The sequence below is a fragment of the Triticum urartu genome, chromosome 3 (assembly GCF_003073215.2).
Source record: "Triticum urartu cultivar G1812 chromosome 3, Tu2.1, whole genome shotgun sequence".
NCBI classification, from domain to species: domain Eukaryota; kingdom Viridiplantae; phylum Streptophyta; class Magnoliopsida; order Poales; family Poaceae; genus Triticum; species Triticum urartu.
This window is the reverse complement of record NC_053024.1, coordinates 266,953,147-267,025,235: the sequence shown is the minus strand read 5'-3', so window position 1 is coordinate 267,025,235 and position 72,089 is coordinate 266,953,147. Positions and strand designations below refer to the sequence as shown.

General features: G+C 43.5%; 1 protein-coding gene across 1 annotated transcript; it reads right to left on the bottom strand.

Moving 5' to 3' along the window:
- Window positions 1-32,024: 32,024 nt before the first annotated feature.
- LOC125543791 (nodal modulator 1) lies at window positions 32,025-64,662 on the bottom strand. The gene is made up of 27 exons (XM_048707261.1): window positions 64,480-64,662; window positions 64,328-64,393; window positions 63,199-63,285; window positions 62,925-62,981; window positions 62,745-62,809; window positions 62,490-62,656; window positions 61,008-61,069; window positions 60,839-60,922; window positions 60,543-60,699; window positions 59,627-59,742; window positions 57,017-57,145; window positions 47,764-47,835; window positions 47,569-47,664; window positions 47,412-47,489; window positions 46,857-46,985; window positions 46,567-46,743; window positions 46,282-46,482; window positions 46,084-46,197; window positions 45,745-45,995; window positions 45,559-45,601; window positions 45,239-45,487; window positions 44,564-44,791; window positions 33,897-33,988; window positions 33,176-33,404; window positions 32,734-33,090; window positions 32,373-32,446; window positions 32,025-32,281 (listed from the first exon to the last, which is right to left on the bottom strand). Exons 1-27 carry the CDS (start codon window positions 64,570-64,572, stop codon window positions 32,188-32,190), a joined length of 3,567 nt encoding a protein of 1,188 aa, XP_048563218.1. The 5' UTR covers window positions 64,573-64,662; the 3' UTR covers window positions 32,025-32,187.
- Between the last annotated feature and the right edge of the window lie 7,427 nt (window positions 64,663-72,089).

Sequence of the window (72,089 nt, the reverse complement as noted above, 5' to 3'; positions counted from 1 at the left end):
CATATGGTAGGAATGGAATCTCTTGATCTCAACATATGAGTAGGTGGTTCTTTCTCAGAAAATGAATGGTGGAAGTGTAGGCATGTTCTGATGGCTCTCTTCTCTGACGAACAGGGGGTGGAGGGGTATATATAGCCTCCACAGAAAATCCACCCGTTACACACTTTTGACCCATCTCGGTGGCACCGATTAGAAAACTCGGTGGCACGGATCTATGTAAACTAGAAGATTTCCCGCGCGTTGCTGCGGAACCATTTGCAACCATGTTGTTATATAAACAATCAGTAAAAAAGATATAATACAAACTCAATGGGCTATGTAATCTTGCAAGATGTATACTAAGATTAAGTGATGATTCATAACATGTTCAGTAAAATGTTGCTAATAATAACACAATACATATTCAAAAATTAATTCTAAAACCAATGACAAAATCGGAGCACCAACTATCAGACTTGCAAATGAACCACTGAATGTTTTCTCTAAATCCCAAAAACTGGTTTCAGAAAAACAAAAATGAAGCATAAGCTTGTATTAGACTAAATCTCCAAAGGAGGAAATAAATGATTAAAATGGCATGGTTTTCTGGCCTTGCAACCCGCAGTGTCTGCTCCACCAAAACTCAAGGAATGAAAAAAAAGGATGCATCTACTCAGTAATAATTATCTGAATGTCATTCTGCTAAAAGAACATGATAACGAAATTGCATGCATGCTTACGTGTATCATCATATCGCAAAAAGAAGCTCTCGAACTCTTGAATGGATGCGTATGCGTGCTTGCATGGGCTGGGGCCTGAGGATGTCACCATTTCACCGTGTGCACATGATACCAGTCCGTCCATTCACCCTGTGTAGAATGGATGAAAATTAAACAAAGCCAAAAAAATTGGCTCACGTATATGAGTACCTAAATTCATCCAAACCTAATATTTTTAATTGAGTAACCATTATGACTTACATAAATAGAAGGGATAATAAAGTGTAGTCCTTGGTTGTACATGATTTGTTGGAACCATTCATTGCATGAAATGGAGGGAATCAAATATAAGGTTCATGTAGTCTTGCGTACTGAAACAAATATAAGGCACATGTCAATGTGTTCATCCAATTTAAATAAATTTCATTGATTAGATGCTTACCTACAAACGTGACTAGCAAGTGATGTACAGGAAGAAAGCACAAATAGCCATCACAATCTGCCGCAAACCATCAACTTGCAGCCGAATCTGAGAAAATGAGAAACCGGACTTAAATTTCACCCAGTAATATAACTTAGCAGAAACAGACATGCAGGAAGCAAAATCAAGAGCACAGCGGTTAACTTGGGAGATTTAATCAAGGATTTACATACTTTACCTAATACTCGTCCATGTCGAAGGAAATAAAACAGGGGGACTTGCTCTTGATCCAGCGGGCATCGGCCGGAGATGGTACCCGAACTTTCGCCGCAGAGCGCGTACAGAACGACCTGCGGACATAGGGTCATGAAGTGTTTCACCAGTGCTCAGGAAAGCTTCGGGTCGATGCCTCCACCCGATTCTGTGATTCATTGCCCTGTCCAAAACGATAGTTGAAATGACATGGGGGCGGTATGACGGGTGTCGACAGCGTGGGGTTCAGATTCATCCCTGATAGAGGCAAAGGTGTCCCGATGTTTCGATGAGATGGTGGCTATCGTTTTCTGTGGGAGTCGACCTTGACGATCCGACTACGAACGTGCGAGACGTCACGCCTTAGCAATCGCTAAACCAACTTCCGAGGGGTTATTGACCACGCCGGAGCATGATCAACCTGACTACGAGGGCCTGTTTCCTGCGAGCAAACGAAGAACAAGCAAGAAACTGAGATTGCAATCTGGATATTGCGAATATAAGATGAAAGCTTTATTGATCAAGGTGGGGTTCTGTGACGTCTTGGTCTGGTCGTTGGACACAAACGAAGTACGCGAAGTTGCAGCTATGGCGAACTTTTAATCTAAACAAAACCCAAAGTCTAAACGACGCCCTAAGGGCTGTATATATGGAGGAAGAGAGGGGAATTTCGTGGCCCTTGAGGGTGGGGTCCGAAACCAACCCTAACTCTTGTTTCCCCACACATACGGACTCTAAAAATAGCCTATACTTAAGTATTTCGAAATTACATGGGCCTGGCCCATTAATAAGGTGACGCAGCACCTAGAATAGCCTATGGACGAATATTATGAAGTGGCATCTTGTATATTTCGCCCATGGCTTCATGCACTCCTTATGGCGGCTTCAAAGTCCTGAAATCATCACTTGTAACTCCGTTCTTGATCCCCTTGCGCATGCCATCAACTTCATGCGTGTTCTTGCTCCAATGTTCATCCTTCTCCAAGCTAGGCCCTTCATTTGAAAGCAAAACAAATGTATCCAATTTAGGCAGCATCATAATCTCATGAACATTAGAATCATTACCAAGAAATGAAAGTACCTGGTAATTTAATTGGCGTGCGCGAGCTCTAGTAATTGGTCCAGTATATGTAACAGTAGGGGCTGTGGGTGTAACAATGGTATTGATGTCCTCATCATCCTCCCCTTCTTGAAATGAAGTCGTCCTCGACGGAAGCTCATCTTCCTCACCCAAATAAGGCTTCAAATCTGCAATATTAAAAGTGGGACTAACCCCAAAATCTGCAGGTAGCTCAAGTTTATATGCATTATCATTTATTTTCTCTAAAACCTTAAATGGACCATCAGCACGTGGCATTAGCTTTGATTTGCGCAGATTAGGAAATCTATCTTTACGCAAATGTAACCAAACAAGATCTCCAGGTGCAAACACAACATGTTTTCTACCCTTATCTCCAGCAAGTTTATATTTAGCATTCATACGCTCAATGTTTTCCTTAGTTAACTCATGCATTTTTAAAATCAATTCAGAACGTTCTTTAGCATCAAAATTAACCTTCTCCGAAGATGGAAGAGGCAACAAATCAATAGGTGCACGAGGTAGGAAACCATACACAATTTCAAAAGGGCACATCTTAGTAGTAGAATGCAATGAACGATTATAAGCATATTCAATATGAGGCAAGCATTCTTCCCACATTTTCTTGTTATTCTTCAAAACAGCCCTAAGCATAGTAGACAATGTTCTATTGACTACTTCAGTTTGTCCATCAGTTTGGGGGTGACAAGTAGTACTAAAAAGCAGCTTAGTCCCCAACTTAGCCCATAAACATCTCCAAAAGTGGCTAAGAAATTTAGTATCACGATCTGAAACAATAGTATTTGGCACACCATGTAAGAGAATAATTTCACGAAAGAACAAATCAGCAACATTAACAGCATCATCGCTTTTATGACATGGTATAAAGTGTGCCATTTTCGAGAACCTATCCACGACAACAAATATGCTATCCCTCCCCTTCTTTGTTCTAGGTAAACCTAAAACAAAGTCCATAGATATATCCTCCCAAGGAACACTAGGTACAGGCAAAGGCATATATAAACCATGAGGATTGAGTCGTGACTTAGCTCTTTGACATGTAGTGCAGCGAGCAACAAAACGCTCAACATCCCGTCTCATCTTTGGCCAAAAGAAATGTGTAGCAAGTATATCCTCCGTCTTCTTGACGCCAAAGTGTCCCATTAATCCTCCTCCATGCGCCTCCTGCAACAACAAAAGACGAACGGAGCTAGCTGGAATGCATAGCTTGTTAGCACGAAACACAAATCCATTCGTTAAGAACGAACTTGTTCCAAGTTCTCCCTTCCTTACAATTCTGCAATACATCTTTAAATTCAGCATCATTAACATATTGATCCTTGATGGTCTCCAAACCAAATATTTTAAAGTCAAGTTGTGAAAGCATAGTATAACGACGAGACAAGGCATCAACAATAACATTTTCTTTACCCTTCTTGTGTTTAATCACATAAGGGAAAGTCTCAATGAATTCAACCCATTTAGCATGTCTACGGTTCAGTTTTGCTTGACTTTTAATGTGTTTCAAAGATTCATGATCAGAATGTATAACAAATTCCTTGGGCCATAAATAATGTTGCCATGTTTCTAAGGTCCGAACAAGAGCATATAATTCTTTATCATAAGTAGAATAGTTCAGACTAGGCCCACTCAATTTTTCAGAAAAGTATGCAACAGGTTTTCCATCTTGTAATAACACACCTCCTAATCCAATTCCACTAGCATCACATTCAAGCTCAAAAGTCTTATTGAAATTAGGAAGTTGGAGTAAAGGAGCATGTGTCACTTATCTCATACGTGAAGGCTTCTCCTGTGCGTACCCAAACAAAAGGTACATCCTCTTTGTAAGCTCGTTGAGGTGCAGCAATGGTGCTGAAATCTCTCACAAAACGCTATAGAAACCAAGCCGAGGCCAAGAAACTCCTCACTTGTGACCGTTTTGGGCTGCGGCCAACTCTCATAGCTTCAATCTTGGCTTAATCAACTTCAATTCCCTGTGGAGTAAACAACATAGCCAAGAAAAGATACTCGGTCGGTGCAAAAGGTGCACTTCCAGGTACCAAACAAACGTGCATCACGTAGAGCAATAAAAACAAGCACGTAAATGTTCCAAATGTTCTCCAAAGATTTGCTATAAATCAATATGTCATCAAAGTAAACTACAAATCGTCCAATGAAAAACGTAAAACTCGTTCCATTTAACCTCATGAAAGTACTAGTGCATTAGTTAACCCAAAAGGCATGACTAACCACTCATATAATCAAACTTAGTTTTAAATGCTGTTTTCCATTCATCTCCCAATTCATACGAATTTGATGGTAACCACTACGCAATCAACTTGGAGAATATGTAGAGCCACCAATTCATCAAGCATATCATCTAGCCTAGGAATAGGATGACGATAACGAATAGTAATATTATTAATGCCTCTACAATCAACGCACATACGCGACGTACCATCCTTTTTCGGCACTAAAATGATAGGAACAGCACAAGGACTAAGGGATTCGCGTATATAACCTTTGTCGAGCAGTTCTTGTACTTGACGCATAATCTCCTTCGTCTCCTCTGGATTGGTACGGTATGGTGCCCGGTTGGGTAATGATGCACCGGGAATTAAGTCAATTTGATGCTCAATCCCGCGAATAGGTGGTAATCCCGGTGGCACGTCTTGTGGAAAGACGTCGGCGAACTCCTGCAAAATGTTAGTGACAGCAGGAGGCAAAGAGGAAGGCACGTCCTCGAATGAAAATAATGCCTCTTTGCACACAAAAGCATAGCAAACAGATTTGCTAAAATCTAGATCATCAATATCAGATTTGGTGGCAAGTAAACATGCACTTTTCAATTTAATTTCAGAAGCAACACTAGATTGTTTATTATTATTAGGCTGCATTTGTTGCTCAAATTCTTTTGCCACAATCTGATTTTCACTCTTAGTTTTCTCCTGTTTTGCTTTATTAGCTCTATTAATATCATCTTTCAAAATGGAATCAGGAGTCATAGGAAGCAAAGTAATATCTTTATCCTTATGAACAAGAGTATACTGATTGTTTCTACCATGGTGAATAGAATTTTTATCAAATTGCCATGGTCTACCAAGTAATAAGGAACATGCTTGCATCGGTACCACATCACAATCAACATAATCAGCATATGTAGAGATACTAAAATGCACACGAACAGTACGTGTTACCTTAACCTTGCCGCTGTATTGGATAAAGGATGTGGATGCTTTGGTGATACTTCTCCACCATCTCCGATGCTAGCCAAGTTGTTGCACTCCCTCCATCTATGATCACGCGAACAGAACGTTCCTTCACAACTCCCTTTGTATGGAACAAATTATGCTCTGATTTGCTCAGCTTGTGTAACCTGCACACTCAAAACACGTTGAGCAACTAAACATTCATACCTGTCAGCATCTTCAGGAGCCATGTATTGCGTCTCATGATCAGAATCGTCTCCACCGTGTTCGTCACGTGTAATAAGAGCCAAAGTCTCCTCATCATAGTCACTAGCGGGACTCATACCCACCATCCTCAGTAACAATCATCACACGCTTAGATGGGCATTCTCTCGCATAATGACCTCCACCCTTGCAACGTCGACAAATAATATCATGTGTTTGCCCTGTTGATGCCATGGATGAAGAAGAGCTCTTTGCAGGCCCAGAAGGTGTGCTCTTGGCAGATAGTGGTGATTGTGCCTGCTTTATTGTATCACGGTTGGAGGTGGCAGCCGACGGAGGCGCCGGTGAAGCAGAACGTGTGGAAGTAGATGATGCACGTGGTGTCCATGAAGAAGGTCGACCTGCAGAAAAGTTAGTCCGCGCCAATGCCTGTCGATCCTGCACTTCACGTTCAGCTTTACAAGCAAGATGGAATAAACGAGTGATATTAGTATACTCCTTATACTCTAGAATCGTCTGAATCTCTCTATTTAATCCACCCATAAAACGTGCAAGCATAGCTTCATTCTCCTCAACAATACCACATCTAATCATGCCAGTTTGTAATTCCTGATAATATTCTTCTACAGAATTTTTCCCCTGTCTTAAGCGCTGCAATTTTTGAAGTAATTCACGTTGATAATATGGTGGAACCCAACGAGTACGCATAGCAGTTTTCAAAGCAGCCCAAGTAGCAGGAATGGGATATAATCTACAATGCTCAGACCACCAAACACATGCAAAACTAGTGAATGCACAAACAGCAGCAGGAACACGTCTCTCCTCGGGATATTGTAAACATGTAAATCGTTGCTCAGTTTCTAACTCCCAAGTAAGATATATATCAGGAACATATCTACCCTCAAATGGTGGAATATTCAATTTTAGTTTAGGGAGATGGTCATGATCTCGTACCTGAGGGTGAGCCCTACCATTGCCATTATTTGCATGTGGACGACCTGATGGTTGTTGCTGTGCTGGTGGTGGCACGTAGTTCTGATTTTGATCAACCTCATCCTCGTAATCGCCAGCAAAATCATCCTCCTCTGCATCAGCAGCAGGAGCCATAGAAGTAGCAACAGCAACACCAACAGTTTGGCCAGGTGCAAGAGGGAGACGGCTCGCTCGGCGGAGGGCTGTTTCACGATGTGTAGGTAGTCGTCGTTGTTGTTGTAGAGGTGCGTTAGGTGCAGCCGGTGGTGGTGGTGGAAGACGCACGAGCAATTCATTAAACCTGTTATCGAGCTTTGTTTCGAACGTCTTCTCCATGTCATCTATCTTCTCCATGGCCTCTTCAAATCTGTTTAGCACATCCTGCACCTGTCCATTCATCATTTGCTGAAATTTATCATGCAACTCCTGATTCGTCATGTTCTCCCAGTCAGTCTCGTCGGCTTGTGATCCTGCCATGGTTAGCAACAATAGAAAACACACAAGAATATGATCCTACAGAATACTAACAAGAGGTGGTGGTGGCGGGTGTCACAAATCCGTCAAGCAAATCTCAAATTCTTACCAGTTCTTACCCAGCAGCAGGCGGTGATCGGCAACCGTTGTAGTCAAAACTCTCAAAAGCTTGGATAGAGCGATTGCCAGGGAGAGTCAAACGCACGACGTAGAGGTATGTGGAGCTGGGAAGGCTTATAGTATGGTAGCAAAAATGGTCAGCAATAATCAATTCAGAGATGCAAAGTTGAATAAACGCTCAACGACGGTACTGTGCTGGTCCTAGGCTAGACCGTGCTAGAGACGCGAGCCTAGAACACTAACAAAATCACGGGGCTGCACGTAAATAAGGGAAAAGCACACTCTGGAACTTTTTTTTCGCTTTTTTTTTGCGCTCCTCTTTTTTTTGCGAAAAATTACTATAATGGCGAGTGTCTCAAAACTCTTCCCTCGTCAAACTGATAGGATGGGCACGAAAAAAAAAATTCACTTTTTTTTTCGGAAATCAGGGCAGCGACGACGAAAATTGCGACAAAAAATCACTATGATGGCACGTGGCTTTTTTTTTCCGAGACCTACGCAGGCAAGGAAACACGAATCGGAGTTGAGATTGATCTCAAGAACAAACCTAATATGAGAAGAACTCGGATTGGTTGTGGTATATGGCAGCGGTGGTGGTATATGGTAGCGGTGGTGGTATATGGATAGAGATTGATGGTGGTATATGGATACGGATTGGTAGTGGTATATGGATAAGGATTCAGAGCGGTGGCGGATAAGCAAAAGTGGTAGATGGGCGATGATGATGGTGCGGCGGCGGCGTGACAACTTATGACCAGAACTCGAAACTCTAAAAGACTAGACTCTAAGACCAGCAACTTGACACGACGATGCAACCGCAAATTCAACAAAGCAAAAACCCTAAAAAGATTATGCAAAGGCTCAGATTGGTTCGGATATGATGAACTAACCCTAATTTTTTTTTGTGTGGCTTTTTCGTGGACTGTAGGTATGAAGAACAGACTCGATCTAATCTACGAAAAACTGTAAAATCTCACCGAGCAACCTGGAAATCTGATACCACTTGATAGACGCAAAGGTGTCCCGATGTTTCGATGAGATGGTGGCTATCGTTTTCTGTGGGAGTCGACCTTGACGATCCGACTACGAACGTGCGAGACGTCGCGCCTTAGCAATCGCTAAACCAACTTCCGAGGGGTTATTGACCACGCCGGAGCACGATCAACCTGACCACGAGGGCCTGTTTCCTGCGAGCAAACGAAGAACAAGCAAGAAACTGAGATTGCAATCTGGATATTGCGAATATAAGATGAAAGCTTTATTGATCAAGGTGGGGTTCTGTGACGTCTTGGTCTGGTCGTTGGACGCAAACGAAGTATGAGAAGTTGCAGCTATGGCGAACTTTTAATCTAAACAAAACCCAAAGTCTAAACGACGCCCTAAGGGCTGTATATATGGAGGAAGAGAGGGGAATTTCGTGGCCCTTGAGGGTGGGGTCCGAAACCAACCCTAACTCTTGTTTCCCCACACATACGGACTCTAAAAATAGCCTATACTTAAGTATTTCGAAATTACATGGGCCTGGCCCATTAATAAGGTGACGCAGCACCTAGAATAGCCTATGGACGAATATTATGAAGTGGCATCTTGTATATTTCGTCCATGGCTTCATGCACTCCTTATGGCGGCTTCAAAGTCCTGAAATCATCACTTGTAACTCCGTTCTTGATCCCCTTGCGCATGCCATCAACTTCATGCGTGTTCTTGCTCCAATGTTCATCCTTCTCCAAGCTAGGCCCTTCATTTGAAAGCAAAACAAATGTATCCAATTTAGGCAGCATCATAATCTCATGAACATTAGAATCATTACCAAGAAACGAAAGTACCTGGTAATTTAATTGGCGTGCGCGAGCTCTAGTAATTGGTCCAGTATATGTAACAGTAGGGGCTGTGGGTGTAACAATGGTATTGATGTCCTCATCAATCCCTGTAGCAAACTGATTTCCTGGGGGCAAAACCTGATAACCTAGAGCAGGGGCGTTGGTTATGGTGGTGGTGGAAGACTAAGGGAATGGCGCAGATCTGTTCCTTAAAAGGAGTTTAACTCCATCTATTATTCTTGCGTTTACTTAGTGGAGAAGATGAAGAGGATCTGGTGTAGAATGCGAAGAGAGGTGCGCAAAACCAATCGATTAAGTGAGGGCTGGGGAGTAATTGGGGAGACGACAGGCTGCGGCGGCGCAGCCGGAGCTCAGATTTTTCTATTAAATTATAAAGCAATTATGTTTGGGTGGGCTTTTCTTAGGGCATGTGTTAGCAGATGGGCCAACAATCTTGTATATGAAGCAGGCCACATGGGCCATGCAGGAACGGAGCAGGCGCTGTAGCGAACGGAGATGCTGGCTGGACGGTTCGATCGACCAGTTGGAGTTTTTACATGTGGGACCTACTTGATGATGTGGATAGGCTGCATGTCAAGAGAAATAGTATAGTGGGGATGAACTATTTAGGTATTATAGATATGAACGTTAGGAATCTCGGTGGCACCGACAGGAACAACTCGGTGGGACCAATGTGCTAGGGCTTAGGGCAAACCACATCTCGGTGGCACCGATTAGATCATCTCGGTGGGACCGAAGTGAAGTAATAAGGCAATAGAGAATCAGTCGAGCCATCTCAGTGGGACCGATTGCAACATCTCAGTGAGACTGAAGTGATTGCAACAAGTCACAGAGAGCTAGCAAGGCCATCTTGGTGGGACCGAGATCCCTATTGGTGGAACCGAATTGTTAGGGTTTCGGCTGTGGCTAAGTCAAGATGAACTCGGTGGCTCCGGATGGGAAGTTTCGGTGGGGCCGAGTTGGGAATTAGGGTCTGGACATATTTGAATAGATAAGGTGGTTGAGGGTTTTGGAGCAATATCACTAAGCATTTGAGCAAATAGATCATTAAGAAACACCTCATCCCCTTTTAATAGTATTGGCTTTCCTATGGACTCAATGTGATCTTGGATCACTTAAACAAAAAATGTAGAGTCTTGAGCTTTTGCCAATCCTTGCCCTTACCATTTTGAGGGGTTCACATCTCTAGTTCATGCCATGCCAATCACTGAACTTCCTGAAATATTTATCTTGAATGGACATTAGTTCAATGAGATATACATTTTTATGAATTACCAAAACCACCCGGGGATTAGTTGCACTTTCAAGTATGGATTGAGGCAAGAGCCTTGCAACCCTCTGTATTTGTTGTGGGGATCATTGGAAGGGCTTTGAATTAATGTCCCATCTGCATGAAATAAAATTGTTCGGTAGAGGTCTCTTTTCTCGGCTGTGTTCTTGATCCTTGCAGGTACCCAAGATCATGAAGAGCGAGCCATAAAGAGGCTAAGGGTAGTGTGACGCCCCGAGACCGATGCTCCAGTTTCCTTCTTTTATTTTAGTTGTTGTCATGTGTTTATTGTGTTTGTTGCATTATCATAATTGTTTTGCACATTTCAGTATGATGTGTTTATGCCATGATCATGATGAGTGCCATTGCCATATTTTGTTTATTGCATCATGTTCATCTTTTATTATATTGCATTGTGCCATTTCATTTTGTTGCATTGAGCCTCTTGTCATTTTGCATTATGCCATCCTTTGCCTGATGCATCATATTATAGCATTGTGTCATCCATGTTGTTTCCAAGTCCATCATGTGCATTGCCCCTACATTATGTTTGTTGTTTGCTCCATGTATGATCGTGCATCATCACCTCCTCCTTTCTTCTTCTTTCTTTCATTTTCGCAAGTGACCTTTTCCCCTCCTCCATAAATGTTCATTTATTTCCTGGTAATCTTACACCATGCGTACACCCCCTTTACCAAATTTCAGATCCTTTGGAGTTGTTTTGGTTGGGTTCAAAAATGGCTCAAGTTTGAATTTAATTCAAACTTGAATTATTTTTATATCCTTAAAAATGCCCAAAGCAATTTATTAAAATGCTACATAAATCCAGAATCCTAAATACATTTTTATCTCATCCTAATTCCTTGCCAAACTCTCTCGCCTTTTCATGCATTTCTGTTTGAAGAAAATGCTTAAAGGAAAAGAGAGAAAGAGAGAGTAGCAATAGCAGCAGGAGCAGCCCAGCGCAGCAGCAGCCCGGCCCAGCTCCAGCGCCTCCCTCAGCCCACCTCTCTCCCCCTCCGTTGGTAATTCCAGCTTGCCACGCTGGTCACCCGCGCTGAGCCCACCTGCAGTGATAGTTCCCTTTTCCCTTTTCTTCCTCCTCTCGCCACATCCCCCTCATAGTAAAACAGAGGAGGAGCACACATGGCCCAATAATAAGGTGACGCGGCACCTAGAATAGCCTCTGGATGAAATTTATGAAGTGGCATCTTGTATATTTCGTCCAAGGCTTCATGCACTCCTTATGGTGGCTCCAAAGTCCTGAAGTCATCACTTGTAATTCTGTTCTTGTTCCCCTTGCGCATGCCATCATCTCCATGCTTGGTCTTGCTCCAGTGTTCATCCCTCTTATCCATGCCAAGCCCTTCATTTGTAAGCAAAACAAATGTATCCAATTTAGGCAGCATCATATTCTCATGAACATTAGAATCATTACCAAGAAACGAAAGTACCTGATAATTTAATTGGAGTGTGCGAGCTCTAGTAATTGGTCCAGTATGTATAGCAGCAGGGGTTGTGTGTGTAACAATGGTATTGATGTTCTCATCATCCTCCCATTATTGAAATGAAGTCGTCCTCGATCGAAGCTCATCTTCCTCACCCAAATAAGGCTTCAAATCTGCAATGTTAAAAGTGGGACTAACCCCAAAATCTACAGGCAGCTCAAGTTTATATGCATTATCATTTATTTTCTCTAACACCTTAAAAGGACCATCAGCACGTGGCATTAGCTTTGATTTGCGCAAATTAGGAAATCTATCCTTACGCAAATGTAACCAAACAAGATCTCCAGGTGCAAACACCGCATGTTTTCTACCCTTATCTCCAGCAAGTTTATATTTAGCATTCATACGCTCAATGTTTTCCTTAGTTAACTCATGCATTTTTTAAATCAAATCATCATGTTCTTTGGCATCAAAATTAACCTTCTCCGAAGATGGAAGAGGCAACAAATTAATAGGTGCACGAGGTAGGAAACCATACTGTAGGATCGAAAGTATGTCTAGAGGGGGGGTGATTAGACTACTTGACCAAATAAAAAACTAGCCTTTTCCCAATTTTAGTCTTTGGCAGATTTTAGCTATCTTAGCACAAGTTAAGAAATCTTAACACAATTCAAGCGAGCATGCAAAGAGTCTATGAGCAGCGGAAAGTAAAGCATGCAACTTGCAAGAATGTAAAGGGAAGGGTTTGGAAATTCAAACGCAATTGGAGACACGGATGTTTTTGTCATGGTTCCGATACGTGGTGCTATCGTACATCCACGTTGATGGAGACTTCAACCCACAAAGGGTAACGGTTGCGCGAGTCCACGGAGGGCTCCACCCATGAAGGGTCCACGAAGAAGCAACCTTGTCTATCCCATCATGGCCATCGCCCACGAAGGACTTGCCTCACTAGCGGTATATCTTCATGAAGTAGGAGATCTCCTTGCCCTTGCAAACTCCTTGGTTCAACTCCACAATATTGTCGGAGGCTCCCAAGTGACACCTAGCCAATCTAGGAGACACCACTCTCCAAGAAGTAACAAATGGTGTGTTGATGATGAACTCCTTGCTCTTGTGCTTCAAATGATAGTCTCCCCAACACTCAACTCTCTCTCACAGGATATGGATTTGGTGGAAATAAGATTTGAGTGGAAAGCAACTTGGAGAAGGCTAGAGATCAAGATTCATATGGTGAGAATGGAATATCTTGGCCTCAACACATGAGTAGGTGGTTCTCTCTTAGAAAATGTGTATTGGAAGTGTAGGTATGTTCTGATGGCTCTCTCCACGAATGAAGAGTGGGTGGAGGGGTATATATAGCCTCCACACAAAAACTAACCGTTACACATAATTTACCAATCTCGGTGAGACCGAATTGAGAAACTCGGTCGGACCGATTTAGCAAACCTAGTGACCATTAGGATTTTCGGTGGGACTAAAATGCAACTCGGTAGGACCGATATGGTTAGGGTTAGGGCATAACGTAATCTCGGTGTGACCGATTACACAAACTCGGTGGGACCGATTTTGGTAATAAGCTAACCAGAGAGTTGGTCAGGTAAACTCGGTGGGACCGATTTGCTCATTTTGGTGGGACCGAAATGTTACAAAAGGGAAACAGAGAGTTTACATTGCAATCTCGGTGGGACTGATTGCTCATCTCGATAGGACCAAAACGTTATGAAGGGAAACAGAGAGATTACAACCCCATCTCAGTGTGACCGAGATCCCTATCGATGAGACCGATTTGCCTAGGGTTTGTGGCAGTGGCTATGACATCTGAACTCCGTGGCGCCGGATAGAAATAATTGGTGGGGCCGAGTTTGACTTTTGGTTTAGGTCATATGTGGATGTGGGAAGGTAGTTGAGGGTTTTGGAGCATATCACTAAGCACTATGAAGCAAGAACCTCATCAAGCAACACCTCATCCCTCCTTGATAGTATTGGCTTTTCCTATAGACTCAATGTGATCTTGGATCACTAAAATATAAAATGTAGAGTCTTGAGCTTTGAGCTTGAGCCAATCTTTTTGTCCTTAGTATTTTGAGGGTTCCACTTTCCTCATCCATGCCATGCCATTCATTGAGCTTTTCCTGAAATATTAATCTTGGAATAGCATTAGCTCAATGAGCTATGTGTTGTTAGGAATTACCAAAACCACCTAGGGATAGTTGCACTTTCAATCTCCCCCTTTTTGGTAATTGATGACAACATATAGATCAAAGCTTCGACAAATGATAATAAGAGTGAAAACATTGTCGCTTTGAGAAGTATGTGAAAAGCAAGAGCTCCCCCTAAATTTGTGCATAGTTTATGATTTGCTTTGGACTGCAAATGCATAGAGAATTAGGCTCATGGGTTACTCTTTCATGTCACATACATCTTGGTGGAGCGCTCAAAATGATAATAATTAAATACATGCACTCATCACCAAGCAAAGTGAATGATCATATAGGGATAAAATGATAATGTCATCCAACAAGCATTAATGTAGCATATGATCAAACACACATGATCATCCAAATATCACACATACAGAAAGTATCTCAATCAAGCAAATAAAGTTCAACCACCAAAGTAAGAGAGAATAAAAAAGCAACGCTCTCTCTCGAAGCCTATGATCTATACATTTTTCTCCCCCTTTGGCAACAAGTTACCAAAAAGTTCCTAGAAAATGCATAGCACTAAATCGTCTCTCAGGCTTGGTCTTCAGGTGGTGGTGTCCGGATAACTCCAAGAACGAAGGCTTCAGTCGATGTAGATGGAGCTGATGGAGTAGGTGCTAGAGCTGGTGGCACTGAAGTTGTAGCTGGTGCAGATGAAGTGGCTCTGGTGTCTGGAACAGGCACTGCAGCAGATCTCTGAGCTCTAGGCACTCTAGAAAATGCATCAGTGGTTGTCTTGCCCTTCCTCTCCTGCATATCATCCTGAAGTTGCTCCACAACAGACTAGATCTCAGTTACCTTCATATCCATGTCATAGAACTTCTGCTCCACGATCCTTTCCAAGCTCTCATGGTTTTGAGTCAGGGTGGCCAGCCCTTTCTCAATCCTTAGAGTGGATGCAATCAAGTAGCCAAGCTGATCTTGCTTGCTCTTCAGAAGATACTGAGATGCCTCTTCCATGGTTGGCATCTTTGCAGCTTTCTCAGCCTTTACCTTCTCCCTCTTTGCTTGAACGTGCACAGAAGATGGTTCATCCTCATTCATGACCACTTGGTTGTTCTCAAAGTCTGTATAGATAGGCATGTGCTCCTTGTCCAACAAGTATGTGCTAGTGCCCATCTTGGAGTTAATCAACTCCTGGATCTGTGGTGCATACCCACAGCTTCTCTTTTGGTCAGCAGCTGTCCTTTTGATAGTTTCAACTATGAGACTCGTGACCTTGAACTTTTGTGGCACATCAAATATATGTAGCAAATTGATGGAGTGGCCTCTGATCATTCTGTGATCACCGGACTTGGGCAGAGGAGTGTGCCTGAGGATTCAATTGATAGTAGGCAGTCCTGACAGCAGGTGTTTCACTGATCCAAATTGGTGAGTCTCAATATCTGCATCAGGAATCTCCTTGTACATGCTAGCCATGGAGTTGTGATCCTTCTTCTTCTTGGCATAGACATCCAAGTCATCTTCATTCTCCTCAGGAGCATTGATCAATTGATCCCATTCTGCTACTGTTGACTGGTATCTAGTGCCTTCAGACATCCAGGCTATCTTGCCATCTGGGTAGAAGTGAGCTGTGGAGTAGAACTGCATGATAAGCTCATCATTCCACTTTGTGAACTTCTGAGCCACAAACTCGTCAACTCCACAAGCCTTGAAACTGGCATATACTCCTGGATAATTTTCTTCATTCTCCTTGATGTACTCCCAGTTGACCCATCTCATGTCACATACTATTGGTTTCTTGTCAAGCAACACTGTCTCATAAAAATCCTGCTGTTCTTTGGTATGGAACCTGTAGTCCACAGCAGTTCTCCTTCTGGTGGCATATGGATCTGACTCTCTCCATAGCCTCAATCATGAGTCCTTCCTGATCTTCATGTTTTCTGCTACAGGATGAGCATCATTATGATCTGGAATTTTTGGCTTTAACTTCCTCAAAACATGTGTCTCATCATCTTCTTCTTCAGCAACAGTTTCAGGCATTGGGGCCTTGTTTTTCTCAGCAGCTGGAATGTTCCTGGTACTCCTCTTTGGTGCAGTTTTGGGTTTTGGAGCAGCTGGCTTGGAAGTTCCTTTGGGCTTAGATGAAGCAGCCCTGGATCTTATGGCATCTCCCATAAGTTTCTGTGCCTTAGGTGCTGGTGCAACATCCTCTTCCTCTTCCTCTTCTTCAGAGTCTTTCATGATTGAAGATCTCCCAAGCACTCTGGCAGTGGTATTTTTGACCCTTTCCTTCCTTTTCTTTTCTGCCACAACCTGCTCTTTGGGTGCAGATCCCAAAGTCTCTTGAGTAGATACTCTGGCTTTAGACATTGAAGCTCTCTTGGCAGGAACCTTTTGCTTCATTCCAGGCTTGGTGGCAGTAGTTGTGCCATATTCCTTCTTCAGGACTTTCCTCTTTGAGGTGGTTTCTTCTTCCTCAGCCACATAGTCTTCATCCTCTGACTCTGAGGTTCTTTTCTTGCTGGCCCTGGTGGCAGCCTTTGGCAGATTGCTTGGTGTGCTCCTGCTGCCATCATCTGAGCTGCTAGAGGGACTAGTGCCCTCACTCAAGTGAACCTGCTCCTCTGACTTGTTCTGACTGTCACTCTGATCTGACATGATGCAAACACTGACAGCAGACCCTGTGAATAGATTATAGATGAGGTAGAGTGGATGAGCATCACAAAGTACAGAGGCTTTTGCAAAAGAATGAATTAAAAACTTGGTTTTAGTTTTCCGCAAAAAGCATTTCGGATCTACCGATTTGCAAACTCGGTGATACCGAAGCAGCTTTTGGAACCTAAACTAGTGAACTCGGTCAGACCGAGTCACAGTTCGATGGCATCGAGACTGCTAGGGTTTCACAAAGTGCTGAACTCGGTCACACCGATTTGCAATTCTCGGTCAGACCGAGAATCACATGTGCAATGGCCTGAGCCAAATCAGTGGAACCGATTTCATCAACTCGGTCGGTCCGAGATGGTTTCGGCGGAAACCTAACCCTAAATTTTCAATTCATGACTAAACTACGGAGTGTTTTCAATGGATAGAACGGTTTCAATCGTGGCAAGATTCATGGCAAAGCAATGTGCTGGGGAATCGGAGTTAGAACGGCACAAAGTTGAAGTCCATACCCTAGTTCGGCGATGAACTTGCTACGGCGGCAACGGCGGAGATAATCCCATTGACGGCGGAGGAGACCAGCGACAGGAGGCGGCTGGCGACGAGGAGGACAATCCGGAGACCCAGGGAGGCAGAGCAGGCTAAGCGCGGGCGAGGAGGTTCGGAAAGTTTTCCAAAATTTGACTCGTGGATATATATAGCCTGACCCTGTTGGTGTGACCGAGTGGAATAACTCAGTGGCACCAAGATTCATAACTGCAAGCAGTTACTGAAACTCGGTGTGACCGAAAAGTTCAAATTGGTTGCACCGAGATTGAAAACCTAGATCGACTTAGTGATCTCGATATGACCGAAATGGATGAATCGGTCAGACCGAAACACACAAAGAAGTTTTGGAAGTTTAAGTCTATGACGAATCGGGGACTCCGAGTGCTCCTCACACAGAGTGGTTCGAATCTGACTTGATCAAACTTTGTGATGCAGCATGAATAGAGTTTGAGACGAGAAAAGCATAGATAGCTAGAGAAGGTTCTTAGGCATTCTTGTCCATCCACTTGGCCAAAAGAAAAGGAAACCAATCAATCAAAACAACAAGTGGATGTCCTCGAATGAGTAAATTATGCAACCAACATGCTCGCACAATAAAATGACAAATGAAATATGTGGCAAAGCATGCACAAACAATTCTAGCATCTATCAAGCAATTGGCGATGACTAGGTCATCTATATATGAGTATATTGACTTAGGAGTCAAATGAGAACATTTGATCATAGGTCATACTCATCGTTTAAGCACAAGTGGGGTTACCACTTTTACATAAAGCGTTGTTGTGTTCACACCATTAGAGTTGCTTTAACTCAATTGTTAGAGTAAAGCTCCCTCTAGATGTGAGATCCCCCCTAAGAGGGATTAACTAACCTTGGGTTTTGTCGATGATGACTTCATGTAGGTGTTGAAGATGTGGATGCTCTAAGTTGATGTAGATCATTCGGAGTGAGTTGCACTTTCAATACCTACACGGGTTAGTCCCACAAGGAACAAACAAGGATATCCATAGACATAGAGTGATGCACACACAAGATGATGTCTATGAGAGCATTAGGTTACCTTGTCCCTTGTCTTACCAACAAGAGGGTTTGTGACTCCTTGAACTAGTGCAAGATGTGGAAATTGATTGCACTTGTTCTTGCCAAAATGATAAGAGTGAAGTATGTTGGCGGAGTCACCATCAAGAACTCTCTAGTTCTTCTTCTTCGGGATCCACACCATCTTGATGGGAATCCTCGGAGTTGTAGTTGTACTTGATGAAGTGGAACTTGATGTAGTCTTGGGAACCCACTTGACCAAGGCCTTAGGAGCTTCTTCAACTGCATCAATTTCCTCTTGAAGCTTGTGCTTGCCTTTTTGCTTGTGGTCTTGTGGTGGAAGATCATCTTGAGCTTGTGTCCCTTGGAAAGAAGTAGGATCATACTTCTCTTGTTGAGGAACAAACTTTGTCTTGGGGTATTGATCTTCTTCCCACTCAACTCCATTGGCATTGAACTTCCGTTCAAAACCAATACCTTGATTCTTCCGGTGCCTTCCTTGCTTGCGTACAATTTCCTCGAATTTCTTACTCCCGGCAAGGCTCTTGTAAACACCTTTCTCTATAATTCCCTTCAATAAGCTATTTTCTTGCTCAAGTGTACCTTGGCTAAGAGAATCATTAGTGGAATCAAGAGAACTACTAGAAGCAACAACATTGGATTTAGCATGATTATTGTTACTACTAGAAGAAGAATCTTTCTTGTTCTTGTTACTAGACTTGACTTGAGGCATGTAAGTGGATAAGAGTAAATGCTTGGCAATGTAAGAAGAACTTTTCTTGCAAAGATCATCATTGATTGCCTTTAAGAACTCATGCTCTTGCTCAAGGTTGATCTTCTCAAAACGTAATTTCTCATGAGTCCTTAAAAGTTCTCGATGATCTCCTAAGATAGTTTCATGAGCTAACTTAAGAGTGTTTAGTTCTTTAGTTAGAGACTCACTCTTCTCCTTATCATTGTCATTCGTTTCATCTTGATTAGCATGATTAATTGACGTTTCATCATAGTATTCATCACTATAGTTGTCAACAAGTAAATCATCATCACCTAACAAGTCATCTTCATCACTATTGAAATCAACATACTCGGGGTGTGATACCTTTGGACCTTTGGCCATGAAGCATCTTCCAATTCCTTCATTTAGTGAATCAAATATGTCGTAGGAGTTGGTTGACACAAGTGCTAGACCGGCAACACCTTCATCTTGAGTATATTCGGAGTCGGAGTGATAGCTTCTCTCAGAGTCATTGTCGGAGTCGGAGCCGGATACCCATTCACCAACATGAGCTTGATGTCTTCGTTTTGTGTAGCTCCTTGATGACTTGTCCTTCCTTTCCGAATCCTTGCTTCTCCGAGAGGGTCTTCATTCATATCGATCATCCCTACTCCTTCTCTCCCTTGATGGTGATTCTTCTCTTCTACTTCTTCTTTTGGGAGAATCTTCTCTTCTCTTGTGGGGAGTCGTACACTCATTGGAGTAGTGTCCGGGTCTTCCACAATTGTAGTAGTTTCGCTCTCGACTAGAAGATCTTTTGTCATTGTAGGACCTTGACTTGGAACTTCTCTCTTTGCTTCTATTCTTGTAGAACTTGTTGAAGTTCTTCACCATTAAGCTCAATTCTTCATTGAAGGTTTGTTTCTCACTTGATGATGTGGGAGCTTCACATGAGGCTTTGTAAGCACCACTTGACTTGTTATGGAGCTCCTCCTTATCCTTGAGTGACATCTCATGAGCAACAATTCTTCCAATGACTTTCGTTGGCTTGAGATCTTTGTAATTTGGCATCATTTGGATCAATGTGCATACGGTATCGTATTTTCTATCCAAGGCTCTTAGGATCTTCTTGATGATGAATTTGTCGGTCATCTCTTCACTTCCTAAGCCGGCAATCTCATTTGTGATAAGAGCAAGCCTAGAGTACATTTCAGCGACACCTTCACCATCCTTCATTTTGAACTTGTCAAGTTAACTTTGAAGCACATCCAACTTGGATTCCTTGACGGAGTCGATACCTTCATGCATGTCAATCAAAGTATTCCAAATTTCCTTTGCATTTTCAAGACGGCTGATTTTGTTGAATTCTTTGGGGCACAATCCGTTGAAGAGGATATCACAAGCTTGAGCATTGTATTGTAGCATCTTCAAATCTTCCGCGATGGCTTCACGATTCGGTTCTCTCCCATCAAAGAATTCACCTTGCAAGCCAACACACACAATAGCCCAAATGGCGGGGTTATGTCCAAGAATATGCATTTTCATCTTATGCTTCCAACTAGCAAAATTAGTACCATCAAAGTAAGGACCTCTATGGTGGTAATTTCCCTCGCTAGACGCCATACTCTCCTAGGTTGTGAAACCAAGGCTATGACCGCCAAAAACTATGGAAATCAAAGCAAATGGAGACCAAAGCTCTGATACCACTTGTAGGATCGAAAGTATGTCTAGAGGGGGGGTCATTAGACTACTTGACCAAATAAAAAACTAGCCTTTTCCCAATTTTAGTCTTTGGCAGATTTTAGCTATCTTAGCACAAGTCAAGCAATCTTAACACAATTCAAGCAAGCATGCAAAGAGTCTATGAGCAGCGGAAAGTAAAGCATGCAACTTGCAAGAATGTAAAGGGAAGGGTTTGGAAATTCAAACGCAATTGGAGACATGGATGTTTTTGTCGTGGTTCCGATAGGTGGTGCTATCATACATCCACGTTGATGGAGACTTCAACCTACGAAGGGTAACAGCTGCGCGAGTCCACAGAGGGCTCCACCCACGAAGGGTCCACGAAGAAGCAACCTTGTCTATCCCATCATGGCCATCGCCCACGAAGGACTTGCCTCACTAGCGGTAGATCTTCACGAAGTAGGCGATCTCCTTGCCCTTACAAACTCCTTGGTTCAACTCCACAATCTTGTCGGAGGCTCCCAAGTGACACCTAGCCAATCTAGGAGACGCCACTCTCCAAGAAGTAACAAATGGTGTGTTGATGATGAACTCCTTGCTCTTGTGCTTCAAATGATAGTCTCCCCAACACTCAACTCTCTCTCACAGGATATGGATTTGGTGGAAAGAAGATTTGAGTGGAAAGCAACTTGGAGAAGGCTAGAGATCAAGATTCATATGGTGAGAATGGAATATCTTGGCCTCAACACATGAGTAGGTGGTTCTCTCTCAGAAAATGTGTATTGGAAGTGTAGGTATGTTCTGATGGCTCTCTCCGCGAATGAAGAGTGGGTGGAGGGGTATACATAGCCTCCACACAAAAACTAACCGTTACACATAATATACCAATCTCGGTGAGACCGAATTGAGAAACTCGGTCGGACCGATTTAGCAAACCTAGTGACCGTTAGGATTTTCGGTGGGACTGAAATGCAACTCGGTAGGACCGATATGGTTAGGGTTAGGGCATAACGTAATCGCGGTGTGACCGATTACACAAACTCGGTGGGACCGATTTTGGTAATAAGCTAATCAGAGAGTTGGTCAGGTAAACTCGGTGGGACCGATTTGCTCATTTCGGTGGGACCGAAATGTTAAAAAAGGGAAACAGAGAGTTTACATTGCAATCTCAGTGAGACCGATCGCTCATCTAGGTAGGACCGAAACGTTATGAAGGGAAACAGAGAGATTACAACCCCATCTCGGTGTGACCGAGATCCCTATCGGTGAGACCGATTTGCCTAGGGTTTGTGGCAGTGGCTATGACATCTGAACTCGGTGGCGTCGGATAGAAAGAATCGGTGGGGCCGAGTTTGACTTTTGGTTTAGGTCATATGTGGATGTGGGAAGGTAGTTGAGGGTTTTGGAGCATATCACTAAGCACTATGAAGCAAGAACCTCATCAAGCAACACCTCATCCCTCCTTGATAGTATTGGCTTTTCCTATAGACTCAATGTGATCTTGGATCACTAAAATATAAAATGTAGAGTCTTGAGCTTTGAGCTTGAGCCAATCTTTTTGTCCTTAGTATTTTGAGGGGTCCACTTTCCTCATCCATGCCATGCCATTCATTGAGCTTTTCCTGAAATTAATCTTGGAATAGCATTAGGTCAATGAGCTATATGTTGTTAGGAATTACCAAAACCACCTAGGGATAGTTGCACTTTCACATACACAATTTCAAAAGGGCACATCTTAGTAGTAGAATGCAATGAACGATTATAAGCAAATTCAATATGAGGCAAGCATTCTTCCCACATTTTTTTATTATTCTTCAAATCAGCCCTAAGCATAGTAGACAATGTTCTATTGACTACTTTAGTTAGTCCATCACTTTGGAGGTGACAAGTAGTACTAAAAAGCAGTTTAGTCCCCAACTTAGCCCATAAACATCTCCAAAAGTGGCTAAGAAATTAAGTATCATGATCTGAAACAATAGTATTTGGCACACCATGCAAGCGAATAATTGCACGAAAGAACAAATCAGGAACATTAATAGCATCATTGCTTTTATGACAAGGTATAAAGTGTGCCATTTTCGAGAACCTATCCACAACAACAAATATGATATCCCTCCCCTTCTTTGTTCGAGGTAAACCTAAAACAAAGTCCATAGATATATCCTCCCAAGGAACACTAGGTACACGCAAAGGCATATATAAACCATGAGGATTTAGTCGTGACTTAGCTTTTTGACATGTAGTGCAGCGAGCAACAAAACGCTCAACATCATGTCTCATCTTTGGCCAAAAGAAATGTGTAGCAAGTATATCCTCCGTATTCTTAATGCCAAAGTGTCCCATTAATCCTCCTCCATGTGCCTCATGCAACAACAAAATATGAACGGAGCTAGCTGGAATGCATAGCTTGTTAGCACGAAACACAAATCCATCATTAATGACGAACTTGTTCCACGTTCTTCCTTCTTTACAATTCTGCATTACATCTTTAAAATCAGCATGATACACATATTGATCTTTGATGGTCTCCAAACCAAATATTTTGAAGTCAAGTTGTGAAAGCATAGTATAGCGACGAGACAATGCATCGGCAATAACATTTTCTTTACCCTTCTTGTGTTTAATGACATAAGGGAAAGTCTCAATGAATTCAACCCATTTAGCATGTCTACGATTCAATTTAGCTTGACTTTTAATATGTTTCAAAGATTCATGATCAGAATGTATAACAAATTCTTTGGGCCATAAATAATGTTGCCATGTTTCTAAAGTCCGAACAAGAGCATATAATTCTTTATCATAAGTAGAATAATTCAGACTAGGCCCACTTAATTTTTCAGAAAAGTATGCAACAGGTTTGCCATCTTGTAATAACACACCTCCTAATACAATTCCACTAGCATCACATTCAAGCTCAAAAGTCTTATTAAAATGAGGAAGTTGGAGTAAAGGAGCATGTGTCAACTTATCTTTCAATACCATGAAGGCTTCTTCCTGTGCAGTACCCCAAACAAAAGGCAAATCCTTCTTTGTAAGCTCATTGAGAGGTGCAGCAATGGTGCTGAAATCTCTCACAAAAGGCCTATAGAATCCAGCGAGGTCAAGAAAACTCCTCACTTGTGTGACCGTTTTGGTCTGCGGCCAACTCTCAATAGCTTCAATCTTGGCCTTATCAACTTCAATTCCCTGTGGAGTAACAACATGGCCAAGAAAAGATACTCGATCGGTGCAGAAGGTGCACTTCCCAATGTTACCAAACAAACGTGCATCACGTAGAGCAATAAAAACATCACGTAAATGTTCCAAATGTTCCTCCAAAAATCTGCTATAAATTAGTATATCATCAAAATATACTACCACAAATCGTCCAATGAAAGCACGTAAAACTTTGTTCATTAGTCTCATGAAAGTACTAGGTTCATTAGTTAACCCAAAAGGCATGACTAACCACTCATATAAACCAAACTTAGTTTTAAATGTTGTTTTCCATTCATCTTCCAATTTCATACGAATTTGATGGTATCCACTACACAAATCAACTTTGGAGAAAATTGTAGAGCCACTCAATTCATCAAGCATATCACCTAGCCTAGGAATAGGATGACGATAACGAATAGTAATATTATTAATGCCTCTACAATCAACACGCATACGCGACGTACCATCCCTTTTAGGCACTAGTATAATAGGAACAGCACGAGGACTAAGAGATCCGCGTATGTAACCTTTTGTCGAGCAGCTCCTGTACTTGACACATAATCTCCTTCGTCTCCTCTGGATTGGTACAGTATGGTGCACGGTTTGGTAGCGATGTACCGGGAATTAAGTCAATTTGATGCTCAATCCCTCGAATAGGTGGTAATCCCGGTGGCACGTCTTATGGGAAGACGTCAGCGAACTCCTGCAAAATGTTAGTGACAGTAGGGGGCAAAGAGGAAGGCACGTCCTCGAATGAAAATAATGCCTCTTTGCACACAAAAGCATAGCAAACGGATTTACTGAAATCTAGCTCATTAATATCAGATTTTGTGGCAAGTAAACATGCACTTTTCAATTTAATTTCAGAAGCAACACTAGATGGTTTATTACTAGGTTTCATTTGTTGCTCAAATTCTTTTGCCACAATCTGATTTTCACTCTTATTTTTCTCCTGTTTTGCTTTATTAGCTCTATTAATATCATCTTTCAAAATGGATTCAGGAGTCATAGGAAGCAAAGTAATATGGCTATCCTTATGAACAAGAGAATACTGATTATTTCTACCATGGTGTGCAGAATTTTTATCAAATTGCCATGGTCTACCAAGTAATAAGGAACATGCTTGCATAGGTACCACATCACAATCAACATAATCAGCATATGTAGAGATACTAAAATGCACACGAACAGTACGTGTTACCTTAACCTTGTCGCTGTTGTTGAACCATTGGATGTAGTAAGGATGTGGATGTGGTCTTGTGGTGAGAGATAGCTTCTCCACCATCTCCATGCTAGCCAAATTGTTGCAGCTCCCTCCATCTATGATGACGCGAACAGAACATTCCTTCACAACTCCCTTTGTATGGAACAAATTTTGCCTCTGATTTTGCTCAGCTTGTGTGACCTGCACACTCAAAACACGTTGAGCAACTAAACATTCATACCTATCGGCATCTTCAGGAACCATGTATTACGTCTCATGATCAGAATCATCTCCACCGTGGTCTTCACGTGTAATAAGAGCCAAAGTCTCCTCATCATAGTCACTAGCGGATTCATACCCACCATCCTCAGTAGCAATCATCACACGCTGAGATTTGCATTCTCTCGTCAAATGTCCCCTTCCCTTACAACGACGACAAATAATATCACTTGTGTGCCGTATTAATGCCATGGAAGAAGAACTCTGTGCAGGTCCGCTAGGTGTGCTCTTGGCAGATAATGGTGGTTGTGCTTACTTCCTTGTATCACGGCTGGAGGTAACAGCTGATGGAGGTGTCGGTGCAGTAGAATGTGTGGAAGTAGAGGATGCATGCGGTGTCCATGATGAAGGTCGACCTGCAGAAAAGTTAGTCCGCGCCAATGCATGTCGATCCTGCACTTCACGTTCAGCTTTACAAGCAAGATGGAATAAACGAGTGATATTATTATACTCCTTATACTCTAGAATGGTCTGAATCTTTCTATTTAATCCACCCATAAAACGTGCAAGTATAGCTTCATTCTCCTCAACAATACCACAGCTAATCATGCCAGTTTGTAATTCCTGATAATATTCTTCTATAGAATTTTTTCCTTGTCTTAAGCGCTGCAATTTTAAAGTAATTCACGTTGATAATATGGTGGAACCCAACGAGTACGCATAGTAGTTTTCAAAGCAGCCCAAGTAGCTGGAATAGGATATAATCTACAATGTTCAGACCACCAAACACATGCAAAACTAGTGAAAGCACAAACAGCAGCAGGAACACGTCTCTCCTCGGGATATTGTAAACATGTAAAACGTTGTTTAGTTTCTAACTCCCAAGTAAGATATATATCAGGAACATATCTACCCTCAAATGATGAAATGTTCAATTTCAGTTTAGGAAAAAGGTCATGATCTCGTACCTCAGGTGGTGGTGCATCCCTACCATTGCGATGATATACCTGAGGACGACCTGGTGGTGGTGGTGCTGGTGGTTGCACGTAGTTTTGATTTTGATCAACCTCATCCTCGTAATGGTCCTCCACCTCTGCAGTAGCAGCAGGAGCTACAAAAGCATCAACAGCTGCACCAGAATTTTGCCCAGGGTCAATGGGAACGCATTGTGCTCGTTCCACTTGATTTGGAAGGCATTGTTGTTGCTGTTGTTATTGTAGAGGTGTGACAGGTGCAGCCGGCGGTGGTGGTGGAAAACGCGAAAGCAATTCAGTAAACTTGTTATCGGGCTTTGTTTCGAACGTCTTCTCCATGCCATCTATCTTCTCCATGGACTCTTCAAATCTATTTAGCACATCTTGCACCTGTCCACTCATCATTTGCTGAAACTTATCATGAAGCTCCTTGTTCGTCAAGTTCTCCCAGTCAATCTCGTTGGCTTGTGATCCTGCCATGGTTAGCAGCAATAGAACCACACAAGGATATGATCCTACAGACTACTAACAAGTGGTGGTGGTGGGTGTCACAAATCTGTCAAGCAAATCTCAAATTCTTACCAGTTCTTACCCAGCAGCAGGCGGCGATCGGCAACCGAGGTAGTCAAAACTCTCAAAGCTTGGATAGAGCGATTACCAGGGAGAGTGAAACGCACGACATAGATGTATGTGGAGATGGGAAGGCTTATAATATGGTAGCAAAAAAGATCAGCAATAATCAATTCAAAGATGCAAAGTTGAATAAACACTCAACGACGGTACCGTGCTAGAGACGTGAGCCTAGAACACTAACAAAATCACGGCGTTGCACGTAAACAAGGGAAAAGCACACTCTGGAATTTTTTTTTCACTCTATTTTTTTGTGTTGCTCTTTTTTTGCGCTTCTTTTTTGCGAAAAATCACTATAATGGCGAGTGTCTCAAAACTCTTCCCAGGTCAAACTGACAGGATGGGCACGAATTTTTTTTACTTTTTTCTGAAATCGGGGCAGCGACGACGAAAAAGTGCGACAAAAAATCACTGATGGCACGTGGCTCAAAAGACTCAGAAAAACCTAAAAATAGGATAGGGAAAAAAATATTTTTGCCTAAGAAAATTTAGGCCTAAAAACTCCCCCGGGGTCTCTAGACTCTTTTTTCGTAACCTATTCAGGCAAGGAAACACGAATCGGAAATTAGACAGATCTCGAAAACAAACCTAATATGAAAGGAACTCAGATTGGTGGTGGATATATGGTGGTAGGATATGGCAGCGGTGGTGGTATATGGATACGGATTGGTGGTGGTATATGGATACGGATTTGTGGTGGTATATGGATACAAAATGGTGATGGTATATGTAGACGGGTCGGTGGCGGATAAGCGGTGGTGGTAGATGGCAGGGGCGATGATGATGGTGCGGCGGCGGCGTGACAACTTATGACTAGAACTCGAAACTCTAAAAGACTAGACTCTAAGACCAGCAACTAGACACGACGGTGCAGCCGCAAATTCAACAAAGCAAAATACTGAAAAGACTATGCAAAGGCTCAGACTGGTTCGGATATGATGAACTAACCCTAATTTTTGGCGTTTTCATGGACTGTAGATATGAAGAACAGACTCGATCTAAACTACGAAAAACTGTAAAATCTCACCGAGCAACCTGAAAATCTGATACCTTGATAGAGGCAAAGGTGTCCCGTCTTTCGAAGAGATGGTGGCTATCGTTTTGGAGGAAGTCGACTTTGACGATCTGACTACGAACGTACGAGGACGTCACGCCTTAGCAATCGCTAAACCAACTCCGAGAGGTTATTGACCACGCCGGAGCACGATCAACCTGACCACAAAGTTTTGTTTCCTGCAGGCAAACGAAGAACAAGCAACAAACTAAGATTGCAATCTGGATATTGCAAATATAAGAGGAAAGCTTTATTGATCAAGGTGGGGTTTTGTGATGTCTTGGTCTAGTCGTTGAACACAAACGAAGTACGCGAAGTTGCAGCTATGGCAAACTTTTAATCTAAACAAAACCCAAAGTCTAAACGATGCCTTAAGGGTTGTATATATGGAGGAGAGAGGGGGAATTTCGTCGCCCTTGGAGGAGGGGTCCGAAACCAACCCTAACTCTTGTTTCCCCATACATACGGACTCTAAAAACTGCCTATAATCAAGTATTTCGAAATTACATGGGTCTGGTCCAAAAATAGTGTGACGCGGCACCTAGAATAGTCTCTGAACGAAATTTATGAAGTGGCATCTTGTATATTTCGTCCAAGGCTTCATGCACTCATTATGGTGGCTTCAAAGTCCTGGAATCATCACTTGTAACTCTGTTCTTGTTCCCCTTACGCATGCCATCATCTCCAGGCTTGAACTTGTTCCAAGATTCATCTTTCTTGTCCAAGCTAGGCCCTTCATTTGTAAAAAAAAAACAAATGTATCCAATTTAGGCAGCATCATATTCTCATGAACATTAGAATCGTTACCAAGAAATGAAAGTACTTGATAATTCAATTGGCGTGCGCGAGCTCTAGTAATTAATCTAGTATGTATAGCAGCAGGAGATGTGGGTGTAACAATAATATTAATGTCCTCATCAACATGTATATGTGAGACGAGGATCCCCTGCCGTAGGGGGTGCCGTTCCACCACCAATACATGGGCCTGCTTGAAACTTGGCGCACAACAAGTGGTGCAAGTTTTTGTTCTTTGATGCCCACAAAACAAAACAATCAGCCACTCGTATCACAGTATTTGTAGAACTGTCAACAATGACACTGCAGTTCTTTCCTCTTGCTACCGGAAATCAAACACCAGGCTCTCAAAATTATATTACCTCCATCCTGAATTATTTATTTTAAATTTGTCTAGACACAGGTGTACTTAGGACTAAAACGTATCTAGATAAATCCGTATCTAGACAAGTAATTCGGGTGGAGGGAGTACGTCCGTCCCAAAATTCTTGTCTTAGATTAGTCTAGATACGGATGTATCCAACACTAGAATGTGACTTGATGCATCCATATTTAGACAAATCTAAGACAAGAATTTTGGGACGGAGGGAATACTACCATCGTATGACATTTCCAATAACCAACAATGAGACAAAATTTGTGCTAGTTAACAATGACACCCCCCCCCCCCCCCCGAAATGTAAAGAAATATAAGAGTGTTTAGGTCACTATATTAACTGTTAGCTTCCTCATCTGCAAAATACCCATTAGGACTCGTTTGTTTCACGTGGATCAGAGGGGTTTTCAGAGGATAAACCCCGCGAGGCCCATAATCCCCGCAAATACCCGTTGGCCCATTGGCCCCATTTGGTAGGCGCGGTTTGGACAGCCCAATCCCCTCGATTCCCTTTCGACCCACCTATTCCCACGCGCTTCAGAATCATCGAGGCCCCCCTCGAGGATTTGGCTGCTCAACTCGAGACGCCGCTGCCGACGCTGCGCCGCCTCCTCCCCAAGACGCCGCGCCACCCGACACCTCGACGTTGATGATCTCCTCCGGCATACTGGACTTCTCATCGGTGGTTAGTCATCGCAGCCCCTCCCCTCCCCCCTCCTCTCCATGGCTGCCACCTCCCGCACGCCCTCCGTCCGCCTCGTCCTCACCAGCGAGCACGCCAAGAACGGCGTCTCCTACCCCAACTCCACATGGACCCTAACCCTACCAGCTAGCTTGCCAAGAACGTTCGCCTCTTCCCTAGCCGTCCAGATTGCCATAAATTTGAGTGCTGAGGATAAATTGGCAGATTGTAAACCACCTAGCCGTCGAAACTTAGCTGTTTGTTTGTTTTCAAGGACGAAGTAAAGTTGTATGAACCATTCATAGTCATTCTAGTTGGTTGATTAGATATTACACCATCAGATATGTTCTTCAGTTAACTGTAGTGCTAGGCCGCGTGGCTGAGACAATTATGCTTTTGTTTATTGTCTTTCTTAACACCTCGAGTGATGCCTCTCTTTTATCTTCTAAAACATTATTTTTGTTGTTTCAGCTGAAAGTTCTGGTACAACTGTGACATTTGTGATAATAGACGAGTGGGTTGTAACAGTAGCATCAGTTAGTGATTCGCGCTGCATACGAGAGGCAGTGTGGTGTAGATTGTTAATTAGTGATGGTGATGGTGATGGTATGATGTTAGGCTGCTAGCTCCTCTTCTGTTTTTGCATGCACTGTTTCAGTTCATAGAGGCCGTCTGTGCTCCTATGATGTTAGGCTGCTAGCTTCAAGGGAGTAGTGACAATTGGCGAAGTATTTTCCCAACATACTTATATAAATAGGAATCTGAGAGGGGCAATGATCGTCAGCATATTTATGTTATCATTTAAGAAATGGCCTAACAGAAGCAGAGGAAAAACAGAGCAACAAATGCTCTCCTTTTTTCCACTGAAGACTGCCAGCTCCTCTCTTCTAGGGTCCAGTTACTAAAACCTGAAGCTGGTTGGGTAGACACTAGTCACTACATGAAGTGATTATGGCTCCAACAATGCAGTCCACGACCACTTCAACTGTCTATACGACAACAAGTTTACTCTAGCAGTTTTGGCTCTGTATAAACATGTAGGTCCTCAATACTGAGAAAAAGGTTAAATGTAATCATACATGAGATTATAGGCCTCTATTTAATTTGAGCATATTTGGATTGGAGACGATGATTTACAGTGATTTACATGAGATTATAGAGACATACAATGATTTACTAGTTTGTATCAGTTTTTTCATTTATTTTTCTCCTATATTTTATATTAGCCTAATGGCTGATGCTTTCCGTTCGAGGCACAACTTGACTCAAAACTGAATAATGCAGTAGTATATTATCTTTGTATGTCCTATTATCTCCTCCAAATACTATGGCTGGAAAAGACTAAAGCCTCTTCTGATTTGCACCAACCAAGGGTTACGTGTGTTCTTTAACAGGCTGGTACTATGCTTTATGCCCAATGAAGCTATGTTGTTAATTTGTTATATCATGATTTTAGCTCAGCAGATTGTTAGAATGTTTACCCTCAGTTGAGCGTGTTATCCAATTTTATGCTGATAAGTTCTTATTAGCATCTTCTTTTGGTATTCCCAACTCCTCACATCCTGCTTGAATTGGCTGATGGGATCAGTCTCATAGAGTGTATTTGTCAATATTGTTCCAGAAAAAATAATCCTATTCTTCTTGGTCATTGCTGTAGGACATCTTCGTCTTGGTCATTGCTTCCACTTCTTACATCTGCACATATAATTCATAGATGTAGGACAGTTGTGGTCTATTTGTTGTTATCGCCGCAACATCATTTGTTTTCTGATGATGATATGCATGCTCGGTGCTTGTCTCTAGTTAGATAGGTATAAAGGATGACAAACTTGTCTGTTTGCGGCTAATCACCTGCAAACTTCAACAGCAAGAATGCCCTTCATCTGCACGTATCGTTCAGCATTGCTTACATCTGCACATATGAATCCTAACTCTAGAACGGTTGTGATCTATTTGTTGTTATTGCTACATCATCATTTATTTTCTCGTGATGGCTTGTTTGCGTGTTCGGTGCTTGTCTCTAGTTAGATAGGAGTAAAAGGATCACATCCGTATCTAGACAAGTAATTGGGGCGGCGGGAGTATAATACTACCGCACGACACTCTCAATGACCAACAATGAGACGAAATTTGTATTAGTCAACAATGATACAAACTATTAACTGTTAGCTTCCGCATCTGCAAAATTACCCATTGGGAAGAAAGGAAACAGCTACTTTCTAATCCTGACGTGTAAGTTCAAATTCTCCACACCTAGTCAGGATCATATGTTTCAGGCTCTCTTTCTCAATATTGTCTTCCGTGGTTCCTTTCTGCTCGGTGTGTTTCCTGAACTTAGGGAAGTCCTCTGGTACAAGTCCTTCAACCTATAGCATCATGATATCATATAAAAGCAGTTCCTACAACCATGATTACTTAAGTTTACACAAAGAGGCTGGTCATGATATAGCAACCAACCTTGGCATACTGATCACGACTGTAACAACAGAAACTCCAACAATAAGAGGAAAAACTGGGGCTGGGGTCAGTTCCTGCAAGAGATAGCAATTAGATGATACATAAACACAAAATTTAGGAACACGTTAAAGATTTTCCAACAACAAAACATATAAATGCATGGAATACAAAGATATCTTGGTTCTGGTTAAATAAAACCTTGAAATTTTCTACTGTATCATTCATTTGCAGACAGGCAAAGGAATGGTTTCAAAAAGCTAATTTCTTCAGTTCTTACCTCAAATTTCCCAGTTTGAGAAGACAAACAAATAAAGTATGTCATTGTGATGCAATGCTGACGCAAGTGCATGAAAAAGGTTACCTGTTTGTGATGCCGCTCTTCCGTTTTATATTTAAGAGGACCAACATGAATCTGAGGTTGCTTTTCTAGGTCAACTTCAACCAACTCAGATTCAAATATATGGGTATGTGATGGAAGGCCAGACCGAAGCTGAACAAAATGCTTTCCTTTGGGTAAATTTCTTACTTCGACGTGGTAGGAAAGAGGAACAGGAAGTACAGATTCTATTCTAGAAGGGTCAACAGCTGATCTAATTTCAACAGATAAATGTGGCTGCAACATATCAATGTCATTTCCTTCCACGTGACAGCTCAAAATTGTTGCTTCTGGGCGTTCAAAAACCACAAAACCAATACCAGAGATGTCCTCCTCATCGACCTGATTAAAAAAGAGCAGTGCCTCTGTCATTAGTGACAAGATTGCAGTACGCAAATGCGCGCAAAGGACATCAAGAGTGACTTACATCAACTGATACAGATTCTGGTGAAGCACGCTCAACTGCTGCCAACCTGAGATTATCTTTTGCAACTACTCTTATTGAGTAAGATGAGCCAGGGATAAGTCCTCTCAAGCGGAACCTACCAAAGGAATCTGTAGTAGCTTCCTCATAATAACCTCTTGATTCAGATCTAGCTTCAACAAAAACACCTTCCTTTGGTTGGCCAGTTAACAGTGTAACAGAACCCATGGCACTACATTGAAAAGCAGGTTTAGGTAGTAGCATAAAATTGGTTTAGTGAAACAGCGTGTGCCAGAACTGCTATATTGATTAATTTAGAACTTCATGAGCACATTCGCGTCATGTGGGAATCATGCAGGAAACATAATTTCGAAAACATTAGTGGTAGGTTCACTGCTGCACTTCAGCACTCATACAGAGTATAAAAGTTACATTTCCCAGAATAACACTAGTAATATTAAATGTATTACTCCTATTGTGTGCATACAGCTAAATATGAAGGCATAACCATGATTATTTGAGTGGCCTCTTTAGAACTGGAAAATTTCTCAATGGTATATATGTTATCATCTCGTGAGCATTACATAGCCTAATTGATACTCAAATATATGTGCATGAATTATCTGCAGACTGTGAGGTGGTTTCTTTCAATAGATGGCAAAAGATGGGAACAAATTAGAACATGCATGCAAATCAAATTGCATATGTTAAAAATCAAACAAACCTGAAGGCAACACGGGTTGCACGGAACTCAACCGCTCTAGACTCCCCAGAATTGAGATCAATAGCAACTGTTGATGGAGTAAATTTATATTCCTACAAGAAAACCACCAAACCATCAAGGGCTCTCCAACCAATAAACTTGTATATGATGCCCAATTACAGTTATGTTGTGCAGTGTATATGGCATATCTGGTAGTGCGCCACCATAACTCTATCATTATATGCCCACCCGGCTTTAAAAAAAACTCAGAAAGTAGTGGAAAATCAAGGGGATGCAGCTCAGGCTTTCAAGGACGGGGTTATTAAGGAGGGCCCTTGGGAGGAAGGAGGTGATGCAAACAATATGTGGATGACGACGGCAACTTCCGTTCTAAAGGTGGCTTCAGAAGAGTTTGGGGTGACGGGAAGTAAAGTGAAACTAAAGATGCCCGGTGGTGGAACGATGTTGTCCAGAAGGCTATTAAGGAGAAGAAAGACAGTTTTAAACGCCTACACCTGGATAGGGGTGCAGACAACATAGAGAAGTACCAAGGCGGCAAACACCACAAAACGAGTTGTGATTGAAGTGAAGCAGCACAAAGGCTGTGGAGGAGCAACTCCACCTTGCTGCTACAATGTATACAACGCAAGTGTTGAAGGAACAACTTCAACGTGCTGCGCTAGATATCGCTCTAGAGGCGAATGTAGGCCGATATGGCAGCAAGAGTTCAATCCAGAACTCTTAGAGCACAAGATCTACTCCAAGATCTTAGATAAGAACAACAAGTTCTATTATAGGTAGTGGGTACATTGTCTGGTTACAAAGTAGAGGAGAGGACCTCTATTTATAGGGCTTTGAGGAGCCTTCACATACTTCTACTTATAGCTGGAACACTCTAGAAAACATTATTTAGGATTCACCATTCTACTCACAGCTACTTATAACTAGAGAACTCTAGGAATGGCAGGTAGGGTAAAGAAAAGAAATACTACACTAGAGTGGAAGTATCTAGAAGTAGTCAGACAGATCTGGCATATGGTTTTTTTTCTCATCTATTGCTCCTCATCATTCTCCCCTGATTGTTTGGAATTCGCCCTCAAGTTATCGTCGTAGAGCGCTTCTTCTGGATGGTAGAGAGTCAAGTCCGCAACATTGAAAGTGTTGGATATGCCCATGTCGCTTGGAAGATCTATCAACATATCATTTATCTTCCTCGTGATAGAGAAGGGCCCATACCTTCGCTGCCTAAGCTTCCCCTTAACACCTAAAGCAGCCTCTCTCTTCGGAGGTAGACCATCACCTTATCACCAACTTAGAAATGATTTTGGCCTCCTTTTGCAATCAGCAAGTTGTTTATATTACTGATTTTGTGCTTCCAAAGCACCACAAATCTCTTCAAATAATCCAGTGTAATTAACAACAAAAGACAATGCTGATTTTGAGTTTCCCTTGGATGGTAGCTTCACCAGGTCCACCACATGTGTTGGAACTTTAGTGTAGACAATGGAAAAAGGGCTCCTTCCTGTGGATCTATGCTTGGAGTTATTGTAGGAGAACTCTGTAGGAGATAAAGCCAAATCCCATTGTCCCTTTTTTTCTCCACAAATGCAACGGATCAGATTACCCATAAACTTGTTCACCACTTCCGTTTGTCCATTGTTTGTGGATGAGCAGTGCTAGAAAATTTCAATTCAGTGTTGAATTGCTTCCACAAAGTGAGCCAAAATGCAGCAAGAAACTTCCTCTCACGGTCTGAAACGATGGACTTTGGTACTCCATAAAGTCTGGCCACTTCTCGAATGAACAGATTTGCCACATGATGGGCATCCGTTGTCTTGCGGCATAGGATGAAATGAGCCATCTTAGAGAATCTGTCCACGACCAAACACAGCATCACTTCCTCGCCTTGTTCTTGGCAAGCCCAAGACGAAGTCCATAGAGATGTCCTCCCATGGAGCGACGGGAACAGGCAAAGGCATGTATAACCCTATGTTCTAGACTTGGCCTTTGCAGGTTTGACATATGGGGCACCGCTGAACAAACTTGCCAACATCTCGAGTGAATTGCTTCCACAAAGTGAGCCAAAATGCAGCAAGAAACTTCCTCTCACGGTCTGAAACGATGGACTTTGGTACTCCATAAAGTCTGGCCACTTCTCGAATGAACAGATTTGCCACATGATGGGCATCCGTTGTCTTGCGGCATAGGATGAAATGAGCCATCTTAGAGAATCTGTCCACGACCAAACACAGCATCACTTCCTCGCCTTGTTCTTGGCAAGCCCAAGACGAAGTCCATAGAGATGTCCTCCCATGGAGCGACGGGAACAGGCAAAGGCATGTATAACCCTATGTTCTAGACTTGGCCTTTGCAGGTTTGACATATGGGGCACCGCTGAACAAACTTGCCAACATCTCTCTTTAGTTGTGGCCAAAAGTAGCGACCTTCCAAGTTAGCGATAGTCTTGTCCCGTCCAACATGACCACTAAGTTGAATGGAGTTCTCTAATTAGTTTGTCACGCAAAGAACTTCTTGGGGTGCACAAACAATCATTTTTCAAGAGATAGCCATCCTGCACCATATAGTCATCACCTAATGGTTGGCCCCTGATGTGCTTCACCCAAACATGGCCAAAGTCTTCATCATTCCGATACAACTCCTTTATTTTATTCATGCCTGGAAGTTCAGCCTCAAAAGAAGTCAAGAGGCATGCACGACGACTCAAAGCACCGACCAAAGCATCGACCACTCGGTTAGTTGTCCCAGATTTATGCACGATGAGATAGTTAAACCTCTCCAGATATGTTGCCCATCTCGCTAGTATGCGGTCAACATGCTTTTGATTTCTAAAATGCTTCAAGGATTGATGGTCACTATATACAATGAACTTTTTAGGCAGCAAATAAACTTCCCAAGTTTTCAAGGCTCTGAAAACGGCATATAATTCTTATTGATAGGTACTCCATTTCTGTCTAGCTTCGCTTAACTTCTCACTGTAGAAAGCAATGGGCTTCCTTTCTTGAGATAGAACAGCTTCAATGCCTACTCCACTTGCATCACACTCCAACTCAAAAGTCTTGTTGGAATCAGGTAGCACCAAGACAGGAGCTTGTAAGAATTTTTGCTTGATCTCATTGAAACTAGTTTCAACCGCTTCTGTCCATTGAAACTTCCTTTCTTCAGGCACTCGGTAATTGGTGTCATGATAGTGCTGAAATTCTTCACAAATCGTCTATATAAAATTGCAAGGCCATGAAACCTTCTTACCTCAGAAATGGTCTTTGGAGTTGGCCATTCTCGGATTGCTTCAACCTTGGGAGTCATCAACACGAATACCATCACATATTATAACGAATCCTAGGAAAAGAAGTTGCGTTTGCAGGAAAACACATTTCTTCAAGTTGACATAGAGCTCATTTTCCCTTAGTACTTCTAGCACCTTCCGAATGTGATCAAAGTGTTCGTTCTCATACTTGCTATAGATCAAGATGTCATCAAAATAGACCACAACAAAATGGGATAAGAAGGGTCGAAGGACTTGATTCATCAAGTGCATAAAGGTACTTGGTGCATTTGAGAGTCCAAATGGCATGACTAGCCATTCAAACAACCCTTCTTTTGTCTTGAAGGCTGTTTTCCATTCATCCCTGGGTCTGATACATATTTGATGATATCCACCTCTTAAATCCAACTTTGTGAACACTTTTGCTCCACTAAGCTGATCCAACATATCATCCAAACGGGGAATAGGGAATCTATACCTTACAGTGATCTTGTTAATGGCTCTATTGTCCGTACACATGCGCCAAGATCCATCTTTCCTTGGCGCAAGCAGGGCTAGTACAGCACATGGGCTAATACTTTCTCGAATGTGCCCCTTCTGCAGCAATTCCTCCACTTTCTACTTCAATATATCATGCTCTTTTGGGCTCATTCGATAGTGTGGAAGATTAGGAAGACTTGCTCCGGGAATTATGTCGATTCTATGTTGAATTCCTCTCATCGGTGGCTCTTCAAGTATGTTATAAAATTTTGCTAATAAGCCACATACCTTTGCTGGAATTTCAACAACCAGGTGCTCTTCTCCTTTTACTATAAGTGCAGCACACAAATCTGCCTCTTTCAAGTTTTCCATAAACTCATTAGAGGTGTGGGAGATAGTTAACATACTTTTCCCCTCCTCCTTAGAGATATTACGATCAGTTTTATTTGGTAGAATAATGATCTTTCTCTTGTTCCAAATGAAAGTGAGAATTTTCCCTGCCCTTGTGTGTAGTATCCACATCAAATTGCCAAAGTCTCCCAAGAAGAACATGGCTGGCGTCCGCGTCCATATCAACTACGTCAGACAACAACATTTGAGCGATAATGCTTGCCCAAAGAAAATGGCAGTTGCATTGTTTGGTGATCCTCGTATTCACTCCTTTCTTGATCCATCCAATAGTGTAGGAATTTGGATGATCATGGGTTTCAAGCTTTAAATGGTTCACCAACTTCTGGGGGATAAGATTTTCGCAGCTGCAACTATCAACCACTAATTTGCATACCTTGCCATTCACCGTGCATTTGCTCTCAAATATTTTCTTCCGTTGTGTGTCGTCAGGTTGTGGTGTGGAACATAGAAGACGTTGAATCACACATACCACCTCTTCACCTTGACAAACCTCTGTCCCCCTACATCTTCATATTCGTATTCTTCCTCGTCGCCTTCACCGTCATGGATAGTTGTGTTAACGAATTTCCTTAGTGGGCAACCGCTGGATATGTGTCCCTCTTCACCACATTTATATCATTTTGGGCCTTCATTGGACTTACCCTTGCCTCTAGTTTGCTTCAGGATTGGTTGTTTTGCCTTGGGTGGAGCGGTCTTTTCTTCCACTCTATTAGGGTGATCCCTAGACGAGCCTTAGTTGTCTTTCTTTTCTTCCACACGTTGACGTTGTCTTTCTTGTCATCACAAATCTATAAGGCTAGAGCTTGCACTTGATCAATGGACCAGATTTGTTGCATCATCAATCGATCTTGAATAGCATCATTGAGACCATTGATGTACCTTGCAACTTGTTGATCTTCAGTTTCAGCAAGGTTGCACCTCATTTGTAGCCTTAGAAACTCCTCCGTGTAATCTGAAACAGTCCTATTTCCTTGAGCACAATTTTAGAATTGGATAAATAGGATCTGGTCATAATCAGTGGGTAAAAATCTCCCTTTCAAAAGGCTTTTCATTTGCCGCCAAGTTCTCACACGAGGTTTTCCTCTCAGCGTGCGTTCTTCTTGAACACGATGCCACCATGCACTACGATATTCCGGAACTTCCATGACCTCAAAGAAAGTCTCCACTTCATATAACCAATCAAGGCACCCTTCAATATCAATATTTTCATTAAAAGTTGGGATCTCAGCTTTCACCTTGTATGTATCCCTTGCATATGTAGGGTTGGATACTCTCCGATAAGCATAGAGATTAGGTTCTTCAAGGGCATCATCATATTCTTCACCTTCAAAAGCTTCAACATAAATTGGCCTTCTTGAAGCACGTTGAACAACACGTTGTTGTGGCGGTCTTGCTCCAAGATTACCTCTCTTTCTTTGTTAAACATCTTCTTTAGATGAATCGCCTTCATTGACAGTAGGGGGGGCACCCTTTCTTACCATCCCAACCAGGTGGTCAAATCTCCGATTAAGATCTTCACGCGGCTCTTTGATTTGTTGTTCTGCAACATCCATCCTCTTCTCCAATTGCTCCATTGCTTGCTGCAGCTTGCTCTCGAAGAGGAAAGCAAGAACGATTATGGGTCAACCTAGCTCTGATGCCACCTGAAGCAGCACAAAGGTTGTGGAGGAGCAACTCCACCTTGTTGCTACAATGTGTACAGCACAAGTGTTGAAGGAACAACGTCAACGTGTTGTGCTAGATATCGCTCTAGAGGCGAATGTAGGCCGATATGGCAGTAAAAGTTCAATCCAAAACTCCTAGAGCACAAGATCTACTCCAAGATCTCAGATAAGAACAAGTTCTATTATAGGTAGTGGGTACATCATCTAGGTTATAAAGTAGAGGTGAGGCCCTCTATTTATAGGGCTTTGGGAAGCCTTCACATACTTCTACTTACAGCTGGCACTCTAGAAAACATTATTTAGGATTCACCATTCTACTCACAGCTACTTATAACTAGAGAACTCTAGAAACAGCAGGTAAGCTAAAGAAAAGAAAAAAATACTATACTAGAGTGGAAGTATCTAGAAGGAGCCAAACAGAACCGGCATGTGATTTTTTTTCTCATCTATTGTTCCTTATCATGAAGCAAGGGGTCGAGCGTATGAGGACCTCTACCAGTGTTTAAACACGAAGGAAGGCGAAGGGGACATGTATAAGATGGCCAAGATCCAAGAGAGGAAAACAAGGGATGTCAACCAAGTCAAATGCAGCAAGGACAGAGCAGATTGGCTTCTGGTGAAGGGTGAAGAGATCTAGCATAGATAGCGAGAGCACTTCAACAAGTTGTTCAATAGGGAGGATGAGAGCTCTACCATTGAGTTGGACGACTCCTTTGATGATACCTACAGACGTTTTGTGTGACGAATCCAAGAGTCTGAGGTTAGGGAGATTCTAAAAAGGATGAAAGGAGACAAGGAGATGGGCCCTGATTTTATCCCAATTGAGGTGTAGAGAAGCCTTGCAAACATGGTGATAGTATAGCTAACTAAGCTTTTGAACCTCACTTTTTTGGTCAAACAAGATGCTCGAAGAATGAAGGCAGAGTAGGTCAGTACCAATCTTCAAGAACAAGGGGGGAGGGGGTGTTCAAAGTTGTACTAATTACTGTGAAATTAAGCTTATGAGCCACACAATGAAGCTATGGGAGTCATTGAGAACCACTTAGGCTTTGTTCGGTCGTCGGGGATCCAACCCCCTAGTGGATTCAAACCGCCCAGGGTTTGGGTGATCCCCACCCCGTCACCCAATCCCCACTAATCCTTTCCTGCATAATCCCTGTCTACGTATAATTGTTCGTTTATATCTCTCTCTTGGCAAACGAGCTGGAAGAATAGAAATTAAGAGGGGCGAGGAGAGGGGAAAGAAGATGGCAAGATAATTTTTGGGAGGAGCGGGCGCCAGAGATGGGGGTCGCTACGGGCGCCGCCGTGCTTGCGTCGGGATGGAAGAAGAGGGTCGCGCCGAGGATCTACTGCTAGGGAGAGGAGGGTGAGGTAGAAGGCAGCAGCCGGTTTTCAATGGAGGATTGAGTTTGTCTCTCCGACTCCTTCCCCGCTGCCGCCGCCACTCTTGCCCTCTTCTCCATTTTCTTTCGAGACGAGACGGCGAGACGAGACGTGGTTTTCTTCCAAGCAGAGGAAGAAATGGCTCGGAACCCGGTGGAATCCCTGCGCTTTGGGGGGTTTTGGATGGCAAATAAACCCGTCCGGGTTTAACCGAATATGCATATAAGCTAAGTAGGGATCCAACCCCTGCAAGGGTAAAACCAACGGGGTTCGAGACAAAACCCCTCCGATCCCGGCGGGGGTGGGATTAAACAAACGAAGCCTTAGGAAGAATGACAAGCATGACAAAATATCAGTTTGGTTTCATGCATGGGAGGTCGACCATGGAAGCCATTTTCTCAACAGGACAACTTATGAAGAGATACAAAAAGCAATAGGACTTGCGTATGGTGTTCGTTGACTTGGAGAAGAGAAGGCCTACAATAAGATACCACATAATGTCATGTGGTGGGCCTATGGAGAAACACAAAGTCCCAACAGAAGTACATTACCCTTATCAAGGACCTCCATGATAATGTTGTGGCAAGTGTTCAAACAAGTGATGGCAACAACGATGGCTTTTAACACTGATGACTTCCCAACTGAAATAGAACTGCACCAAGGATCAGCTTTGAGCCCTTATCTTTTTTGCTTTGCTGATGGATGAGGTCACAAGGGATGTACAAGGGTATATCCCATGGTGTACGCTCTTCGCAGATGATGTGGTGATAGTCGGACAGGGGTTAATAGAAAGTTAGCTGTGGTGACAAACTTTGAAATCGAAAGGCTTTAGAGTAGATCTAAAACCGAGTACATGAGGTGCGGTTTCAGTACTACTAGGCATCATGAGGAAGAGGTTAGCCTTGATGGGCAGGTGGTACCTCAAAAGGCGCCTTCCAATATTTGGGGCCAATGTTGCAGAAGGATGGTGATATCGATGAAGATGTGAGTCATCAACTCAAGCTGGATGGATGAAGGGGCGCCATGCTTCTAGCGTCCTCTGCGACAAGAGTGTACCACAAAAGCTAAAAGGCGTGAAATATAGGACGGTGATTCAACCTGTGATGTTGTCTGGTGTTGAATGTTGGCCAACTAAAAGGCGACATGCAACAGTTAACTGTGTAGCAGAGATGCGCTTGTTGAGATGGATGTGGCCACACTGTTAGAAATAGACTACAGTAGAGGAGCAGAAGGGAGCTAGGGCTGAACACAGGATAGTTTTGATTTCTTGAAGTTGTTGCTTGTATTGCTGCACTCAGCTCTATTGAACATGCTTGATCCTGAAACCTGAACATATAAATGCAGATTTTACATCCATGTGGTGGACAGGCCACCCCTCATGGGTAGGAGAGTGAGAAGCCGAATGGACTCCAAGTGTGCGATGGGGGTTGAAGACTTCATCGAAGTCGATCCCGGGCTGCTGCACATAACCTTTGGCGACGAGTCGTGCCTTCTGTTTGATGTTTGACGACGGCGCCGGCCTCGTTCTTCAATTCAAAGACCCAAAGCAGGCCAATTGGGCGATGGCCGCGTGGTAGGTCTACAAGCTTCCGGTGTTGTTCCGCTCCATGGCATCCATTTCTTCCTTCATGGATGCACGCCATGATGCGTCGCGCTCAGCCTTGGCAAAGGAGCTTGGCTCTCCTTCACACACAAGGTAGAGTGTGTCATTGACGAGCTCGCTTGATGCCTGTCCAAGAACAGGGTTTCTGAAGATCACATTGGCAATGCCACGGTAGTGCAACGGTGTGTCATCATGAGCTGCGTCCAGCCACTCGTTTTCATTGGGCGATGGTGCACAAACTCAGGTTGCATTGGCTGTGGAGATTGTCTTGGTGAGATGGCTGTGCAGCAGGAGATGGTGCAGGAACAAGGGAAGGTGCTCCCCCTGCAGCTGCACTTGGTGTGGAAGGAGCAACTTGTTGGGTCTTCGTGATGATGAAGTCGCTGCATGGTGGATCTGAGCTGACAGCCGCCCAATCCCAGCTGGCCTCTTCATCGAAGATGACATCATGGGTGATATGGACACGCTTGTTCACTGGATCGTATGCGCGATAGCCCTTAACGCGCTTGTCGTAGCCGATGAAGACCATGGCGGAGCTGTGGTCATCGAGCTTGCGAAGCTGCGGACGGACCTCCTTGAGGTACACCACACCCAAAGGTGTGCAGGTGCTGGACAGCGGGCTTCCTCCCGTGCCATGCCTCAAATGGTGTCATGCCAGCCAGACTTTTGGTGGGGGCTCGGTTCAGCAGGAAAACTGCAGTTGTGACCGCCTCCCCCCAAAATTCTGCTAGCAGCTTCCTTTGTTTCAGCCGGGCACGAGCAATGGCGACCACCGTCTGATTCTAGTGTTCTACCGACCATGCAGCTCTAGCAGTTTTTTTTTTTTGAGTTGCCGGTACATGCAAAAACCAAACCGACTACTGCTGTCTAGATGCACACACTGCCTTACTAAGGAAGCTCCACCCGACCTACTACTACTCCCTAGCTAAGTAAATTATAACAAGGATTACTGCTAACACACACAAGAAAGGGTTGGGTCCGAAATGATGATATACGTGATAGTGTTGGGGTATCACCGACTGAAGAGAAGCTTGTCCAACATCGTCTAAGATGGTTTGGGCATATACAACACAGGCCTACTAAAGCCCCAGTGCATAGCGAACGGTTAGACTATGCTGATAATGTCAAGAGAGGTCAGGGTAGACCAAACTTGACATGGGAGGAGTTAGTAAAGAGAGATCGGAATGACTAGAATATCACCAAAGAATTAGCCATTAGCTATAACAGGGGTTCGTGGAAATTAGCTAAAAAAGCCAAAACCTTGAGTTCGAGAGCTTATGGGTTTCAACTCTAGCCTACCCGAACTTGTTTGGCACTGAAAGGCTTTGTTGTTGTTGCAATCAGTTCGAGTGTGAATTGTGAAGCGAGCAAGTCTACCTGGTGACGAAGTCAATAAAGATCAGGAAGACTAAAAAATCAACAAGTCATTGATTCTTAAAAATTAGTATCTTCTTAGCCAAGTGACCCTTTGTATCCTCGCCACATTAAGCTTGAACTATAAATATATCTCTCCCTATTCTTTGATATCCGTATGTCAGAAATGTTGAGAAGTTAGTTCAGTTGAGGCCTAGAGAGAATCGGATATTATTTCAGATGAAGGCTATCAAAACTCACAGCTAATAAATAGGATGCAGTTTGGTCAAGGTCAAGTCACTCAAATGTAGACGTCAGTACATGTTACGAGCAAATAAGACAATAATTATGAATATTTTATGACATCATATTAACATATGAACAACCCACTGATATATTTAGACACATTGTTGAAAACTAGTAAAATCTGACGTGAAGATTTCAGATTATTTAGAAGAACTGTGGTACAGTACAAACTAGAACCGAGAGTGTGAATAACAACAAGTACCTTAAGAAGAGCGCGGAGATAATAACTCCTAGGAAATAAGTTATTGAAGCTGAAAGTTCCACCAGAACCACTGACTGAGTTTTTTCTGTAACCTCCTTCACCACTCAAGGATAATAATACTGCCGGTAACATCTCTGTATCATTTTCGCCATAAATATGAACTAATATCTGACCAAGTTTCTGACAAGCAAAGCTGTATGGGCCAGTTTGCTTGAGATGATAGCCAGCCTGAAGGAAGGAATGATATCAGATATAGGATATTAAAGAAAACACACGTTTTTGGTTGCTGATTCTAAAAGTTCCCTTCCCAGTTGTGGTTAAATGTAACTAGGGCATACTATATTGAACAGTGCACTGTTTAAGCTTGAATGAACAAGACTGGAACCACTTCTGACTAAGCAGTTTACAAGAAATCACATTGACTAGTCTAGTGCAAAGGTAAATAAAATAAAGTGGTGCTCCATGCAAACATCACTTACCACGTCTTTCCTATTTGAAAAAAAGAGTGACTGGAAAACAGTTTGTATCACCAGCAAAAACAAAATATGAAAACTGAGAAATCATACTAATACACTGTAGTACGGTACACAGTTGCAGCATATGACCATGAAGTCAACACCGGAGGTCAACACCCTAGCGATTACACATAATGTGTGTGCAGAAAAAAGTATAGACCTTTGAGGCTTCGATTTCATATCCTATATCCTCATACAAGGGCCCTGCAAAGAATGACCCATCGGAATTTGTCTTTGTCTCTGTTGCTATATCACCTTTCTTCAGCATCGCATACTTGCTATTTCCAGCTGCCAGAATCATGATATGAACATCAGGAGTTGCAGGTGACACTGATCCTTCAAGGTATAGACCCATTTTAGCAGTGATTGAAGGAACAGCATCTTGGCATCCGCTTGCAGACACTGAGAACTGCAGTTTAAATATTAATGATGGTTTCACCATTCAAGTTCAGAAGTTTTTTTTAATAAACCATCACTCACCTGATGCCGTGATGGATAAAATAGGATCTTTTTCCTTCTAGTGCTGTATTACAGAAAAGTATAATAGATCAATAATCAAGAAAGGGAAACATACAAAACAAGAGTTAGAGGTAAAAGGAATTTGCAACTATTGAGAAATTCTGACTGTTGGTGCAAAACCAAAAGGACTACGAGTAAAAATTATACCTGGAATCACGAGGGACAAAAATGAAGTCTTCCCCAAGATCAGTCCAAGTAGAGTACTCAAAGACAGTAATACCATTTTGATAACTCTTTGCAAAAACAGGCATGGTAGATATTTTGTCGATAGAGCTCCCATTACTCTTGAAGGCATCAACAACGATATCTTCTAATAAATCAATCTCTTCCAGAGGGGAGCTTATGTCCACATGGATTTCACCTCTTACAAGATACTTCTTTGCACTGATGTGAACCAACTAGGGGGGAGGGTAACTTTTTGCGTTAGGGTGCCAAACTGAACTTCACATGGATAAAGATAAAAACCAAAGTACATGAGCAGCTCACCACTGGGTTCTGTGTATCAAACACAATAGGCGAGGTCCCAAAGGAAATGCAAGAATTAACTAAATAAAGCTCATGTTGCCCAGGAGTTTCGATGCAAATTCTTTGTGACCCTCCCTGTGTAGGATAAAAAGTGGACGGATTAACAAAAAGTTGTATTAATTCAAATATATTGTAGATTTAATAAGTCCAAGTATGGACCTTTATCAACAATTCAAGTTTAGAAGAGTCTGGTTGACGAATGTATGCTTCAGTGTCATGACTTGAGACTAGCTCTATCCAATAACCCTTTTGTACAAATACAATATTTGTCACATCATCATTACCGACATCTACATCCAAGGTATTTTCGTCCCAGCACCAATCATCGTTTGCAGGAGCCTTGGATGAAGAATGTTTCACCTGGAAGGGATTTTCACAAAATAGCCAAGAGTTTAGACAGAATAGTGAAAATTCAATATTGTTGATCAAATTACAAGATTTTACCTCCAGACGATATTTTCCAGGAAATACTTTTGTGAACACAAAATTAGCATTATCTTGCTCCAAACTGGTTGTCTTCGTTTCATGCTCGACACCCCCAGCTAATCTAACAAGCAAGAGCAGAATATTTCGATTGCATTTCTCTTTGCAGAGGATCTTACCGTGAACATTGACTTGTGACTGTTTACAAAGAGGTAATACTCAGATACAATCAAGTCAGAGTATCCATCAAATTTATGAAAGTTAAATAATGTTGAAAAATCACCAGAATAGGTGAAGAAATACTCATTTACCTGAGAGAACTCAACATCAAGCAACGGGCACTTGACATTGACATCAATATATTCTGGAGAAAACAAAAGATTGGAAGAACCTTCGGAATCTACAGGTAATGCAGATAATCGGTATTCACCAGTAGAAACCTGCATATTGCAAGAAAGGAAGAAGAACAGATAATTTCGTCATATAACTTTAAATTGACTTACTTGAATGAATGAAATAATGCTGGAGCTCACATCGCAAGCTGGTTCGTGTAAGATCAGACCAAATTTCACAATGATATAAATAACCATTCAAGGTAGGTCTATGCAAAATTCCTATTCCTACTCACACATAGAACACAGCTAGTGGTAAAAAAAGGCTTAGTACGACATCCTAATTTGCGTTACATTTGTTCAAACTGTAAACATTGAAGATAATAATGCATCTAATAATTCTGAAGTGAGATATGTTCAAATTGCAACATACAGTGCACGAAACTATGTTCATACAAAAAAGTAGCAAAAAGGAATGACACATCATTAGCTCAAAGTTTATTTCCAGCAACAAAACAAGAAATAACCACGTACCTCAAAGCAGAATCTTCCATTTTCGCTGACAATTTTCCTCTGCGGCTTTACATTTTCAGGCCCATGTGTTAAAGTTACCTAACAACCCCACACAAACTGTAAGGATAAAGTTTTCATGGTAATCTCAATGAAACAAAAGACCATATCAAGATATTACCATGGCTTTAGAGTTTGGAGTTACTGTTTGAACAACACCACATACATCATATCGAACTGATTTGATATCATCAATGCTTTCCATGTTTGGCAAAATCTAATGAAAAGGACAGTATTTAGCCACAAAAGGGAAGCTAAGGCACTTGATCTTGAGATTTAACAATTTAAGGTGTTCCCTCAATCAGGCACTTTTTACCATGAAGTTCCCCAAACGGTTGAACTTATAATGATCCTTCTCAGCAACTATATCATACTTCTTGGATGTAACCTACACACAGGCGAAAAGATCAAAATGGCAAGTTTAAACTCGAAAATACGAGGTAGCATAAGTATCCTTGTTTCTTTCTTTACATGAGAATTAGAAGAATTAAGTACTTGCAAAGACAAAATTCTGTACCTTCTATTTCAGTAATCTGCGTATCCTAGATCCTGTCATTTTATGACAAGAACTAACAGTAAGAATATACAGTTTTCTTAGTGTCTGTTGACCAGATTGTGTTTTAAAGCTGTCTAGTTTGAAGATTTACTAACAACCAGATGAAGGGAAATTGATGTTGGCTACAGTGTCACAGTCATGTTAAGAAAACTTTCAACTAAATTGTCCAAGACTTGAGTTCTATTTGGACTTTTGGAGTATAGACATAAAATTAAAAACAAGAGGGCGTGATAAAGCAGTAAATGGTGCAAGCCATTGTTCTAAAGACTAAACGTCCAAATGTTCCACCCATGCCAAGATAATACAATACAAAGTTTACCGCTTCAAAGGTAGTGAATTGCTTGCTCTTAGGAGTTTTAGTTTCCAGCAGTACATTTGTCCGTTCCTTTAATCAAGAAATTTGCAGTTTCAAAAATGTTTGCAATGTGACAATTTGTGCCAGAACAGATTAGGGTGTTTTACTGCAAAACAGTAACAGAAACTAAACTAGCTTATATGTTAGAACTACTAGGTTCTCTCACAAGGATCCACTCACTGTTTTTCTCTCATAACAAATGCACATATGACACACATATGCACTTACATTCGTTCATGCTTGAGGGGCTACATCCTGCCACAAACTTATCTTACATAGATGGATACATGTCCTTATATGTGAGGACTAGGGTTTGTATTTGGCCGTCGCCATGAATTCGAGCTACAAGGGAGGGAATTACAGAAAGATTGCTCACGCAAGAGCACACACCACACACGCCACCACTAGCCGTTATCCTCTTCGCCGCCTTCGTCCGTGTTGGAGCAGGGTATAAGTAGTGAAGCGCTCTAGGCCCATTCTGGCCCAGCTAGCCGAGCCGAAAGGCGAGGCTGCCTCCTGGGCCTGCCCGTCTCTTCAACTAGCTCCTGGCCCACCTCGGGATCGCTGACAATCCCACCCTCCTTAGAAACGGCTTGCCCCCAAGCCGGTGCTCGCGGAAACTTTTGCTGCAAAGTCACCTTGTCTTCCCAGGTAGCCATCTCGACAGGAGTTGCACTCCATTTAACCAGGACTTGAACAAGAGACCCAAATCCTCGACGAACCACTCTTTGGTTCAAAATCTGCTCAGGAATTTGAAAATGATCATCGGGAGTAGGTAACTGAGGCAATACCTGGTGGTTAGCGTGTAACAGCTTTCGAAGGAGAGATACATGAAACACTGGGTGCACTTTACTGCTTGCTGGTAAATCAAGCCGATAAGCCACTGCCCCAATGCGCTCCAAAATTTCAAATGGCCCATAAAACTTGAATGCCAGTTTATGGTTGGCCCGAGGGGCAACTGACGACTGCAAGTAAGGTTGAAGCTTCAGGAAAACATGTTCTCCCACTGCAAATTCACGATCACTCCGATGTTTGTCAGCTTGTGTTTTCATATGCTGTTGTGCTCACAGCAACTGATGTCGTACTGACTCCAAAATGGTCTGACGGTTTGCAAGCCACTGGTGCAAGTCTTTAGACTGAATTGCATCTTCTGCAGCCAACACTCGATCACGGTCTGAAACGATGGAGAGAGGCATGCCATGCAACTTATAAACTGTATTCAGAAACGCTTCAGCCACAGTTTCTGCAGTAAACGGGTGATGCAGTGGAACAAAGTGACCATACTTTGACAGTTTATCGATAACCACCAGCAGACAATTGTAACGGCCAGATGTTGGTAGCCCCTCGACAAAGTCCATTGTAACCATTTCCCAAGGTGTGTTAGGAACACGTAGAGGCTGTAGTAATCCTGGATATGGCACTCGCTCGGGCTTTGCTTGCTGACACACCAAGCAGTGTTGCACATAACTTTTCACAAACCCCCTCGTACCTTTCCAGCGAAATAGCTGACGAACTCTTCTGTAAGTTACTGGGAATCCAACTGCCAACAGAATAGCCAAATATTCTTTCTCGTAAATTGAAAGTGTTTGGTTCCTGGGCCCCGGTGCTTTACTGACATAAGCCAGAGGGTGACCATCCTGCATAAGCACAGCACCCACACCAACATCACAAGCATCTGTTTCCACAACAAAAGTTTTGAAGAAGTCAGGAAGAGCTAAAACTGGAGCTGACACTAGAGCTTGTTTCAACAGAACAAAAGCTTGTTGTTCTACATTTGTCCAATGATATGGTACACCTTTCTTCAGGAGATTAGACAGTGGTTTGCTCAACATTCCATAATGAGAGATGAATTTTCTATAGTACCCAGCTAGCCCCAAAAATCCCCTGACTTCCTTAGCAGAAACTGGAACTGGCCAGTCCTTAATAGTAGAGATCTTGGCAGGGTCTTTAGCTACTCCTTCTCCACTGATAACATGCCCCAGATAACTAATTTTTGTCTGAGCAAAAGCACACTTGGAGAGTTTAACATGCCACTTGTGTTGTTCCAATAAAGATAACACTTGACCCAGGTGTTCCAAATGCTGAGCATAAGTTTTACTGAATATGAGAATGTCATCAAAGAAAACCACTGCACAAACTCTCAACACAGGTGAGAGTGTGTCGCACATTGCAAAGTTGAAAGTACTGGGCCCACCAGTCAGACCCATTGAAACCACCAAGAATTCATAATGACCAGTGTGTGTCCGAAAAGCAATTTTATACTCTTCTCCTGGGGCCAATCTTATTTGGTGATACCCAGCCCTCAAATCCAATTTAGAAAACCAACAAGATCCTGCCAACTCATCAATGATTGGAATAGGAAATTTACTTTTAACTGTCAAAGCATTGAGATGTTTGTAATCAATGACAGGCCTCCATGTCTTGTCCTTCTTTTGCACCAAAATCATAGGAGAAGAGAATGGACTATTGCTGTGTCTAATAATACCAGAGGTCAGCATTTCCTGCACTTGCTTTTCCAATTCATCCTTAAGCACAGGAGCCAATCTATAAGGCCTGATTGAAAAAGGTTGAGCCCCAGGAATTAAAGGAATGGTATGATCATACTTTCTCCTTGGAGGTAACCCTTTTGGAACCTCAAAAACTGAACTGAATTGTGACAACACTTGTTGAATCTCTGCAGGTAACTCAGATGGAGTTGTATATGTGCCAATGAGCAATGCAGATAACTCAACCAGAGCAAAAACCTGAGGAGCTGCATCCTGTCCCAACAGTGTCACCAGCTCACCATGGAGCTGAAAAGAGCCAGTGTTCAGTCCAATCCACCTGCATAGGGCTATGACTTGCTAGCCAATCCAGGCCCAGTATTCCATCATAAGATCCTAGTGGAAAAACTTTAAAATCACTGACAAATTCATGTCCTGCACAATACCATTGCCCTTTCTGCAACTGTTGACTACAGGGCACAAGAGATCCATTAGCGACACACGCATAGGAACAACACCTTGCAATTTACTGGCCACAGCACAATCCACAAACGAGTGTGTACTACCAGAATCCACCAAGAAAATCATCAGCTGGCCTGCAGCTGTACTTTCAGTTTCATAGTTGTAATTGTAGGTGCAGAAATTTCTCCCAGAGCAGCAGCAGAAAGGAAAATTGCATTGGCCTCACCAACAACTTCTTCTTCAGTATCACTGACATCAGATGGCATATTCTGAACATAATCAAGCATCTCCTGCACAACATGCAGCTGCACTTCCTGTTTGCAACGATGATCTCGTCGAGCCCATCGTTCACCACAGATGAAACAAAGCCCCTTGGACTTGCGATAAGCTCTAAGTGAAGCCCAGCGATCATCTGAAGCTGTTGTTGTTTGATTGGTGTCAGATAACTTCTTCTCATCGGTGAAACGAGCTACAGTTGGACGAGTTTTTGTTGGAGCTGTCGAATGCTTACTGCTGGCTGTCCCGTTTCCAGTGAACAGAGATTGGTCGCCCAGTTCTTCAGACAAAAGTGCAAGCGCATAAGCAGAGTCCAAATCGACTGGTTGCTGAATCCCAACCAACAGACGCACCGACGACACCAGTCCTTCCATCAAACGGGTGACATGGTGTACATCACTTGGGTTAGACTCATATGTAGTCAACTGATCATACAGTTCCGAGAAGCGCTCAACATAATCTTCCACCGTGCTCGTCTGCCGGATATGAAACATCTGACGGACCAGATTCTGATGCTTATTGCGTCCAAAACAGGACTGTAACAGCCTACAAAATTCGGACCAATTGACATGAGGTGCTCGTTGCTGAACTGATTCTAACCAACGAGCTGCGGTTCCCTCAAATTGTGAAGACGCAAACGAAATCCACTGGTGCTGAGGAGTATTCCAAAACTTAAAGTAATCCTCACAACGAGACTGTCACAGTTTCGGATTAGAACCATCAAATCGCGGAAGCTCAATTCAAGGACCAAAATTCACCGCATCCGGAAGGAATGCCTGAAAATTTTCAGCAGCAGGAATCAGTTGGCGTGACGAGGCTAGATCTGTGTGCATACCTCGAACTGGTGGAGGAACGTAACGGGGGCCCGAACTCCTCTGCTCCAGATCAGCTCGAACTCCGTCAGACCCATTCGAACCACCGCTCGCTGGCGCTGGCGGAGGGCCTTGACCAGGCTCCCTCGGCGAAACGGGTGTCGATGTTGCCGGGGTAGATCCTCGCTCGGCACCAAGTTCGCCGCGCAACTCATCGAGGTCGACCCCGATGGCAAGCTTGACGTCGTCGATTCGACCGAACAGCTGATCCAGTTTACTGTCCAGCTTGGCGAAGGCGTTGACCGCCTCCTCGCTGCGCTCCGTCGAGGCCTTGGCGAGGGCGGCGACGAAATCCGCGCGCAAGAACTCATAGATCGTGCAGGTCTCCGGGGAAATTTTTTCCATGGCTTCTGCCCGGCGGCGTACGGCGAGGCAGGTGTGGCGGGGGAGGTTGGGCGGCTCCAGGATTGTACGGCTCTGATACCAGATTGTGAGGACTAGGGTTTGCATTTGGTCATCGCCAGGAATTCGAGCTACAAGGGAGGGAATTACAGGAAGATTGCTCATGCAAGAGCACACACCACACACGCCACCACTAGCCGTTATCCTCTTCGCCGCCTTCGTCCGTGTTGGAGCAAGGTATAAGTAGTGAAGCGCGCTAGGCCCATTCTGGCCCAGCTAGCCGAGCCGAAAGGCGAGGCTGCCTCCTGGGCCTGCCCGTCTCTTCAACTAGCTCCTGGCCCACCTCGGGATCGCTGACATTATATATGACTTTACAAACCAGCTTATTGCTCATACAACTCATGTCCTTCAGTCAATGCATCCAATGTCCAGCTTAGGTGCATGCATGCATTGAGCATGCCATTACCTTTTCTACTTCCTTATCAAGATAACAAGCAGTCAAAAGGATTTTGACTGTTCCTACCGTCATATTAGAGATGCCTTGCCTTCTTTCTTGCTGTAGAAAGTCAGCTAAAATGCAAGCTAGTGCACATTTATCTGCATGCATTGCATCACCTCATGCATGCAGCACCAAATTACCATATGACAAATTAATGCTAACATTCTAGGCTTGTTCATAAGAGAAAACCTAGACGTGCTCTGTTTGGAACCTCTCATATAAGTTTGGAAAATGAATGTCCTCACCCGGATGATTTGAGAATGACGCTGAGTCGCCTACGGAACCAACCACATGTTCAGGCCTACCACGCATGCTTTTTTGTAAGCACGCGTAGGACGTGAGTCGTCCCCATGGGCAGCTGATTCCTGTCCACAATTGTCTTTAACTTCGGGTGCTTCCAAGCACATACACACCTGTTGATGTACTGCTGCCGTGTACTAGTGCTCTAGTAGTACTAGCTAGTAGACACTACGGCTGTGTGTTTTTTTCTCGAAATAGAGGCGTAAGATCAGCCCTAAGCCTCGAGCAAAGAGTAGGGACAAGAAGAAGTGAAAAAGAAGCTGTGCAGAATTTGCACTACCAGTCTGTCCAACATAAATGCTTCGGGCAAAACCTTCTGGAAGCAATGGACTGTCCAATCCTAGGAGACCAGACTGTCAGTCTGAACAACCAAACTATAGATGGACGGTGCGCGCGACCTAACTCTCCGGACTCAATGGACTGTCCGGCCCCGAGGACCGAACTGTCCGATCAGCCGCTGTTTACACTACCAGACAGTCTGGTGCTTCCGACCGGAATCAACCGGTTTGCACACCAATTCAGGCTAAGAAGCCCATGTAGCCCACCGGGCCCGTACCTGTTGCAACCTCCTCTCAATTTTTAGGGCTAGCAAAGCATATACTTAGAACTTGAGAGCTTTGCTCCTTATATCGCCTCCTTTTTGGTGTCAACTAATGGGTTTGGCTCTATCTTCACCATTGGCCTGCAGCTTGCCAGCCTGCAACTTGCCTCACAGACATCACTCCTTGTAAGACATCACTCATGGTAAGCCAGCTCCTCACTTCTATGGACAAAATATGGATTTAAGTTCTCACCTGTTATTGCATGTTCTTTTTCATGTGCTACTTACGTCAATCATTTTATGTTGTGTGCATTGAGCCTGTTTCTTATCAGCGCTTTTGTTGCAACAAAGGAAAACACTTCCTATTACCTGACGGATCCCACACACGTGTCGATCGCCTCCATCGCCGTCGGATCTGGCTGCGGCGGTGACGGCTCGCCGGATCTGGCCACGGCGAGGTGACAGACCAGACATGCGGGTACTAGCGGTCGCGAGCGAGCCTGCTTGAGGCAGCCGCGAGCTGAGCCAGGCAGAGGAGGTGGCTTGGCTAAGGCGAGGCGGCGGAGCGGACGGAGGCGACAGAGGGCGGTGTCAACCCCTGAGAAGACGATCCGAACGGCGAACACAGACACGAGCGGATACGCTTATTTTGCAACAAAGGGCATGTCGCAATTGAAACAAGGCTCTTATTGCAAAAGGGCACTATTGCAGCCTCGCAAAAATAACTGCGACAACACCTTTGTTGCAAAATTTTCTGCAACAATACCTCTGCGAAATTTTTCTGCAATAAGACCTCTGTCGCAGAAAATATTGCAACAGCTCATTTGTTGCATAGATGGCTGGTCACGTGGGTAGATAGGATGGCCATCCGCAGCTCCATCCAATAATCAGGGACCCGGTCGATCTTTTTCTCTTATCTGCTCCATTCAATGATCAGGGACCGGTCTGTCTCTCTCTTATCTGCCTGCCAACGCATACCATCTAAGAAGCACGGATACGGGGACGGAAGCACGGGGATACGCATACGGGGATACGGGATACGGCATTTTCCAAAAACAGCCATTCGGGGATACGGCGGGGTATATAAGTATTTAGAAAAATAAATATGGAAGTATTTAGAAAAATAAATTTGAATTAAGATCTAATGAGAAAAAAATTTAGTACTGGATATATATTGTCTCCTTTCTATTCATGAAAGACTGAGAGCAGTGCACTCAGAGCCCATGTAGCTGTCCGTCCACTTAGAGCCCATGTAAGGCCCAATTTCAGAAAACCCTAGACTAGTAGTAGCACTCCAGCTGCTCCAGCCGACCCCAACCTCCCATTCTCGTACTCCCTTTCTCCAGCCGCGAGTGAAGAAAGGAAACGACAGCGCCGCCAAATCGGCAGCTTGCATCACCCATCTTCTCCGTGCCCAAATCTTCTTCCTCGCTGGCCACCACACTCCCCATCTTTCTTCCTGCCGGAGCTTCTTCCTTGTTGGCGGCCGCCTTGCCATCTTTCTCTACCAAGATCTCCTTCCTTGCTAGCAGCCATTGAGGTTAACTGCTCGACCATGGTTGCTATCGGGAAGATAACTGGGTAGCAGCATGGTCACTGGAGGCTGGCTGCCGAGTCCCCACCGTGTCCACGCCGTATCTAGGCCGTATCCCGATTTTATTTCTTTTTTTAATTCGAAAAAGATGGGATACTGCGGGATACGCGTATCCAGCCGTATCCGGGCGTATCCCCGTGTCCCCCCGTATCAGGACGGCAAATCGGCAGTTCTGGCCGTATCGGTGCTTTTTAGCATACCATTGCCCTGCAACAAATGGATGTTCAATTGTTGCAGGACTTCTGATTGATTTTGATGGGTTCGCGAGAGAAAATGTTTTTGTTGTATGTGCAATTTTCATGTTGCAGCAGGAAGAATAGTCTAGCAACAGCGGTGGCATGCTGCAAGCTGGGGCATACGATGTTGCATGCTGAGACGAAGATGCTGCAATGTCGGGTCGATGACGATGCAAGTGAGTACAAAGCTGCAAGGTAGGTCCACCATTTTTGCAAATGACGGAATCACGATGCTGCAAGTCCAGTCCAGCGACACTGAGCTGGACACGAGATGTTGCAAAGCCAGCTGCCGCGGATGCAAGCCTGACAACACTGCTCCAACAAGCATCTTTGTTGGAGACCGTAGCTCACGCTGGAGCGACACCAGCAAGTACCAAACAATAAGAAAAGTGTTTGGAACTATGCGCATGCACACGATAAAAAATGAATAGTTTTGCATGCATGTGTTAAAATGTTGCAGAAAAAAATTGACGGTGTTGTGGCAGCGGCATAGGAACCGTACTTCGCCGTTACATAGCGTGGCTGCTACACTTTTCAGTGGGCTGCAGCTGTTTGTGGCGAGCGGTGCATGAGCTGGGATTAAAGGCTGGGATAGGTAGACTACACAGAGTAGAAAACCGGGATTAGAAAGGTACACCACATTGGCTGAAAACTGGTCACGTATCCAACTGATCAAATGATCAATCCAACCGCGGTTGAGCTGGCTGATCCCGCGCATCTAAGTTATATAACGCACTATTTGCAGTTCCTATGGCATACATTCTAGCCTCTATACTGGAGTTCAAACTTTTCTGTTTGTTTTTAGTAACTTTGTTATTTTTATCGTATTTTCCTAAATTTAATATATAAGAACCAACTTAGCTAATTTTGGTCAACAACCAATCTACGAGCCCTCAACCAGCTTGAATGACTAGGCGGACTGGTGGTGCTAGTGATCTGTACACAAATAAACCATGATATACCTTGAGATACAAGTAAAGATACAAATAAAGAGAAAAGAAACACCCTAGATAAACAGATGCGCTAATTAAAATTCTGATCAGATAACAGTACCTGATCAAGTCTGTAATACCCAAGATTATCTGTTACAGCTCTCAACTGACCATCGACTATAACCTTGGCACCTTCAATGCCAGCACCATAGCCATCAACAACATGTCCACCAACAGAAAAACCAGTAACCTAGCAAGATAAATGTGGAAAATTGGTGGATATCAGGTTTGCATACAAAGAGCAAGGAAAACAACTACTGAAGCTGAATGTGCACAAACATGTTCAAAATCACAGCAAATAAAGAACATGTTCAAGCTCAAATTGCTTAAGCAGCTGAAAGTTCTCAAGTCTAGGTTGTTACAGTATATGTGGATTGCACTAGCCCTTTCCACAAGTTCTGACTTTTGGTTGCGTTGGCTAGTGCATGAAGCTTAACATAGGTTAAGGTATCATGTTATAGCACGGTGCCCATGAATTGATGCGAAAGAACATCTAGAAATGCAACAAGGACCATAGGCATGGTGATCGCCGGAAGAGCCTTACGACGCGTTTGGTTTCGAGAAAATAGCGCGGTTTACGATTGCAGCGTTTCCTGAAACGGTAGCGGGCGTTTGTTTCGCGTACGATGTTTTCCGTCGCCGCGTTTTCCGATACACCGCTTCGTAAAGTTGAAACCGCTTGAACCGAAGTGAATTGGAAAACGGGACTCTCAGCCCGAACCAAACAAAGACTGTCTTAGGTAAAAACGATTGGAAACGGTGCTTTCCGATACGAGAAAACGAATACATCACGGGAGCTGAACCAAACGCGTCGTTAATGTCTTACGACCGCTGTGTGGTCTCGGCAAGAAAATGAGGGTGAAAACCCAGGGATATGGGAGCAACAAAAACGACCATTAGGTGGTATTACAAGGTTCAAAGAGAGCAAATTTTAATTTTTCAAACAAGGAACGTTGGGCAGTAATGAGATGTGGAAAGAGGACAGCAATCAAGGAAGAAAGATGGCACAAGAATGGAATCTTCCGTTATGCCAGAATAAATAAAATTGCTCGATTATGCATGCTACGATATAGACCGAGGAAAATTGGTTTAGTGGGGAAAGCTAAAAAATCTAGAGCAAGATTTTGCATTAGGAGTGGCTTTTCACATTTGTCTATTTGTGCCAATTAGAGGAATGTTGGTTCCTATGAGAGTAACAGCCCGTTTGGATGTAGACATTGGTGGCGGGAATTCGTAATTGGCATTGGGCTGACCCGAATGCAGCTTTTTGGATGGCCTAGACATTCAGGCGTGGTATTCGGGCTCAATATTGAAGCGTTTTTTTGAACACACGCACGGCCCTCCACAAATTTCGACCCCCAGAGTTCAATATTCCCTGGAATCATTCACCTCGTTACCCCTTCGCCGTTCCCTGCACGCAAAGAAAAGAGATCGAGGTCGAGGCCAGCCCGCCCCAGCAGCCGTCTCCAAGACCGGCGGCTTCTCGCCGAATCAAGGTGGACGCCGTCCCCTACGCTCTTTACCCATCCTCTTACAACCCCTCCACACGCCTACCCCACGCACGCCAAGGATGCAGCAATGGCCAATCACGCGCCTTTCTGTGTCCTACTCCACGTCCGGCAATGGCAGCAGCCCCTCGCTGGCCGCCTCCGTCAAGAACTTCTCCGTCGTGCTGGTGCTCTCCTCTGTGCTACTCTACTCGATGAGCACATCCCCAGGGCGAGACGACCCAGGCAGAGCTCGATGACGGCACTCCTCCGGCCATCCCCACCTCACCCCCATGCTCCCCCCCTCGCCCCCATGCTTCCCCCGTGCACCCTATCTATCTCCGGTGTGATTCGCCATGCCCCGTATCTCCCCGGCATGGGATCTGCCTTGGCTGGAACAGGTGGCGCGATGAGACCGGCTGGAGATGGGCTGCTAGTTCGGCTGGAGATTGGTGGCGACGTCGAGTCTGGCAATGGAGATACAATGTCCGGCAATGCGTGTGTGGCTATGTGTGCAGCATTGCTTGCATGCGCTGCTGCATGAACATTCATTGCTCTGTTCATACTTCATACACTTGTACATGTGCAATTCAACATCTGACCATCCAAACAAGAAAATTGTGGCTTATGATGGATTCCAGGTGCCAAATATATGACCATCCAAACACTAAAATTGATATTGAAGCTCTCAATGTCATGGATATTTGGCATTAAGTCAATTTAGTTATTCAATGCCATGCCTTTGAATGTCTACATCCAAACAGAGCATAAGAGTATATTCATTTTTTTTTGCCTTTTGCAAGAATACTGGTCCCACGTTTGAACATAATAGTGCATTTTTTATTGATTGTAAGATCTTTTGCATGAGTGGTGATCCCACATGTGAGGATGAATATATTTGTTTATTTGATTCATTTGTAAGTTACTGGCCCCACATATACTATGCCTAAGTAAAAATGGAGGGAGAGTGAACTCACCGACAACTCTAGACTTTACAAGTAGGAAAGATATTTTGTTTATATCCATTAAAGCATACATGCTAATCAATTAGTGGTAAACTTCAAGTAACATCTACCCAGCTTTAAATGATAGGTAGTCCTCTTGTCAGCCATCCTTGAGCAAAAATAGCTTCATCCATAACTTTACAGTCCAAATTATGAGATGTATAGTAAGTTAAAAATTACCTGGAATTTTTGGGGGATTGTCATGTGACTATGCTCAAGGGAAACATGTAATGAAGAAGGTGAAACATCAAAAACAGTGTTTTCCCCTCTGTAGTATGGCAACAGATCATAGCTACCTGCAAAATTATACAAGATAATGAAAATTTCTATGCTTGGTGTTTACACATCACCTCACCTTCACAAGCATTATATCACGTGAAAAATGTCGATTAGCAACAGAATTGCAATGCTAATAACGCATCAAGTAACTTTAGTGCCATAAATAAAAATATGAACTCATAATTTACAGCATTTGGAAAGGGACCATGTGAAGGAGTGTCTACAACTTGATGCACTAACCCCCAATGATACTTGCGCATTTACACCAAACAAATTTAATAAGGCAACCTGACGATTTACATGGCTGGAATACTGTGCAGTTCTCATGTAGGTTCCTTTTATATACAGATCTGGCAAAAACAGAACAAGACTTCCTATGGGAAACAACCATAAACAGAATGTCTACGACTTGATGCACCAACACCAATGATACATTCACATTTAGAAAGTGTAATAAAACAAAAATATAGTAGCCTAAAGGTTTATATGAGTGAAATACAATGCAAGTTCTCATGTAGGTTCCTTTACATACAGACCTGGCAAAACAAAAGAAGACTTTCAATGGAAAACAACCATAGACAGCTAGCATACATAATTTACAGTCCATGCTGCATGAGGACAAGCAGTTCCTTATAGGAGAAGATTATTATTAGTTAATTAGATACACAAATTACATGTACAACTGTTGTTGTTTTTGTCCTGGAAGACATGTCAAATAAGAGGACATGTCAAAAGGAAACTTCCACAGCATGTTAACTACAGAATTTTACGTACCAGTTGCATTACAGTGTGATGAACTATGGGCAAGTTAACTTACCACAGGGCATTGATCTAAATGAGAACTTCCCATCCACACCAGATACTGCATGGCAAAGAGCACCTTCCCTGGGTGCATCGGTCAAACCTTGCGAGCAAGGAACCTCCTTTACATCATTTGAATATAAATACAGGTGAACTCCCAAGATTGGATTTCCCTGGTACAAGAAATGCTTAGTATATGTTAATCTAAAAATCCAGCAAACAAGAAAATCACAACCCTAAAGCTGGCAATTTCAGTCATATGCTTACAGCATTGGTTATAACTTATTGCCAACATACAGATTCCTTCAGTACCTGTGCAACTACAGAGCCATGAATATTGTAACCTGATACGAAGAAAACATCATCTACTACAGCATTTCCAAATCGCAAGTCCACCTACATACAGAAAACAGACTCCACTATAAGCAATACATGTGTGTGATAACATATATTGGCAGATAAGCAACGATGAAATCCTAACCTCTGATGAACCTGTCATCTCAATTTCATAATCAGGATGAGATGCACGCAACCTGTAGAGTCCTGGAAAAGATCAAAGACACACATAAATGAACAAACAAAGGTGCCGCGTAGAAGCAAACAAGTAAATGCATGTCAGGTACTAAGCTCAAATGAGAAGGGGGAGAAAGTAAGAGTCTGACCAGACTAATCCATTAATGGATACCACTACAATAAAAAGCTGAGCTAGAAATGTTGTGTTTGGACCATAGTTACCAGATTCGCAATTTCACTAAGCTTTACTTCATGATCCCAACTTTCAAAGGCCAAATCACTGGAGGTCTCTGTACATACATCCACGCAGCACTGGCCGCCGCCAAAAGTTCACCAGCGTCACAACCTACTCATGCGCCACGCTGCTGCAGCGCTTTCCTCTATCGACTATGCTGGAGGAGAGCCTGTCCACCACAAAGCTAGCTGCTGATGCTTGTGATTTTGTGCATGGAGATCAGCAACTTGGTAGTAAATTCCGAGCGAACTGGACCAAAACTATGGTTGAAGAAACAGTTCGCTGCAATAGGTTTCCCCCAAATGTCTGGGTCATATTTGCAAAGGATGGAGAGGGGGTGCGTGAGACATTTGAAACAAAGTTACTACCATGTCTCTGCTGATGTATTGTGGGGTGGGAGTGGATCTCGTGGTGCAGATGCCTCCGGTGGAACGCCAAAGGAGGGAAATGATCTCTTGGCTCTAGGGTTCAACATAACCATGAGAGAGATTGCAGGTACGGTTTGCCATGACACTAGATTCTAAAAGACTTTTTAGCAACTTAAGTAGACAGATCGAGAAGTTATTCCAATCAGAAACACACGCCAACATAATGACCGAATTGCACATCTTTTACAGAGGACGTGATCCGTACAAATGGAATAATAAAAAAAACAGATTGAACAACCTATACAAATATAAACATGGGATCTAGGGTTCGTGGTACACATGCCTCCGGTGGAAAACCAGAGGAGGGAAATGATTTCTGGGCTCTAGGGTTCAACACAACCATGAGTCCATGAAGGGAGCAGGTATGGTTTGCCATGACACTAGATTCTACACGAATTTTTCACCACTTAAGCAGACTGGTCAAGAAGTTATTCGAGTCAGAAACTCATGCCAACATAACAACCCAATTGCATATCTTTTCCAGAGGACTTGATCTGAACAAATGCAATAATATAAAACAGATAGAACAACCTATAAAAATTTAAATATGGTGGCATGTCATTAACAGGAGTAAATTAAGCATCTAATATATTCAAATGAAACAAAAAAGAAAGACACGTTGACAAATTTTAATTAAAGTCACATCATACAAGTCCTTAATAGGGTACTCCGTAGCTACTGATAACATTGAGTAAGAGATGAACTCACAGGAAATGACCAACACTTCTCACATCAGACTATATACACGCATATGCTGTGGTTTTCTAATGATGAATGTGAGGCTAACCAGGAATTATGTTCACGAACGCATATCCTCCTGTTGATGATGTCAAAGCAGATGCAACTAACTCATCCAAATCTGATAACAGCTCAACTTTCACACCAGAAGGTCCTCCATCTTTTGAACAGCTCTTACCACCAACAGCTCCCACTATTTTACCAGATACTGTAAATCTGCATGACGAATTCCACAGTTAAAACTTGAATCAGATAATTATCCGCACCAAAAAAAAGTACTAAATAAATGGTCAAAGCAACAGACCCAGTGAATTGAAAGTTTATATCTGCATTTCCATTGCATCCATTTTGATCAATGACAACAGGAACCTGAAAATGTTAATTGATGACTTATTTCACACAATAGATGGAAGTCAAAGCCAAGCAGATAACTAAGACAGAAAAAAGGGAAGAACAAAAAGATTCAGTCGACACATCAACTTACAGTTTCAGGCTTCCATGACCATCCCTTAGGCCCCTTAACTCTGACGATAAATGAACCCTGTGGAGAGACAACAAGCCAAAATCAAACAGATTAGGGTCCACAACTGTTTCAATGGGAATGCAGCGCTCACTATTGAAATATCATACACATCACAAAATTAGCTATTACTGTTATATCTGTATCCCTACTTGTAAAAAAAATTATACATGAAAAGGTGAGATAACACATAATGAAGAAAACCTACACTAAAGGCAAGCATCACCCACAAGTATACCTTGTCATAGACTGGAATGAAATAGTACCCATTAGGAGCACATTGGGTGCTTTCTTTCACCAAACCATCAACAGTACACAGCTCAACCTGATTCAAAAAGTTTAGGAGGCGATGAATTTGTGCATACCAGATACCACAAAAACAAAAGCATAAAGTAGAATATATGGCCACCAAAAGTAATCTGGAATTAATAATTATACTACAGATGTAGAATTAGTCTCTATGGCTTTGATATGCATATAAGCAACTATAGCGAAGATATGAGATTTTCTCACTGATGTAGTACGATACATCTTATGCATAACCAGGGTAAAATGACACAGGTATGTTATTGTTAGAGAATCCCTTGGGGAAACAGATTCAATTAGCTCAAAAATAATTAATGGCAGAGAATATAAGGAATATAAACCCACCATCATGATTACAACTGAACCTGTCAATCATGAGTACAACTATTGTTGACAGAGACTATTGTTGACAGAGTTTCTAACACCTCCAACAGTTTTTACTTGCGCCAAGCTTTGCAAATGCATGGAACTTGCTCAAAAGTCACAACCTCCATTTCATTTTTCATGTAAAACTGCGTGATCAAGTTACCAGAGCAGTCACCTAATCCCAAGCAAATTTGGTGACCACCATCACTAGCAGCAACAAAATACAACATACATATGGTCGCAGGCAACGAAACATTAGCGTTATAATTCTCCGCAACCCAGTATTCATTTTCGTCATGGGAAGAAAGCAAAAGTAGTTTAGTCCGATTGATAGCAACCAGTAGCAGGTAGTCCCATTGCACGAAGCATCTAGCAATTTGTAATTATAAACAATTGGCCCAAACTAGCAGCGCCACTGGAACCAGTGGATCCAGCAACTAGAAAAATCCACAAGGTAAAAGTTCAGGTGAACTATCTCAAGCAACAAAACGTATCCCTGCTGAAGCACCCATTAACTACTAGCAGAGGCTTGATCAAGTGCAGCAACGTAGATCGCATACCGTTATGTTAGAGTGAGGGGGTGCAGCAACTCCCTCACATCAGAGTGCGGCAACATAGTGCAGCAACTTGATCGACAACAAGTACAGAACAACGATAATTTACGAAATAATTAGAGTGCGGCATGTATCGCATACCGTTATGTCAGAGTAGTCGAACTTGGACTCCGACGCCCTCGTCGACTTTGCCAGGCCCGAGCTCGCCTGCAGCAAGAGCCCAATCAGAAAATGCATTAGAATCAAGCCAACCCAAGCCGAAACTGAAGCTTAGCGAGTAACACGAGGAATACTTCGACGAAACCGCCGCATCCGTCGATCTCGTCGGAGGCAGCGGAGAAGGCGGCGAGGGAGAGGAGGAGGAGGACGGGGAGGAGGGGGTCCATAGATCGGATCTAGTGGGCGCAGAGCATGTCAGGGAGATGACGAGTTTGAGGAGATGTGCGGGGGGTGGGGGTAGGTGTAGTAATAGCAGTGGAGTTGCGACTTGATCCTGGAGTAAAATGCATCAACCGTCCTTGAACTTGCTCACGAGGACCAAAACGGTCCGTAAACCCTAAAACTGATCCAATAAGGTCCCTAAACTCTGAAACTGATCAAATACGGTCCCTAAATTCAATACGGTCCTGGTGCGAGCACTCCTGGGCTATGTACGTGGTAAGTGTGTGCTGCTTGTGTACGTCGCGGGGCCAAGTCAACTCTCTCATTCGCCGGTAGTTTTTCCACGAAACCCTAAAAACCTCCCTGACGGCGGTGACTAGGGTTCGGAGGAATAGAGGCGCTCGTCGACTCTGACCGGCCGAGCGCTTTAAGATCTCGTGAAGATGGTCACATCTGATCAGGGCAAGGCTGCGGGCGGAGCGGAATCGCCACGCACAGCTAGGGCTAGGTTGGAAGAGGCTCTAGAAAAGTTGAGCATCACATAGGAAGAAGCTACTCCGCTGGTCATTGATGACCACGAGGAGGGCGCGCCGGAGAAGTGGCTCTTAGCAGGGAAGGTTCTACACCGCAATCTGCTGCATATCCATACCATTGCTAATGCCCTTCGTCCGGTGTGCGGAAATCTCCGAAGACTTCAATTCAGATCTATGGAGGAGAACATATTTGTGGCTGATTTTGAGTCCCATAGAAATCATGATCGTGTTTGGGATGAATCCCCATAGCATATCAGCAAGAATGCAGTGATTCTGGCTGAGTTCAAAGATTGCATGAGACCGAACAAGGTTCATTTTGACAGGCTCCATCCATGGGCTAGGGTTCTGAACCTGCCCTACACCGGGATGACTCATGGAGAAGGACGATAACTAAGCAGGTTGATCCACAGGCGTCCTCAGCGCAGTTCGATTACACGGATAGTTTCCTGTGAGCAAGGGTGGCCATTGATGTGAACAAGCCACTGAGAAGGTGGATTGTAATTGATTCGGTGAAAAGAAAGAAGCAAGATTCATATGATATTCAATACGAGAACGTCTCTCACTTTTGCTTCTCTTGCGGTCGATTGGGACATTCTGACCCGTTCTGTCCTACTCCTGGCCAACGTGATGCGAACGGTTGATGAGGACATGACTACCCTGGGTACGACAAAAATATTGCATACATGCATATTTGTCAGGTGATTTATAGTGCAAACTATTCAATAATCTATTTATAATATCCAGAACAAAAATACTTCACACACTTTTGTGTCTTGTCTAATTGCAGGTGTATGGAACATTTGTACAATCCACATATGAAGATAAGGTAAAAGGAGAAGTTTAGGTTCTGTTCAAAAAGTTCTCTCACGTCATTTTTGGGCCAAGAGAAGATAGAGTCCAAGTCTCTCATGTTCTGGATTCAGATTCGGATTACACAGACATACCTGACTCAAAACGCCAACAACTTTTTCATACGAACTCCGAATTGGGTGATTCTTTTTTATTGGAAAGTAGATTTCGTGCTCTTTCCATCCCAATTGGATTCACCTTCAAATTCGTCCAGAGCATTGAGATATCGACGAAACAATTTGACGCTGCAGCAGAATCCGAGTCAAACAAGAAGTCCAAAGGTGTTGCATCACCTCCACTTAGGCCCATGAGCCTTATACGACCTAGGGTTAGTTTTAGGCTGTATTAGGACGTCCTTCCACCTCCTTGGCCGCCACCCCTTGATCCTATATAAGTAGATCCATCTAGTAGCTTTTTCCTTGGGTTTTGTTTAGATCAAAAGTTCGCCATAGCTGCAACTTCGCATACTTCGTTTGTGTTCAACGACCAGACCAAGACGTCACAGAACCCCACCTTGATCAATAAAGCTTTCATCTTATATTCGCAATATCCAGATTGCAATCGCAGTTTCTTGCTTGTTCTTCGTTTGCTCGCAGAAAACAAACCCTCGTGGTCAGGTTGATCGTGCTCCGGCATGGCCAATAACCCCTCGGAAGTTGGTTTAGCGATTGCTAAGGCGCGACGTCTCGCACGTTCGTAGTCGGATCGTCAAGGTCGACTCCAACTGAAAACGATAGCCACCATCTCATCGAAACATCGGGACACCTTCACCTCTATCAAGTGGTATCAGTTTTCAGGTTGCTCGGTGAGAATTTCCAGTTTTTCCTAGATTAGATTTATTTTCTTACCTATTGTCCAAGAAAAAGTCACAAAAAAGTTAGATCTATTCATCCTTTGTCCAAGCCAATCTGAGCATTTGCAATTTTCTTTTCATTGCTTGCATAGTTGAATTATCGGTTGCATCGTCGTGTCGAGTTGCTGGTCTTAGTGTCTAGATCGTTTAGAGTTTCGAGTTCTGTTCACATTAGTCATGTCGTCTGTGACGCCCCAAGACCGGAGCTTCAGGTGCCTTCCATGATTTCCGGGTTTCGTCGTGTGATTTGTTTGGTCCGTTGCATTTTATCTTTGCATCATGTGCATTGCATCATGTCATCATGCCATCATGTCATTTCTTTTCTTAACTCAACTAAATAAATCATATGGATCTTCGATCCATTTAAATCGAGGGAAGGTTGACTTCTCTTTATAACATATCCTCCCGATATTAGTGGAGCTAGTATAAAATAATCCATTCTTACGGAATCACCTAAAACACACTTGCAATTTAATTCCCATGCCTTTTCCCGCTTCAAGTTTGGTCCTCAAACTTTGCCCATATTTTCTTTCATTGCTTTCCCGATCTCCACAAAAATTCCTAACATTTTTGGACTCTCCAAAAATGTTTTTCTAATTCAAACTTATTTGAATCATGTTCAAATGTGTTTGAATGCAATCCTTTCAAGCGGTGCCAAATGCATTTTCTCGGAACGAACTCATTTTTATGAGTCCGAGAGATTTAACCGCATGCCCAAATTTTGTCTCAAACCCCTCCTTTTCTTTTCTTTCTTATCTTGTTTTGCTTTATTTATTTATTTTCTTAGAGTGAGAGGGAAAGAGAGCCTAACCGGCCTCTGGGGCCTAACCCACCTCGCAACCATGCTCTCCTCAGGCCACCAAGGCCCATCCAGCGCCGGCCCACTCCCTAACCTAACCCTAGCCATCGCTCACTCCCTCTCGATCCCATATCTCCCTCGATCCCTTCCCGCACCGCCGCCTCTCTCTTCGTCCCTCCTAGCGCTCGCGCAGCCTCGTGCTCCTCTCGATCCCCTCCTCATTCGACGCGCCATCAGAGAACGAGAGCAGCGCCCGAGCCACCTCCCTCTCCTTCGTTCCCATGCTCTCATTCTCCCTCAATCCATCTCCCTCTCTCAGCGCTCTCTCTCTCTCTCTCCTTGGACAGGGACCCTGGATACCACATGGATGGACGACCCTGTCGTCGCCTCGCTCCTCTCCGTCTTCGCGCCGTGGCAGGAGCCGCCGCCCGAACTCGTCCATCGCGCGCCCGTCCCCCATGGCGTGCCACCTCGTCCCTACCTCTCCACCACCTACAGGTCACCGGCATGGCACCATCGTCACGACGCCGGAAAGCTTCGAGGCGAGCGCCGCCTAGAGCTCATCCGCCCGGAGACGTCCTTCGTCTCGTCTGCGTCGCTGGAGCCCATCCCCAAGTCCCTCGTCGGGCTCCGTTTTTTCCCTGCCGTCGTGCCTCCGTTCTGTCTCCTGGTGGAGGAGATGACGAGCAGTCAAGCCGCATCAAGCGACGCCCACGCGTTGACCACGCCCTCCCTTCACCTACGCGGGGCCGTGAGCCAGCACCAAGACCTGTTTCGCCTCTGCCAGCCCCGTGCTGTTGCTTGCATCAGTCAAGCCCCTCTGTCCCGATTCGTTGACTATTCCTGCATGCACATGTGAGGTTTGTTGCTGTTTGTACCGAAGACCGCGAGTACAACTACGTCCACAAACGCATCGTGTATGACTACAACGTGAACAAGTACCATGATGACCTCTGAAGAACTCGGTTTCACCAAGTCCCACTACCGTCGCCGTGTACCACTACGCCCAAGTTCCACTACAAGATGTACCACTACCGTCGCCGAAGACCGTCAAGTGTACAACTACCACCGCCGTTGATTCGACAAGAAAACGTGTACCACTACTTCCACGACGTCCCGTGAACGCCTACTTCCTCTACACCGCTCCGAACTCGAACCGCTCCGAAAAATGCACGCTTCAAAGGTATAACCCCGAGACGATCACCCGTGGACCGAATGCATGTGTTGTATGAGATGCTCATGTTTGCACCGTGATCGAGTTGTCGCTTGCGATGCCCCTCTTTTGCCATGCCACCGTCATGTGGGACACCCGGTATCCGGGATCACTCCCCATCTCTTGCGTGTTCCACACATCCGCACACTTCTCGTTTGCATTGGTATCTCACTCAAGTTGTCGTTGCTGTGGCACCTCTTTCGTTCCGCCATGGTGACCAAATGCTTCATAATGCTCTTATCAACTTTTAATAAAATTTGCATAAACTTGCACATGTCATCCGCATCATGTTAACAACATCAAGAATGTTTAATTTGTTGTTTGCATTAATTTGCTAAATGCATATGGGGAGTTACCGGATTTGTTGTTTGTTATATCCGGCCCCATTTAAATTGTTTAGATAGTATAGTTTTGTTATGCTTCACCTCTTGCCATGTTAACCAACATTTAATATTGTTGAGTACCTAACCGGGAGTGAACTAAATAATTGATGTGGTGTTCCGTCAATATGCAACTCATTGCATATTGGGCTCCACTTAACTTGTAGTTTTGTTTGTGCACTTTGCCATGCCATGCCCTCTTTAAACCGGACATGCATCATTCTTGTTTGCGCATCATGCCATGTCTATGTGGTGGTTGTTTACTAGGTTGTTTGCTCTTTTCCGGTGTTGCTTCTTCGGGTTGGTTCCGATAACGTCGTGTGTGTGAGGATCTCGTTCAACTACGTCCGTTTGTCTTCTTCATGGACTCGTTCTTCTTCCTTGCGGGATTTCAGGCAAGATGATCATACCCTTGAAATCACTTCTATCTTTGCTTGCTTAGTTGCTCACTCTTTTGCTATGCCTATGCTGCGATACCTACCACTTGCTTATCATGCCTCCCATATTGTTGAACCAAGCCTCTAACCCACCTTGTCCTAGCAAACCGTTGTTTGGCTATGTTACCACTTTGCTCAGCCCCTCTTATAGCGTTGTTAGTTGAAGGTGAAGATTGAAGTTTTGTTCCTTGTTGGAACATGGAGATGTTGTTTCTTGTTGGAACATGTTTACTTGTTGGGATATCACTATATATATTATTTAATTAATGCACCTATATACTTGGCAAAAGGGTGGAAGGCTCGGCCTTATGCCTGGTGTTTTGTTCCACTCTTGCCGCCCTAGTTTCCGTCATATCGGTGTTATGTTCCCGGATTTTGCGTTCCTTACGCGGTTGGGTTATAATGGGAACCCCTTGACAGTTCGCTTTGAATAAAACTCCTCCAGCAATGCCCAACCTTGGTTTTACCTTTTGCCACCTAGCCTTTTTCCCTTGGGAGTCGCGCATCCCGAGGGTCATCTTATTTTAAACCCCCCGGGCCAGTGCTTGTCTAAGTGTTGGTCCAAACTAGAGCCCCTTGCAGCGCCACCTCGGGGAAACTCGAGGGCTGGTTTTAGTTGTACGGATTGCTTATCCGGTGTTGCCCTGAGAACGAGATATGTGCAGCTCTTATCGGGATGTCGGCGCATCGGGTGGTCTTGTTGGACTTGTTTTACCATTGTCGAGGATGTCTTGTAGAACCGGGATACCGAGTCTGATCGGAATGTCTCGGGAGGAGGTCTGTTCCTTCGTTGACCGTGAGAGCTTGTCATGGGCTAAGTTGGGACACCCCTGCAGGGATTTGAACTTTCGAAAGTCGTGCCCGCGATTATGGGCAGATGGGAATTTGTTAATGTCCGGTTGTAGAAAACCTGAAGTTGACCTTAATTAAAATGAATCAACCGCGTGCGTAACCGTGATGGTCTCTTTCCGGCGGAGTCCGAGAAGTGAACACGGTGTTGGAGTTATGCTTGATGTAGGTTGTTTAGGATCACTTCTTGATAATACTTTCTCGAACGTGCTTTGCCTTCTCTTCTCGCTCTCATTTGCGTATGTTAGCCACCATATATGCTAGTCGCTTGTTGCAGCTCCACCTCATACCTTTTACCTTACCCATAAGCTTAAATAGTCTTGATCGCGAGGGTGCGAGATTGCTGAGTCCCCGTGGCTCACAGATACTTCCAAAACCAGTTTGCAGGTGCCGATGTTACCGAGCAGATGACGCAACCAAGCTCAAGAGGAGCTCGATGAAGCTCTTGTCCTTTGTGTTGTTTCTTTCTAATTGATCAGTTATGGAGCCCAGTTGGGGTCGATCGGGGACCTTGTCGCATCTGGGGTTCTTCTTTTATTTTGGTTCCGTAGCCGGACCTTGATTGTATTTGGTTGATGTAATGCTTTATTCTTGTAATTGTCTGAAGTGGCGATTGTAAGCCAACTATGTATCTCTTTCCCTTATGTATTACATGGGTTGTGTGAAGATTACCTCACTTGCGACATTGCTTTCAATGCGGTTATGCCTCTAAATCGTGCTTCGACACGTGGGAGATATAGCCGCATCGAGGGCGTTACAAGTTGGTAATCAGAGCCTTCCCCGACCTTAGGAGCCCCCACTGATTGATCGTTTTTAGCAGCCGTTGTTGAGTCTAGAAAAATGTTGAGTCATTTAGGAATTATATATCGGAGAGTTTAGGAATTCTTTTTTACTCCCAGTCTCCTCATCGCTCTGGTAAGGCATCCTGACGTAGAGTTTTGACTCTTCTCTTCTCAAATTTCACTAAAAAAAATTAGGATCACGCGGGTATCTTGGAATCGTTCCGATGGTTTTGTGACGAGAACATTGTCTTGGTGCCTCCTATCAGGGGTTTTGTGGAAGTGTCCCGGGGAGTTGAGCTCTGAGGTGTTGTCGTCATAATTTTATCGTTGCAGTTCTGGAATACCTGAGTTTAGTACGCCGACATCGAAAATCTCTTTTATGCAGTTCGTTGGTGAGATAACCTCGACGCCACCCAGTACTGGGGCGGGAGTTCGGGAGTATTACCATAACTTGTATAACGGATGCTTTTCGAAGGTTGAGGTAGACGATTTCCGAAGGTTTCTTGGTTATGTGTTGAAGGATGGATACAGCTGGATGTAGGATTTGTTAGTTTGGGTGAGATATTATGCTTCCCCTGTATCCCCAACACCTGATTGCATAACCGGGAAAAATTCGGGAGTTTTATAAGTGGGAATTCAAGTAGCTCTTAGGATATCTTTCCGACAGATGTATGATATGAAATTGGGGTTCGATGTCTAGTGGTCCGCCTATTCACGGTTGGTTTTACAGTGGTCTCGTTGTGTCTTAAAGAGTCCTTGGCTATGCGGACTCGGGGACGCTTCGTATGTCATGTGCATTGCCTTGTACATGATGGTGTTGTACGATC

Coding starts and splice junctions, on each gene's coding strand:
- LOC125543791 (XM_048707261.1), bottom strand. CDS start 64,572: ATGGACCCCCTCCTCCCCGTCCTCCTCCTCCTCTCCCTCGCCGCCTTC. Junction 62,657..62,744: donor ATAAACTTTCAATTCACTGG/GTCTGTTGCTTT, acceptor TTCGTCATGCAG/ATTTACAGTATCTGGTAAAA. Junction 47,836..57,016: donor GGTATTACAGACTTGATCAG/GTACTGTTATCT, acceptor GCCTGTGTGTAG/GTTACATCCAAGAAGTATGA.